This window comes from Cinclus cinclus, chromosome 7 (genome assembly GCF_963662255.1).
Source record: "Cinclus cinclus chromosome 7, bCinCin1.1, whole genome shotgun sequence".
In the NCBI taxonomy this organism is placed as follows: domain Eukaryota; kingdom Metazoa; phylum Chordata; class Aves; order Passeriformes; family Cinclidae; genus Cinclus; species Cinclus cinclus.
The window spans coordinates 9,090,060-9,162,148 of NC_085052.1; the positions used below are offsets into that span (position 1 = coordinate 9,090,060).

Genomic DNA, 72,089 nt, shown 5'->3' on the forward strand with positions numbered 1-72,089 from the left:
CAGCAGATTCTTCCAGCTGTGCCCTTGCACTGATGGTGAACTTTGGCTTCATGTTAACTTAGGACAGTAAAAGACATCATTCCATGCAACCATTTTTTCCCCTACAACCTCTAGAGGCTTTTTTCATTTGTGTTGTCATGCTCTGGGATGTACTGAAGCAGTGCTGTGGAGACAGAGAACAGGCCCTGGGCACAGGCCAGCTGTGTGATCATGGACATGGAATATCACCCTGTGCCTTTGGATGCCCTTCAGCCTCTGCCTTATATTTTTAGCTTTCAGTCTCCTTACCAGGAGAATTGTCTCTTCTTACAGTATCTGTAGCACACTGGGGGAATTAGCAGTTCTGCTCACACCTCCTCTGGTCTCTAGTAAAAAGCAAATATTCAAAAATTATTCCTTAATTTTGTTTAAAGAAGAATTGTATTTTCTAACACTATGTAACAAAGCATCCTTGTTTAAAGGACTTTGTTTGAACTGGCATCTCAGCTTGGATGTCTCTGTCACACAGCAGGTGCTTCAGATCATTAATCTCCTGCAGTCCAAGCTGAGATTTATTCCTGTCCGCTCTCAGATCCTTCTGCTTGGCATAGCAAAGCATACCATGCACCCCACAAACTGTGCTGGTGAACATATTAATTGTACATCATCGGATTACCTATAATTATCTGCATCACAGTGAGATCCTTGGAGATCCTCAGTGGGAGGATTGATGTCTTCTCCAAGGACAGAAGCAACCTTGCAGGGAAGCTAGAGCTGCAAAGTTCTGCCGGAGGAGATTTGAGCTGGTTAAAACCATTGATGATCAATCTGAAGTTGTTCATATTTCAAAGTTCCAGAGCTGTAGCACTGGGTAACTACAAATATTTCAGGGTTTCCTATCAGTCCTGTGCATCTAGATAAACTCTTCACTGATTTGCTTTAATACCAGACCGGCAAGGTTGTTAGCTGGGATGGGGTTTGGGATCACTAGAAGTCAATGCTTTGTCTGTATTTGAGATAGTAAAATTTTATATTCAGTGCAGAGAAACTGTGTCCTTCAAAGCCTGTTGTGAACAATGCATCTGGATGCTTGAGATATCTGTTCTGGTATCAGAAGGACTGTGCCCTAGAAATGAATGTTTCTTCCTAGGGTGAGAGACAGATATGAATATCTAGGCTTAGCTGGGTGAAGCTCACCCAATGCATTAGTCCTTCAGTCCCCTTCATCTTTTCCTTAGCCTCTCAGTAATCTCTCAGTATTAGCAGGACTCATCAGGACTTAGAACAATTTTTCTAGGTTGTAGGAGTCACTGACAAAGCAGATGGAAGAGCAAGGTGTGGCAAATCATTTATATAACTTGTTCAGACCTGTAAGTCCACTCCAGTTTTTGTGCTAATAATGCTTTTTAAAAACCCCCTCCAAAGTATCACCCCTTCTGACTGTTCTAGAGCACCAGCTGCTACCTTGCAGTCCCTGTAGGTCTCTCAGATGCCCGGGGAGGCAGATTCACAGCTCCTCTCAGTCTAGAGCTGGGGCTACAATTGTGGTCACAGTGTATGCAATATTGCCCTGGATGATTAGCTTCTCTAGGTTAGGAACCCACAATGGTTTTCTGTGTTGCTATTTCAGACTTTCCCACCTGATTAGCGCCACATCTGTTTTCACTCATCTGAGTATCTACTAAATATATCAGCAACTGGATTTTCCTAGGGAATAGTATATAATAAACTATTTTCCTATAGGGATACATTTAAGATGACTAAATAATGAATCTTCTGATTTGGAGTGAGCTGTGTCTATCCTTCTATTTTGTCTTTTATGGCCATTGCATCTTCAATCTTATTATTTCCAAAATCCAGAGGTTGAAATGGAAATTTCAAAGGTGTGTTATGAACACTTGGGCATGCTGATGTAAAAATGTGAGAACTCCTCATAGCTTTCATTCTGCCTTGTTTCCCCTCAATGGGAAGTGCTGGTTTGAAGTATGGCACAGCAGCAGCCACCAGCTCATCTCAGTTGTTCTGGAGAGGTGTCTGCTGCAGTACATTGCTGTTACACTGGTGAATGGCTGTAGGTTTTTGTTACCCCCACTGCTGTATAGCTAAAATGTGTGTTATCTGTGTGAGCCTGCCATTAGGACAGCTGAATCCAGACATGCATTATGAGCTGGAAGTAGATTTCCTGTCTTGCACCATGGCTTCTGTGAGTAATAATATGTCACAGGCCTCTTCAGCATCACTGAAGCTCCTCTCCTGAGAGGGAACCATTCAGCTCAACGTGAGTTTGAGGCTCAGGACTTTAATTTGTATTAATATTATCTACTAGTGCTTTTCTGCCTCAAACTGTCCTGCATGTCCAAACTTATCAGAAATATTGTTGTGTGTGTGTGTGCAATGCTGTCCATGTAAACAGAACAGAGAAAAGTTAGTATGTGATCACAGATTAGTCCACAGATTTGAAAGAGAGAAAACTGAAAAGCCTTTCTATTTAGAGGTATCATTACAGAGACCTGGGGTGATGCATTTAGGTGCATGGACTCCTGTCTCAGACAAAATCTCTCAAGGTGCATTATACCAGGGCAGATGTTGCAGAACATACAACCTTGACAAGGATCCTGGCATGGAGAAGAGAAAGAAGGCAGGAAGCTGCCTTTGGACTACACCTCTCCTAAAACATGATATTGTTGAAATTAAGCTATCACTATTAAACTAGCTCATCCTCTTTCTCCATATGTGTTGCAGTATTTCTGAGCTGACATCTTCATTTTTTAGCAAGCGATTGGGACAAAATTGCTCTTATTTTTAGATACATGAAAGATGATTAACAACAAAAATTCCCCATCAAGATTAGTATTATGTAATAATTCCATCCATTCTTTCAGGCAAAAATATCCAGCCAGCTCTAGTGCAATCACTACTAAAACCTGTTAAAAACACTTTTGATTTGGTTGGCTCCTACATCTGACTGCACCATATTAAGCTTAATGTATTAAATTAGTCTCAAAACTCATACTGGTTACAGCTGAAATAGACAAGATATTTCAGCATGAAGATATGAAAGGTGGAACCCATAGCTTTCCAGAATCACCTGAACAGGTGCATTGTGTGAAACTCTCTAGCATTGTTGAAATCAGTTCCGGTCCAATCCCTCTGATTTTTATTAACCTTGAATTGTCACCAGTAAAAATTAAAGTGTATTAAATACAAGCTGAAAACATTCTTCACTACACTGCTGCAATGGTGCTGCTGCAGAATGTGTCTTTGGCACATTTGGTGCTCTGGAACTTCATGACATTTGTTTTTGTATGCTTTTTCCTTGGTACCTTTATTGTTTGCAGATTTTCTGTCATGAGGATTTTGTCTAGGTAGCTACAACTTATCCTTGTGGCTTTAGAATCAAGAATAAAAAATAAAAGTTGTCTTAGTGAAATTATTTTAAAAACATTATCATGAAGTCTGAAGCAAATTATCTAAGCTTATTGAACATGAACTTATTATTGAGCATGAACTTGAATTGGCATCAGTAAAGTCATTGGCTCAGAGAACAGTTTGGGTTGGAAGGAGCCTTTAGAGGTCATCTAGTCCAGCTTCCAAAAGATGGGCAATGCAGTAATCCAGTGTGTTAGAAGGATAGTTCTGGATGAAAAATGTTTAGATGAAAGTGTAAAATTAGGTATTTTAATGGAAATTTTAATGGAAAATATGTCAACATACGGAACACATTACTTTTCATTGACAGGTGCTATCCAAACCTATTATTAATTGAGCAATCCAGCCTTGCTTGTTTCTTGCTGTAAAGGCTGAAGAGATGATGACATAGGTGTATGACAAGTGTCAGTAGATCACATATTTCTCTCTCTTGCAGGACTTAACATTCATCAGTCTAAGAGCATCTCCAAATAACAGTTTATTATCCTACCCAACATCCTACCAGGTTGGTAAGTATTCTGCCATTTTACAGATAAAGATAATTATAAAAATAACAAAAATTTCTGACTGGGAATCATAAACAATTGCATAAAAAATATTATTCCTCTACTTGTGGTAAAGCACATGTATACAATTTATGGAATACTGTGTTACTCAGGCCAGCAGCAATGGGAACCTCTACAGAAGAAGCTACCAGGTGACATCCAGTCATCAAATTCAACTTAGATCACTCAGAGTAGATGGTAACATGCCTGTGTCCCATGCAGAAATGTCACTGCTGGCTTCAGTAAATTAGCAAGATCATATTCATATATTTATAGCTTGGGGATGACTTCTTCATGCATGTAAACAGGAATGTTTTGCTTCCAAATCAGTTTCAGGTATAATGTTGCCTTAATGCATGATCTGATAGTCAAACTGTGAAAACCTAGAGGCATGAGTAGCTTAACAACATCTTCATCTAAAAGAAATTAACTCAATTTTATGACTACATGGACAATGGGGGAAATACAGTCTTACTCATCATTCTGTGGTTAAAATGATAGACTAGACAATAGACATTTAGAAGCCTTGTTATGGAACATATTTATCTTGACAACCATAACAGAAGAGAAGTTGTTGTGCACTGAAAGAAGTTGCTGCAAGTCATTTCAGTCATTGGTTCATGTCCAGTAACACTTCTAAGATTGTACTTCTTGACTATTTTAGCATGAATGCTTGAGAAACACTTGGATGCTTTGGGAATGTGGTTAGGTAATGATTTATACAGGAATGGTCAATAAACACCTTCTACCCATCAAGAGCATGTGGAGCTTGTGCAATGATCTTCTTCAAACTTCTGACCCAGGATAACCCATGTAATCTGCCCCCCCCATCTGAGTGTTGTAAGAACAGCTGTATGTCCTTATATATTCTGGTATCACAGTAATGGGAGCTGCAAATGCCTCAGCAAGACAGATAAAATAGCAGGGGGCAGAGATCATCCCTGGCACCTCTCCTGGGCACCTCCTCTCTATGTATGAATCATTCTTTATCCAGGTAGATTTTATTTATGTCCTTTCTCATGACCACACATGTGGCAGGACTGGCAGGCCATGGTAATGCACAGGTTATTTTGCCATATTTTTTGCATAAAACGAAATACAATTAGAGGTGTCCATACAGTGCTCAGGATACTTGCAGGCTGGATAACAAATGTTTCTCAGGTTTCCTGGAATGGGGCAATATGTGAAGCAGAGCAGCTTAATTTCCTTCAAAATCACTGCCTGTTTTACAGCTATCTTTTTATGTATTCCTTTTTTGCTATTTTTTAATTGGGCACAAGAAATCCCTGATTAAAAATAAGTCGGCGGCATGATGTTTGTATGTACCTGTTAGTTAAAACAATCCAGTTAGGAAGTTGCAGATGACAGATAGTTCTGGTTAACCAGTACAAAGAAATATTAAAAAAAATTAAGATAGGCAAGTCAGAAGATGATACATAAATGTTTCATCACATTTCCCAGATTTTTTCTGTACTCATAGATCCTTTAGTTTGTAAGTAGAGGTTTAACTGAACATATAGAGATAAAATGGAAGTTTGCCAATAGTAGGCAAGGAAAGAAGCCATCCTATATGGCAGCACACTGGTTTCCAAACTGTAGGTGGTAGAAACCACTTTGGAAACCTATTTCATTAAGGAAAGATTGGTGTTCCTGTCCAACACAATTACAGTGTTCTCAAGCATGGTTGAATTGGATGTACCTTGTAGCAATACTTCAGGAAAACACCTTGATCAAGAAAATAATTCTTTGGTGATTAATCCCATTGATATTACTGTGGCCTAAAGGGCTCTGACAAATGTAATGCAGTTTTAATTAGGGAATTAGTACAAATATATTCTGGCAAATTGAATTGTTGGCATGCAAACAAACTGGTTTTTTGGTTTTGTTTTTTTTTTTTTAATTGGGAATTTAAATGAGAGAAAAGATAATGTTATCAGTATTTAAGCCATTTTCCTTTTTTTACTCCCAGAAAACAAAATTAAGTCCTAACCTGGAAAATCATGTAAAATATGTACTTTTTAAACTCACAGTTTGGTATCATTCTCCACAAAGTCTAGGGGGCTCTAGATTTCTGGGGCTCTCTCTCCCCCATGTTTATGCTCTTCTTCAACAACAGGAAACAATGCAACTCCTCATAAGGAATGGGATGTGACCGAGCAAAGCTCCACAGACACTTCTAATGGCTCTGCTACTCTGCACAGCTTCTGCCCCTCCCTCAGTTATTCCTCACACCCTTCCTCTGCCACTACAGTTGGACCAGTGTGATGGCTGATGAGGACTTCTTTTTCAGATGGATCATTTCCCCTCCCTAGATCACTGCACACCTCCCTGGTGAGGGATATATTTTGCCACTAGCTTGTTTTAAACAAAAAGTCCTGAAGGAATGGTTTCTTTTCTTTCTGTTGAGAGGTGGGAATAAAATGGAAAAGGTGAACAAGGAACGTTCAGGTCTTCAGGTGACTCTTAGACCTGGTCTTTGGGCTTTGTTGGGTAGGCTTTTCAGGCACTGAATGAATCTTACAGCATTTCCAAGTGATTGTGTTTGGAGTGATGGAAGACTAAAACAGGATACTCAACAGGGCAAATAGACTGGTGGATTAGAAGGAAACTTGATAGGTGGATTTTTACCAGGCTGTGAAAAAGGTAAACCCCAACCTTCTTTTAGCACTCCTATCCTCCTTAATGCAGCTCAACCCTGTCTGCCTTAATTATCCAGTATTACTATTTTATTGCTGTTTAAATATATTTGATTCAAAAACATCACCTCTTTATCCATTATGAACACATCAGTCAAGGAAGCAAGCAATGCCATAGACTAAAAACCACCACCTGTGTCTTATCTGAGGCCTGGTGATGTTTTAAATACTTGAGTGTTTTCTAAAGATATCACCTAGTTAAACTGTGAGCTACTCATCTTTCCAATATAATTTCTGACCACATACTTAAGTCTTGCCATCCCTGCTCTTGACTGAGGAAAAAAATCTACTTTTTTATACCAGTGGAAATCTGGAGTCATCCCAATCTCTATTGATGTAAAATGGACCAGTGTTTGTTCCATATAATACTTCGTATAGCACTTCAACTTCTGCATTATGAAGTATCTAAAGTGGGACTTGGAATGCTCCTTTCATTAAAAATGAAACATATTTATCAAGAAATTACATCAACTTTAGAAAATATCCTGAAGGTAGAGCAAAAATAGACAGATGCTGTTTCTTCAGTTTAGAATAGAGGTGTGGATAGCCATAACTGCCTGACTTTAGGCATACCCTGTAACCCAAGTTAACCTCTGAGATGAAAGTACTCACTGAACTAACGGTTTTAATTAAAATACACTAATAAACTTTGTGCACTAAAAAACGGAGTATGTTCTACCCCTGTACTAAATGTGAGAAAGTTGCCTTGGCATCATGAAGACATACTCATAGACACCAAACATTAAGTGTCTGAACAGTGAGTGAAAAATGGGATGACAGGAGGAAAGAGGCCCAAGTAACCTCAGTGCACAAAAGTATCTGTTTGCTAATGACATGTTTGTTTTAGACCAAAAGTTTATTATTGCAGTCAGTAAAGATATGAGTTGAATTGCACACACATTTTCTGGCAGCGTTGGTCAAAGTTTGTATTGCCAGGTTTTGAAGGATAAAAATTTCACAATGAAAATCCACTTTGTGGCAGACTATTAAGATTACCAGCAACAGAACTACAGAGCATCCAAGGAAAATGGATTTAACACACAAAAAAAATGTTTTCTGCAGGTAGAATTTGCTTTCTGGCACTGCATTGATGATTACTCAAGATCCCGTCTGTGCCATGGATTTTCATCTGCTGGTGGTGTTTGCATTAAGTTGTGTAACTGCTTCTTAATGCCTGTTACGTAAGGATGCATAGATTGCAGCTCCTGAGGTGTCCTGCACAAATCACAGCTGATAGTGTGAGTGTGGTTTCAAAGGTTACTCTCGGCTGAATAAATTTTACATTCAAGTCCTCCCTGCGTAAGTTAAGTGCTTGGTTAATACAGAAGTGTGGAGCATAAGCTCAATAGGGCTCAGAAAGTGCCCGTGGTTGTCCTCTAATAGAATATATAAGTTTTGTGATATTTGTATCATACACCACTGTGATGCAGCTTTCCTCGTCAAGGAGGGAGATCTGCCAGTGGGCTTTGCCATGCTATGATTTTACCCCAAGTATTTCAGGCTATATAAGCTGAAATACAAATAACATGTAGGTAGAGAAGAGATCAGAAGACATAGTCAACATTCAAAAGAGGGGGGTTTAATTTATTTTATACTAGATTTACTATTTTAGCTCTTTTTCTTTTCTTTAATTTTAATAAAGCTAAGTCAGGACCTGTACTGAGGCAAAAGTCTGAAGATATCTTTGATACTGCAATAAATACAGAATGTAGCATAAAATGGAAGAAATTGAAGAGAATGGAGATGAGAAAAGGAATCTCAGTTTAGCAAAAAATAGAAGTTTAAGTCTAAATCAGAAGGATTGTAGATACAGTTGGAATTTAAAATGTTTTAGCTATAACATTACCTCCTTTCCTTCTCTATCCTTAATTTAACACCTTTCTAAATGATTCATTTGAATTCTCATAGCAAACACAAGTTACATTTAAGGCACCTCTTCACTGGAGGGCTCCATCAGGATATATTTTCTAGTATGGTCCTCTGGAAGTGCACATCTTGTTTTGTATGGAGCCTTTTAAAATTCTGAATATTAACTGACCACAGTGATATCAAATATATCTATGGTCAGGAATCATCTTACATAGAGTCCCCAGAGGAACAGAAAAAGCAGAGAAACAATGACAGAGTGGATCATGCTACTGACCACAAATTTGCAAAATGGCACACAGACTCTGTAATTATTCTGCTTCCAAATATTCTAAGTACAGACATGGATGACTTTTTCTCCACATCCGATATTTTAAAATGCCTAGATTAGAAAATAAATAATATTTCAAAATACATTGGCTCTTATTTTGAGGGCTGATCAGGAGCAGATAAGATATCTATGCCAGTCCTTGAAGTATTAGTTAAAATATAGTAACCAAGTTATTTTTAGTAGCAGGTATTGCTTGGGTAAACAAGCTATGAAATTTTACTTCATGTTTCATCACACTGGATTACTGATGGTACCTCCTGGCCCATACATACTAATGATCTACCAGAAGAGCTGGAACTGGATGAGGAATGGTCAAAAATGTCAGATGATGCCATGATGTAGGTTGGACTTGGGGCTGATATTTGCAACATAATTCTCTTGGAATATTGTTCCAGAAGTTAATTGTTAAGTGCACAGGAGCATTCTCCAGTTTCTGATGTGGCCAGTGCTTTCCAAGTATTTTTTTATGCATTAAATTAATTAGCACATTCTAAACATGTGTCATGTAAGAAATACTAAATACTAACTGTCCACAAAAATCTATCTGAGAAATGTCACAGGTGAAAATGCACAGAAAGTTCTTTTGTGAAAAAAGCTGGTGGGGAAACACAACTGAGCTTGACTGGGGGAGCTCAGTTTGATCTCAGAGACACTGCAGTAATTCAGGACAAGAACAAAACTTTTTGCAGGGAAGAGACAGAGGCAGATGCATGATCAGTATACTCTGACCACTAAAGCAGTTTTCTGAATGCACATTCAAAGTGCACTGGTCTGCTCATTACTTTTTTGTATTTAACAATATAATGTTTATAATTTATTATTATTATTATCATCATAATCATCATATTTACAAACTGAAAGAGGGGGAACTTTGGCTAGATATTAGGGAAAAGTTCTTCACTGTGAGGGTGGTGAGATACTGGAGCAGGATGCTAAGGGAAGTTGTGGATGCCCCAATCCTGGAGGAGTTCAAGGCCAGGTTGGATAAGGCCTTGATCAATTTGGTCTACTGGGACATGTCCCTACCATGGCAGGGAGGGCTTGGGACTAGGTAACCTTTAAGGTTCCTTCCTAACCCTTAAGATTCTGTGATAAAATGACACCAGTACAGTCAATCCATGCCGTTAATTAAAAAGTTCAGTCACAAAGTGCAGAGGTGGTTATCTGCAGTTTGCTAATGGTTTTCCTCAGAAGAAGTAAGACACTGTGGCTTCAGGAGGCTCCTCTTCTTGTCTTTCGACCTGTGTTCTATTGCCTGTTAACACCAATTCTAGTTCACCTGAACTACTGTGATGATTTCAGTAAATGATGCTGATAAACAGGTACTCAAATTTGCTCAGTTTTTTTATGCTGGAAGAAATATTTTTTTTATTTTTCTTTGTAACTTTGTGTCTCTGAAAAACAAGGCTTTTAAAGCCAAAATCTGATATAATCTTTGCTTGTACCTCAGGTTAAGTTGATGGCATTAAGTTGGTGACAAAGTTGCCAATCACTTCCCTCCCTCAAAAGACCTGGCTCAAAACAACCCTGTCCTACAGCCTCGGGTACTTTGCTTCAGGAAATAACTAGTCTCTCTAGGTAGGTAAAGGTTAAATTAACAAGAATCCTTCAGAAACCACGCTTGCTTTATTCATCCTGTGGAAATCATGAAAGGGGAAAGTGTAGTAAGAATAAGGTAGGCATGCATGAGCCTATATTATCCTAAAAATATTATCCTATATTATCCTAAAATATCCTATATTGTCCTATATTATCCTGAAAGAGCTGTGGGGTGACTTAGCCCACAAGCAGCTTTATGCATCCAGCCTGTCATGCTGTGACCCATATAATTTTCCTGAAGCAATGGCTAGTCATGTGTGAAATACCAAGTTAGTAATATGTTGTTTTATAAAGGGGAAAAACATAATCTTCTAGAGGCCTCTTCAAGGCCTCTGCCACTTCAGGTGAATATCCTGCAATAACCAGGCAATTTAAGAGTTTAGGATATACAAATAAAAAGATTTCTGTTCTCATGAAGGTATAAGGTGTGCAGGAAAGTATTAGGCTGTGCTTCAAACAGTGGAAAAAAAAACCTGTGTAAGATTTTATCGTGATATGAGCTGAATATCTGTAATTTAGTAACTGAGAAAGTATGCTTTTGCTGGATCAATTGGTATCATTTTGGTCAAATGATCACTCAGTTTTTGAAATCTAGCATTGCAATACAAGTTCAATGGTTGGCTGGATTTTAGGACTTCAGGACATTTTTCTGCAGTTCCCAGATGCAAGAGACACATAAGTGGGAGTGAGAAAAATGCCTTTGTTTGGGAAACATACTGTGGGAAAATTGCTCAACATTATTTGAGTGTCAGAATTGGAATGCAACAACTGGTGTAGCCAGATTAGTGCCAAGAGAAGGCCAAAAACAAAAAACTGCTTTTTGTCAGGGTTCTCAGTTAATTTTGTTGTGCTGAGATGACATTTATAGTTTAGTTTTTGTTGACTGTGTTCATAGATAAATTTTCAGTTGCATAAAATAAATTACATATATCTATGATAAACTAAATCCATTTTTTAGTGAGAATGACTTACAAAAAGGAAATATATATAGACATCTATGGGGATTTTAAGTTTCTTTGTGCTTTTGCAATGCCAAAAATCAGCAAATCCATTCTGTTCGCTTGGATAAATTGGGGAGCAGGGAGTGTTGCCCTTCGGAGGTGTCTCTCTGTTCATCTATATAAGAGATAATCACATAAGGGATTGGAAAATATTGGGAGTGTAAATACTTCATTGGAATATATGGCAGACTGCATCAGGACCATTGCATCAGACACTTTCATAACTCTCCCAAGTTGTTTCAGAAGATGTCTCCAAAATTCTGTGAAAATTTCCCAACCATCAGGTCTTGTGCCTTGCCCAGTGCAAGGGCATCAAGACTCTTCCAGTGTCCCACCCAGCAGTGCCTTGGTTATGGTCCCAAATACCTGAAAATGAGGGGAGGGGTGTGATATCATGTGATTAAACACCTGGCTGGGTCAATCTCTTGTAAAGCCTCTTGTGCACTATTGTTGAAAAAGCTGTCTGTGATCCCAACTTCCAATATCTACAGTACTTTACAAGATGTGACAAGTTCTTCTAAAGCCAGCAGCTGCACAATAGAACAAACCTAAGCTGTGAAAAGTGGCTCCTTTGAGATACTGATGAAACACTTGCCTAGAGCCTCATAGTAATTAAGGGTTTTGTTATTCCAGAACAATTCACAGTTCTGAGACTCAAGGATGAGTCACTGCAAATTTGGTAAAATCACTATTTTGTGATTTTTCTATGAGATAGCGTTTTTTTTTCCAAATGTCTTATACTGCCCTTAGCTCTCAGATGTCTCTGTTTTCTATTATATTCCTTGGTTTCTTTTGTAGAAGGGTAGAAAGCAGTTCTGGATTCCTGGAGAGGGAACTAGATGAGAAGAAAGCCTTTGCTTTTTGCAGAGAAATTGTCAACAATTCAAGTTTATTTGGCTTGACAATGAAGTTATTAGTGAAACTTGAAATACCTGCAAATGCAATATATCCTTTAAAAACCAATGTCCCCCCCACACACTGATTTGTAATGATTTACAAATGGATTATCCAAATAATTTGGAATATCCAACAATATTTAGGGCCTATATGCAGTAAATTAGATGCTTCATCTGTTGTTTTTTACATAAAATCAACTCTTGGAGAGAATGTCAGCTTTGCAAATATCCTCAAGAAACAAAAGTTGAAAAGTGTAACCACCCTCCTAACACATTCCCCTTGCTCGCAGCAGGCAGGGGGAAGCCTGCATTGTTATAGCAGATAATTGCTCAAGGCATGAGTATGGGAAAATCCAAATTCCAAATTCTGCCATTCTGCACTGCTAAATTTGAAATGCTGGCAAATCCCTTTGGATAGTTAGGATTTTCTGATTTGTACAAAACACAAGTATGCGTGTAACTTCTTGACAGAAAAATGGTGATAAGTTTGGAACTGTAAAAGTTACGTTATACTGGTTTTAACCTAGTTAGTTATACTGGATCTTTCTGTTAGAACAAAAGCCTTTTTGTACTAATGTGAGTAACAAGTTCAAGGGAAAAGCTAGGAGCAGCTTGGGCTAAAGTGCCCTTATCTTTTCAAATTTACAGAAATATATTACATAGGAGAGAGTTGCTGTACTCCTAATGAATTTTGTATTTGTTCTCAAGATAAGGGGGATGAAATAGAAAAGAAAAAAATCATTCGTCTTGAAAGGAGATATAAAGTATACCCAAACCATTTTTACATACAATCTTATCAGCCCATTTCGTGGCCACTTGCCACTCTCAGATGCTCTTAATATATTATATACCAAAGGCAATACTGCTGACACTGAGTTCTGCCACTGCCAAAGTGCATATTCATTATTGTTCACAGTCATGTGAGGTCAAGTTCGGTCACTGCAAACAAAGAACCTTTGTCTTAATCTTTATTCCCTCCTCACAGAGTTTTTGGTTTCCTAACTTCTGTAATGCTCCCCAAGTTGGAAGTTTCTTTTTAAAGAGGATGCTGTGTACTCTTTTGTAAACATGTCTCCATTACTAAAAGTGACATCATGGGAATCGCTGGAAACGAGCTCAGAGAACAGACCCAGGGTAGAGCCGATGTAAAAAGAAGTCCCCTTGTCCCTGCCCCCTCGTCCCTGCTCCCTCCTCCTCTGCACAGAATCGTCTAGCAAACAGGTAAACAGGTACTTTGTTGAACAACACTGGAAGCTTCATGAGGAATTTAAACATATGAAGGACTAATCATTATTTTAGAAAAAAAGAGTCCTGCCAGCTCTTTCTCCTCTGCAGGCTGCTATGCACGAATGTGGTCAGCAGCTTATCCACACAAAGCCTGGGTTCTGCTCATTTGCCATCATATGCAAATCACCTCCCTGGACTCATTGGCAAGGCAAACACTTCAGTTTAAGGACTTTAAAAAGATGGATTGCAAAACTCAGGCATGCTCCCGCTCCTACTGAGATCAGTGGCAAGCCTCCCATTGGCAACAATGGAAGCGGATAGAATCTCCATTTTCTGGAAGCAAAACCCAGCAGTATTTGGGCTTTTTGGAGCACATGCAGCTCTGAAAGTCTGTTCCTTCAGGGCATTCCAAAATTTTTCCCATTTGCTTGATTCCATGGCAACACAACATCACCATCAACTTTCAATACTGAAATGAGATTTTACTAATAAGCCTGAGGATTTATACAAGTGTAAAAAGATCTTTCTAAGATGCAATTCCCATTAGACTAATTCAGGGTCCTTTTCAAATGAGTGACAAAATTATCTCTGTATTTATTTTACAATAAGCCAGTAATTTTTAAGGAAAGAAAAATGGGAAAACTTCTCTACAGTCATACAAAAAAACATTATTTCATTATTACATAGAGTCAGTGTGTTTAAGTCAAACACTGCATCTATTTACTATCCTTTTCAAAAGTCTGAAGAATAGCCTAAGCAGTTTTCTCATAAATTATACTAAAATCAGACTCTAGAGACTGCACAAAATTATGATAAAGCCATTGAGGCTTTTCTTCTGATTTTTGTGTTACTTACATCACAGAAATAACTTTTGCAACCAGAAAAAATATACCAGTGTAAAAGTGTACAATGAAAAAAAAAAGTACAATGCCAAAAGCTCCATGTTAGGTTTTAATTGTACTATAGTTCATCTCTTACAGAGGGAAGCAAAGCAGACGAGATGGCTTTACACTTAGTGGCTGAGAGTTTCCTCTGAGTTACACCATAGCACACTGAAAATAAGTGCCTTCTTTGATCCCCTATTTTCATGAGTGGAAGGGGGAAAGAAATCAATCTGATTCCACACCCTAGAGAAGGTTGTGTGTAAGCAGTATTGAGGGTCTTTATTTATAAAGTACCTACTAAGAAGTTCTCAAATAACACCACAAATGCAGTGAAATAAATTATTTTATATTTGTAAGGATTTTAATAGCCTTATGTTTCCTGTATTTTCTTTAACTCAATATATATGTGTTCATTGCAATCTCTGTTATATTCACTTTTCATGTAAACCAGCTCTTGAATCATCTGCTCCACTGTGATTTTTAAGATGATTCAAGCTCTGACGCCCCTCATTGCATGTAGACTCACGCTGGATGCAATGATCAGGATGTGGGCTGCAACATTTTATTGGGACTTTGCTCTTGTGATCTTCTCCTTATACAAAGAGAGTTACAAAACCACTGGATGTAACACTGGATTTCACTTTTCTGAATGGAGTTCTGAGCTTCCCCTTTCGAGGTTTCCAACACCCCTGGGTCAAACACCAAACCCTGAGTGTGGGACTTGGCCCTGCTGCTGGTCACCAGCTCAAAGACAGGCGTTTGGTTCTCTGGCCTCCCCTGAGGCAATGAGATGCTCCCTGAGCAAGCAAAGGGAGCACAGATGTGACAGCAGCACTGTGACTGTCGCTGACACACGGCCTCCCGCCTCGGCTCTGATTAGCGAAGCAGCTACAGATCTGCTCTTAGCTGCAGCAGAGCCAGCTGAAAGCAGAATCTGCCCCCTCTTTCCCAACAGACCTTCAACGAATCACTTCAAGAAAAAGTTGATGTCGAGTCAAAAGCTTTGTTATAAAGATGGACAGTTAAGGGCTTGTATTTTAGAAGTGGCCAGAGATTCTGGATATATTCCTCTGCAAGACCAGGGCCAAAAAGTGGGTGTTTGGCACTACTTCACCACCTCTCCTTCACCAGAACTGACAAATTTGAAATTCCTGGCCCAGATTATGAGAAAACTGGATGAAAACTTTACTATGTGAATGTGCTCTAAGAAATACAATTACAGATTGTCCTTTCTTTAAACAATAGGTGATGTTTAAAAAAACTATTTAATGCACACAAATACTGGACTGCTTATTGCACAGAAATACAAACTTCATATGAGTTGTACGATTTACTAGCTCCTATCTTATATTTTTAAATTTGAAAATTAGGTGTTTTTATTGCAACATCCACGTTGCAACAAAGTATTTTTCCTTGCTAAAGGACAAAAATTCAGACTGAGAATCCCTTCTAACCCACAAACTGCAGAATGCTCTTCGTAAACTATCAGCTCTGATACTCCAGTGGTATTCCCTGGGGCACTCAGTTGTGGGAATTAGGGCAGTTCCCCTACGCATGCAGCAGTTAGGTTTTTGTCTATCACATCTTATGCATTTTCCTTTATGTGTGAAAGGCAGTTATAATTCCTTACAATTCTCATTTATAATAATTTCAAAACAACATCTAGAAGGAAAACCAACACCTCGTGCTACTTAAATCTCTAAGCAGAGTATTTGCATTACTATAAGCGGTATCTTTTATTTTGTCACTTTATTCCTGTACTGCACTGCTGTGATTTGGACATTCGAAGAAGAAACGCAGGCACGAGCCTTCCTGCTGGGCTGTAACTCGAGCCACAGAGAAACTGTCTTTAAATAGCCCAAGAATGCCAAAGCCAAAAAACGCTCTCGCCCTTGTTTGGTTACATGCAGCAATCTCAATCAACATTTACTTTTGCGCTCAGTAAAAGGCAAACTGGTACTGCTGCAAGGCCGGGCAGGCAGATCGATACCTGTCCCGAAATTTCCGCAATTGTTCTCAGCGGCAACTCTGAGTCGCCGCAAACCCATTTAAACACCATTTGACATCACTTTTCCAGCGTTTTCCTGTTGGGCAGCTCAGATTTGAAAGTTACCAGCCGTGAGTCGCTGCTCTGTCTGGGTTGGGGCAGAGGGGCGGCGGAGGCGGTGTTGAGCCATGCGGCGGCTGCAGCACCGGAGCGGCTCCGGGCAGGGCTGGGCACGGACCCCGCGGCGGTGCGAGGGCCGGACAAGGCAGCGGCGGGGCCCGGGGCCGGGCAGGGCCGTGCTGCTGCCCGGGCGCTCAGGAAGTCGCGTCAGGCGCGGCGCCGCGGCGGGCCCGGCGGGAGGGCTGGGGCAGCAGGGGAGCCCGCGGTGAGTGCGGGCCGGGGGCAGGCGGCGGAGCGGAACGGGCGGCAGCCGGGCCGGGCCGCGCGGGCGGTGCTGCCCCCGGCGGCGGGGCGGGACAGCGCAGCGGCTGCCGCGTGGCGGGAGGGGCGGTGCGGCCGGGGCGGCAGCGGCAGCAGCAGCAGCGGCGGTACGGGGGGCGCGGGCCGGCTGAGGGGCAGCGCGGGCCGGGCGGCGGGCGCGGGGCCAGGTGGGCGAGAAGAGCCTCGGCCGTCACCGCCGGACTCTGGGGGCCGGTGCCTGCCCACGGCCGGCGCCCGCCCCTCCCGGCGACCGGGGAGGCGCGGGGCGGCCACTTGGCAGCGGCGGTGCCCGGAGCGCTGCGCACCCCTCACAGCGCTCAGCGGCGCGGTTTTATTTATAGCAGGTCTGGTGAGCGGCGGGGCTGGAACCCGGAGCGCTGCTGAGGGAGCCCCGGTGAACCCTGTGAGCCCGGAGCGCTGCTGAGGGAGCCCCGGTGAGCCCTGTGAGCCCGGAACGCTGCTGGAGCCCGTGGGGATGGCGGTGGCCGGCAGGTGAAGAGCGCCAGCGCCGCAGTGGGGAGCGGGCGCTCGGGGGGCGGGTTGGCTCACAGGTAGGTATGCGGCTGCTGCTGCTGCTGCTGGAACGGGCTTTTAATTGCGTATTTTTTAAAGTTCATCTTTTGTATATGCAGCCAAGGTCACCTTGAGCACGAGGGGGACACATTTCGGTTCCAGAGTTTGCGGTTTCAAGGCTTTTTTTTTATTATTTATTGTGAGGGTTAGATAGTAATTTGCCCGAGGACTAATTTAAATAAAAGGCAGATTGAAAGTAAGAGCCAGCAAAGATAAAGGGATGGCTTAGGTGCTTGGGCTTTGCGAGGATATGCATGGTCTGCGTGGTTATACTGGCTCAGACTCCAGTTTGTAGTGGGAGCTCTCTGCGTGCAGGTATTAGGGGTGGGTTTGTGGCAACTTGGGGAAGGCACTGAGGCAAAAACGTTGGACTAAAGTTTTAGGTCTTGCTGTTGCAGATGTTAGCTTAGTATGCTGGGTGGGAACAGTCTCAGTCCTGATGGCCCACAGCTGGCCCATAATAGAAATTTCCTTGCAATGACACATGGAAGAGGAGGTATTGCCTCTTTACAGTTTCTCTTGGCGAAAATGCTGGGATTCCTATTTCGGTGGCTCTCAACAGCAAAGCAGTTTAATTTGTAGTCTTTTGCAAATACACTGTGCAACACTAAGTTGTTTTACTATGTTCACCCTTCCTTTTTTTCTTTGGCTGAGGGAGAATTATTTACTGTGTTCATTGTACTATCTAGAAAACTTTATTTTCCAAATAATAATTGAAATTTAGATTTCTTTACTGCTCTTTAATCCCACAAGACTGAAATGTCACTTGTCAGCAATGTGTTCACATTTAGAAGTTTGCTTTTTTTACGGAGCACTTATTCTTCCCAAGGAATTTGCAAACTGGTTTGACTACAGCTAGACCAGACACATAAAATATACTGTGAGATAGGATTAGGTGAGAACATTAATGACAGTTTTTGTAGATCATAGACGTCCTTGAGAAGCAAATTATGAAAGAGCAAGGTCACAGTGCAAGGGAATAGTAAACTTATGAAAGGCTCTGACATGTGTATCCGTATGGCTGCAGGGTTTAAACCATGCAGTAAAGAACAGTGGAAAATTACAAAAGCACTATAGTGACCTGTTATGGGAAGAAGAGCAGGGAGAGAAAAGTATGCAGGAAGCTGTGTTTTTATGGAAGTCAAATGTGCTGGGGTTTTTAGCATATTAAAATCATGCTGATTTCTAGCTGCAAGGAAGCATCTTTCAAGGTGAATTTTTACTGAAGGGTGAAAAAATACCAGTTTGCTAATTCATTGCTAGATGCCCATCTCTGAAATTAGGTGTGTGTTTCTGTGCATGCATATAAATATATGAATGTACAGATAAATATAATATATATATGCACATGTTATTATTTTGCAGTGTGTGATCTTCAGTTCAACTCCTGTGTCATGGATGAAACTGCTTTGTCCCTTGGAACAATAGATGTTTCCTATTTGTCCACCTCAGCAGACTGCAGCATCAGTAGATGTAAGCATTCCAGTGAAGAGTGGGTAAGTAAGAATTGGGAATCTACTGCCTGTATTTATCTTATTGTTTCTTCAAGTTGAAGGTGGAGTTTTTATTGTTATGGAGATAAAGAATATTGTCTCTCTTGCATGATACAGTTTGGTTTTAATTTAACTTGGTACATAAGGGGGAACCAATGGTTCAATTCTGTGCCAAAGAATAATGTTGCTAGAAAATTAAAAATACCCTCAAACTCTATTGATAGTCTTACAGACTTCTGGTGTGTTGTTGCTAATCATTTTGTATAGCAGTAAATGTACAGAATCCCATTCTGTAGTAGCCATAGGAAGCTTGTTGCTCTTCTGGGTAATGTAATTTAAAGTGTGCAGGTGAGAAGTAGCTTAATGCTGAAGTTGCAGAGTCATATAGGCATTGAATTTGGAGCTTTCCAAGCAGTCCAGGAGGCAGAAAAAATTGGTGGATAGAAATAAGGAGCCTGTTAAAAGTCTGTGTCCTCCACTGAGTGAGTCTTGGGATTTGGAGGGGACAAAGGAGGCAGTGAGGAGAGTGGTCTGGGTGGAGCCAAAAGAGCCACTTGGGGACTGGGATGGTGGTAGCTGGTTTAGCAGCATAGGTCAGGAGGAATTAAGCATGGATGTGGAGAGGAGGAGTTTGAACTTGATACAGAAGAAGAATTGGAGACATGGTCAGAGTTGAGGGAAAGGGCAGATGTCTTGACAGCTGGGATTTCTATCTAGCTAGTTCTGTGTTCTGTGGAACAGCAAGCTCACAGTCCAAGGGGTCCATGAGAAAGTGAAATAAGGGCAGGAAAGTCAGAAGAGAGGGAAAGGGGGTTTTGTAAGAAAATCCTGGAGATGTACATAAGGGGTTGGAGAGAAGCAGAAGGAAGATGGCATTGTTACAAAGTTGGTTTGTTTTGGAGTTAGCATTAGGTGATAGAGAAGGGATTATGGCAGGCTTAGCATCTTGATACTTATTTTAGATGGAAGAGTTAGCCTTGGAATATTTGCCAGTTCATGCTGCTTGCCAAATGTGATACATGCACAATTTAGTTTTTAAGCATCTTAAGCATTGCTTTTGACTTTCTGGGACTTCTTCACTGGGCTGAGTATGTGATGGTCTGTATTTGTGTCTTCCAATCTTGGTTCTACCCTGCTGCTCTGCCACTTAAAAGTTCTCGTTTAAACAACATTTTTGGTTTGGTTTGTTTCTGTAACTTCTCTTTTAATACTGGAAGTAACTTTTGTGTCAATAAAATATGTGGTTTAAAAATGGCAACCCAGTTCTCATTCTCAGGCAAGCGATAATTCAGTAGACTTTAATGGAAACAAGGTATTTGAAAATACACTTAACTACAATTTTTGCATTATGTCCTAACAACAGAGATCGAGTTCTGTGAATGCAGTTCCTCTGGTGGTTTTTTTTTTTTTTTTTTTTTTTTTTTTTTTTTTTTTTTTTGTTCTGTAATCTTTATATTGACGATGTAACTTTGGAGAAGGCACAGGGGTTCCTTCTTCATACCACTCTGCATGAAACTGGTGAAAGTACTTGCAGTGTCCATGGAGTTAATATTTTGGATACACTGAGTCTCCTTGCAGTTTTACAGGGTGATATTCAGTTGAACCTTAAGATACATTGCTCATATTGCAAGCACCTTTACATTATTGACAATGTAGTGTACTGTTATTTTTTTTCTATTTTCTCAGCTGGCAGATTCTTTAGTGTTTCTTAATTACAGTTATCATTCCATTTGAAATTTTGTGTGTCAACCCATGCAGCAGTGCGTACTTAAGTACAACACTGAGATTTTGCCTTTTTTATTTTTTAAATTTTAGAAAAATGTTGGAAAAAAATTGTGCTTTATGTAGCTGAGGGGTAGTTCTTTGTGTGTGTCTGGCAACTCCTCTTCCTCAAAGCTTTCTCATACAGAGTAGAACACATATTTCTGCATATTTACACAGTGGTCTTTTGTTCTGCAGGGAGAGTGCAACTCTCGTCCCACTCTGTTCCGATCTGCCACTTTAAGATGGAAGGAGGCTCTGCTGAGCAGGAAAAGGCCATTTGTGGGACGATGTTGCTATGTATGCACTCCCCAGAGCCGGGTAAGAAGATTACTGAATGGATTACGTTTGACAATAATGCATAGTTGCAGCATAGTGAAGTTGCAGTAGTTTCCTTGCTTTCAGAATTAAGGTCACAATGTCTTTACTCCATGAAAACTGTGCTATAGTTTTTATACTTTATATATATATCTGCTGTTGTTTTTGCTTACATTTAATTTGTCATGGAATTACATGGTGGCATACACCTGTTTTGATGCTTTGTCTCCCACCTCTCAGTGCAGACTTACTCCTTGCACAAAACTCTCCAGAGTTATTACTAGGAAATGGGATAGCAAAATTTTCTGGTGTGTTAGATTAATAATGGGAATTTGGAGCATATAAAAGTGTGAAAATTTGCTTTTAGGACACCTTAATTCTATCCACAGAACAAATACAGTTTGGAAGTTGAGCAGTATGCTTCCTTTCCAACATGCTCACTCCTGTACTTGAGAGAACAAGTTAATTTTCTACACCTGGCTGATTCCTTGCCTCTCTGCTGAGCCTGGAAACAAGGACTGCCAGTTGTGATGTGGGGATGTTTGTCTGCTGGGAACAGTGTCAAGATGGTCGCTCTAGAGAGGTTGTGCAAGCTGATTTAAAATGTGAACTTTATTGAACAGCATTGGGCAGGCTTTCTGTAAGCTCAAGATGCAAAATGCTGATAAATGGCACAGTAGTTTGCAAACAGTTCATAATGTAATTTGGCTATGTGTACACGCCAGGCTTTATAGATTGCACCCAGTTACACTGTCATTGGCTGGGCTAGAGGGAAAATTTGCTTCTTCCTTTGACCAAAGAGAAATTGCTATTGCACTCTGTTCTTCTGCTAGAACAGAAAATTGCAGTAATGACACACAAATGTGGTATAGAAATCCAAATGTACTGTGTATGATACGGGCAACAAGACAAGCAATTAGATAAACTGAGACTACTTCAGACAGATTAGTCAAGTGTTCTGACTTATGAAAAGGTGTGTATGAATCCTCAGTTTAGGGCTTTATACATTTAGTAATTAGCCTGCTAATAATTAGGCTGTTACTCTCAAAACGGCAATTACACTTTAGAAATAAAAATCTTGTTCTGTATTTTGTCCATTTAATAAGAGACTAATTAACTATCCTGAGATCCCACTGAGGAAACGGGCATGACTTACCAAGCCCTTTGTTGACTTCTGTAAGTTAAAAAATGCCATCCTTGCACAGACAGTAACAAAGATAATCCTCTCATTAGATTCCAAATACTTTTTTTTGGAGCTGCTTTTTTCATTATTTTTCTTAAAGAAAATGATTTAATGAGGCAAATTCTTAAAGTGTGCTGCCCAAACTAACAACTTGCCAATACTGAGAGTGGGAAGTCTTGTTTCTCCCTCTCGTTTTCCTTCCTGCTCTCTTAAGGGCTGATCAAGTTCACTAACCAAGCAGAAGACTACCTGCTTTATTCATTTAGTCTATGTTAGTTTTTGTCTTGTCTGCATGAAGTTGGGACATTAAAGGGTATAATGAATGCTAGAGGTGCTGTAAGCTTAAGAGGTAGGTGAGGTGTAGAGATCAGCAGGAAAGGCCAGGATGTGGTGGTGGGAGCTGGACTTCTTTGTGTGCAGGGAGATCCTCTATTGGCTCAGTTGGTCTGACAGAACAACATGCTCTGCCTGACACAGGATGGGAGAAGAGTTAAATAAGGAAAAGCTGAAGTATGACAGTACCACTGGAGGATGAGTTTCATAGTGAGGTTTAAGCTGACGCTTAAAGCACTGGTATAGATTGGCATTCCGTGGTACTTGGTTGCTGATTAAACAGTTGGGAGACCAAGAACAAGTAATTTTGCTTGTCTTTGCCAGAAGATGTCATCAGCTTATAAGATCCACAAAAATTCACCAGAATGGTTACCAGTGTAGTCAAAGAAATTAGCAGAATATTGAAGTTTCCTATTATGACCTTAGAACAGTTGTACAGCTGTGCTTTACCAGGGAGCAGAAGACTCTCTGCTCTCACTGTAGCATATAGTTTCTACCTGATTTGCAAATAAAATAGGACAGTCATATATTTTAATTTTGTGGCAAATGATGTGTCCTAAACAAAATACAAACAAATGACTCCTACCTGACCCCCATTGTAGAATTGATAGTGAGGCTGTTGTGCAGCTCTGATGTTGCTGGTGACTATCCTTCTCCTTTGCTGTCCTTTTTTTTGTCTTTTTGATATGTATAGTTCCAGTAGTTTTAGCTGCAGTTCACTGCTGGCAAGGTACCAGTTTTATAATTATGTATCATTTGGGTAGAAAGAAATCAGCCACTTGGCCAAGGTATTCACTTGGACTATGGAAGAGTAGAATTTAGGTCTTCCTGCTGAGGAATATTTGTTATGGAAGTGCTCCTAAACTCATCCCAGTTAATAGCTTGGCATAGGGAGTCTAACAAGGCTCTACAAGGCTGGACTGAGTTTGTTGTTCAGGCAGAGCAGGAATGTGGAGATTTACCACCTAACCATGGATGGGTATCCTGACCTTTGGGCTGTTTGTTACATGATGCTTGATCTGCTGGAAAACTGGATGCTACAGACTGAGTGTCAAATACTTGCGGTTACACTAATGCTCAGTGTGGCTTAATAAAGTTCTGTGTTATATACAGACAAGTCCTGGTTTATATTACATCAGGATCTGATGAAATGTTGTGGCTTGAAGAGCGTAACCAGTACAGCCACACAGTAAAGCCTGGAGAATGCTTTGAAAGTATTGCACTTGGGAATAGTGATTTGAATTCCATTTTCATTTTAGAAGTTTGTTTGCTGTATAGGCAGGTTCAACATTTCTCTGGTTTTGGCTTTGCTTATAATACAAATGAAAAACATTGCATTGTCTTAAATGTTGTGATGAATGTAACAGACAAAACTATTTTTATGTAATGAAATAGTCCATCAATCTTTCTTTGTCTTGGTTTCACAGGATAACTTCTTCAATTCTAGTATTCCTTCCTTGGGTCTACGTAATGTCATATACATCAATGAAACACATACGAGGTAATGTAGCAAAGGTTTCTTTTGCTTTTACAATTCAATGTGCTCTGATTTTATGACAGAGAAATCTCTGTTATGGTCTGGACTGAGTTGATATATATTGTGGTCCTAAAATGCATAAATTTGGTGCTGACTTCAGTAATGTGCTTGTTAAATCTGCCTGTGTGTATTTGGGAACTGGGCAAAGTCCTTTGGGGTTATAGACAAGGAGTGTAGGGGTCAAACCTGTTTTACAAAAAACCCAGAATTTTTTTCACAAAAAAATTCTTTCTCCTTTTGTGCAAATGGCAGCATCTGTAGCATAATATGGAGGGGACCTGACTTATTTCCTTATGTAGAATGACTTCAGGCTGCACCTTAATTTACTGGGCAGATCTGGCTCACAATTTAGGTGTTGACTATTACCACTTATGGCAAGTAAACCTGAATATGTCTTAAGAGTCTGTCTCTTCTCTGCCTTAGTGGCAGAGTGCAGCTTCTGAAAAGTACAGTATAAATGAAAAAGAATCTAAGAAATGAAGATGTGTCTTTGTGCTATTGAAATCATATCTTGTGTTCTGGGATGAAGATACTGGATTTGCACAAAAATATTCTGTTCTTTGGAAAGTTAGTAATGCTTGCTAAGTTTTTTTTTACAGTAATCATTAGCATAAGCAGGTCCTGCAGTGTTTATTGTAGAGTCAGAGCAAACAAAGAAAGGCCAGCAGCCTGAAAGAAATGAGCCAAAGTGTCTGAGTGAAAGAAAGGCAGCATTGTGTGTGCTTGAGAGGGAGAAAGCTAATGTTAGAGGCTGTTCTTTATTAAATTTGAATTAATTATGGATTTTTTAAGAGTTGAGCTTGTAGTTTAGAATACAGTAAAATAACAGAAATACTGTTTAACTTCTTAAAATGAGTTTTGAAAGTCTAATGCTCGAATGGTTTTGGATGGCCAAAGTTACTTGAATTGGAAATAAAAGGAGAAAAAATATAGGTTAATGAATTATTTTGAAATAAACACATCTAGCTCAGAATAGCGAGAAATACAGTGTCATTATAGTGTGAAAATGGACAATTTTAAATGAAGTTCTGAGGTCTCATGGGGCTACACAGTCACAGTTTTCTGGCCTTAAAGCAAGTGGGATTCTCTGACTGCCTGCAAGCTGTAACTGTATTGACAGCCTTTATCTGAGGTACAGCTGCCAGTTCTGAATGTCTTTTGACTGGTCCATTCTGTCTCGTTTTTGTCTTCTTTCATTGCTACATGATCAGAAAACAGATGTTTCCAATTAAACTACATTATGTCTAAGCTGTAAAATGAATGTAGAAGCCTTTATATCTTGACAGATCTCTGCGATAGCGGAGATCTGATATTCTCACAGTTACAAAAAATATTGTTGTCAGAAAGAAGCATATCCTTATCTTTGCTTTCTAGAAAAATTAGTAAGGCTCTCAAAGAGAAGGGGGTTAAAGGAAAGAAGTAATTAAAACATAGTCACTAGGTTTCTTCTCTGACAGCACAAATAGGTGGTCTGAATATTTCTGTAATCATTCTGTGCCACTCTGTGCTCATGGCACATGCATGTGCACCCATCTTAATTACAGTGCACTCAAGGGCTTTGGCCTTTGGCAGTGTAAAAGTTCTGTCTCATCTTTCCTTGCTATTTTTAACACATGTATAAATTTAATGAAAGGTGGTAGGGAGGTTTAACAGCCAGGATCAGTAACTCAGGTGATGACAGCAGGAGATGTTGGCAGTGTTACAGCCTGGAAACCACCATGAGCTTTGTCACCCACGTGTCTGTTTGGGACGCTCACTGGAGCAGCAGCCAGGCGTTGCACCAGCAGGCCTCAGGACAGGGATTTTGCATAGTACTTACTGCTCTGGGCTTAGGAATTGCCAGAATTTAATTTTTCATCCAGCTGTTAATTCTGCCCCATCACATCAGCTCTGCTGTTTGGGGGTCCCAGGTGTTTGGTCTGTGTAAATGGTGGCTTGTCCATTGCTGGCCTGGTAAATGAGGGAGGTGAGGAATAGTGATGAGTATCCAATGTGGGGGATGGGGTGTAAGCTATTCCTGTGTCACATGCACCTTCTGTGATGTTTGATATTCCAAATAACATTTTCTCAGGTGATTTCTGCTTGTATGATTGAGAGAGTAGAAGACAGGGTTAATTTAAAAAGAAGGGACTGTGTTCATAAGTTGCCTTAAACACTTCAATTTGTAGTGAGATTTACTGATTATTTTGTGGTTGTACTCTTGCTTAAACTTTGGTGGGAGAAGGTATGGAGAAGACACATAGGACTGAGTGTTTGAAAACACTGTAAAGGAAGAAAAGGTAACTAAGAAAGTGGGTTTAGTTTTGATGGCTAAACCACGTATTTTCAGAAGTGTTTGTGAGAGTTTAGCCTGCACTTACATGAGCAGCTTTCCCAAGAGGACTTGGTGTTCCTTGAAGAAGTTGACAAACCTCTTAGCTGGATATTTACTTTGCTCAGTGGAAAGGGGCACCAAATTGGAAATCAACACTTTTGTCATCTCTGAGCTGGCGAGTTGGTTCCAGGGGGCAGACAAAATGTATATACTGGTTTGTTCACTACATTCCTGGGATTCTGGGGATGTTTTAAGGCCAGTGTCACCCTGAATTGAAGGGATGCAGACCCCAGTTGGCTCAGTTGTTTTGTGCTATACATCAGTTGTTTCATCTGTAACGTGAAGATATTGGCAATTTACTAGAAGATACAGAAGCTTTTAGACAGCAATTTATAAAATTTTACTTACTTTTTTCTTCTTAATTCTATTCCTGGTTGTTTTTAATACTACTTTTTTTTTTGGCAGCAAAATATTTTGAGGATCACACTAAAATGCCCTTCATATTTTGTAGGTACAGAGGGTGGCTTGCGAGACGCTTTTGTTATGTCCTTTTTGTGCAAGAGAGGGATGTTCATAAGGGTATGTTTGCCAAGAATCTGACAGAAAATGTGCTCAATAGTAGCAGGTAAGATGACACAAAAATAACTATTTTTTTAAATTACTAGCACATTAAAATATGCCTTAATTTTGAAACTGCAAGTTTCGAAAGTCAGACTATTTAAAACACTAGAAGATGCAGTATCTTTAGCACAGCCTTTCAGGAATGTAGCTTGCAATTTCTGCTGTAATAGTAAAAGAGGGGAGTTTAAGGATTACAAGTCTCTAAATGAATGGAGTGTGGTGGGGGAACAGCAGACAGTGCACAGAAAAATAAATTGCTACATGAGGGCTTTTCAAACTTCTGTTTCTCTAATCATGTAAATCTACCACTGAAGTCAGAAATTGTCAGTGTTTCAGAAATAGTAGGAAAGCAGCATTTTGGAGTACCCCCAGTGTACACCTGGAGAGTGCAGCAAAAAATGGGAAAAGGCTGTAGAGTGGAGTACCCAGCCTTAACTTTGTGGAGCTTGTTTTCTGTTTCATATGCCTCATTTTAAATGGCATCTTGAACCCCTGATCAGCTGTTCAGGTATCAGTTTTCCTTGGCACAAAGAAATTCAGCCGCATGCTTGCTCCTTGAGGCTACTCTTGTCAGAGGGCACACACTGCCTACATTAACATTCCTAATTCTGCTGAATTTTTAAAGCTCCCATCTGTAGATAATGGTGTTGCTTTTGAAAATTAAAGCAGTCTGTGTTGTGCTACAGTCATGTTGTTTTAAAGCTACTTATTGTCTCTTGGGTATGTTTTAAAGGGGGAAAATAGCCCTTATAAATTTTTGTTGGACTTGTGAAACTGAAAATTCAAGGGCAAAAATAATCTAGAAGTTCAAAATAGCAACTGCATAAATCTGTCTGATGAGGTAAATGAAATTGCTGTGGCAGGAAAAAGAAAACATTAACAAAAAGAGATTGCATCCATTCCCCTGAATTGTTAACTTTATTAAGCATTTCAGAAGATTGGCAGTCACTAAATATTAGTACCTGTGAACTGTGTACATACTGTTTCATGTAGTCACCTTTGAGCCCATTCAATCATCACGTGCCTCTTAAATTACAGCTTATAAAACTGAATTAAATTTAATGCATTTGCAGTACACAGTTGTTCAGTGTGGATGCTTTCTATGTTCACAAGTTACTTCTGTAACAATACATAGCTCATTCTGAGCTGTTGTTGTCTGTGTCTTAGACTCTTTTGTTGTGGGGCTGTCTCATAAACTTTTGTTTTTAATGTTAGAGTCCAGAAGGCCATTGTAGATGAAGCTTCTGAACCAAGTACTCCAGGTAGCTTTGTTCAGACAGATCCTAAAGCTATCAACAAAGTGAAGAAAAAAGCTAGGAAAATTCTCCAGGAAATGGTGGCAAATGTGTCACCTGCTTTAATCAGGTAAGAAAATCTATCTCCTTGATATTGTCAGTAAGTGGAAGGATGGACAGACTGCCTAATACCAACAGAGCTTGTAACACTTGATGCAGAAATAACAATTCTAAAAATACATTATTCACAAAAATTCCCTTTTTAATGTTAGCTAATAAAATAGTAGTTATTCTTCATTTTCAGATGCAGCAGAAATCCTCTGCCTTTCAAAGGAATGTATCTTAAGATAAGATTAAATACAAACTTTTCTCCCAAAACTCGTTTCAGTGTTAATGCTTGGACCAGTATTGGCATCATTTGTTACTTCAGGCTCACAGGGACAAGAGCAGCTATCTGCAGCATCATAGACTGAAAGACAATTTTTCCATTAGGCTATTCAATATTATGATTTTTATATATAAATATCTAAGGGAGAGTCTTATTTTGGATAAAATCTTCTGTGGTGTCTGCATTTGGTACTAAGGAGGATTTTTGTCTGTCATATTCCTAGTTCACAGCCTTCACTGAGGTTGATACAAGATTAGTGTCATAACTGCAGGAGGCTGAAATTTGGCTACTAACTTGTTTAGCAATTGCCTTTTATAGTAACTTTGTTTGAATATAGGTTATCAGATGAACTGATTTTGTCTTTAGTCTTACAGAAGCAGTATAAAACAGAGGCAGAAATAAATGAAGCTTTTTGAGTTGTGTTTGTTTTCCCTTAGGTTGACTGGCTGGGTGTTACTGAAGTTGTTTAACAGCTTCTTCTGGAATATCCAGATCCACAGAGGTCAAATAGAAATGGTCAAAGCAGCAACAGAGGTAAGGGAGGGTGGGAAAATCCAGTAAGGTAGATTTCTGAAGTAGTTTCTAATAATGTTTGCAGCACTTCTCTTTTTGTGAGAGTTCTGCTAAGTCTGTATGAATTGTGATTGTAGGTAGAACTCTTTCATATCTGAAATACAGTAAGAACACTATGTAACAGTGTTCTTAATTAAATATATGCTCCTAGAGTTATGCAACCTAAAATACTCTGTGTGCTCTGGGCTTACCTTTGATTCAGGATCAAATTTTAACTATCAGGCTGAGTGATTATCTCAGATAACCTTGCATCCAACATAATTTCCAGTTTTCTGAGCTGAGGAAGCCAGCAAATGAATTATTAGATTTAGTCAGGACTTTTCACTTTTACTGTGATTTGGAATAAAAACTTTTGAGAAAAAACTTTTGCTATTTCTTATTAGCAATCTGTTTCCAGTTTTTCAACATCCCTTGAAATGGTCAGACCAACTTCAGCATGCTACCATTTTCTGTACACTCAAACGAATGAACTCTTCTTGCAGGATTTACCTTGGGAATATTGATTAGATAAATGAAACAAATAGAAATGTTCCTATTCTTTTCTGGGGTTTTTCTTGAATACTGTGTTTGGGAAACCCACTATTCATAAATCCTTGCTAATATCTAATAGAAATACCAGTACTTTGGTGGCAGTGAGGATTTTTCCACATCCCTTTAATTGTTTGATTAGTGTCTCAACACTGTGACTCTGAAAAAACTGGGAGATTAATCATTGTTAATGTAGTGGATACAATTAAAAACGACAGTCCATGAGAACTAAGGCTAAGGACAAATTGACTAAAATGTTCTCATTGTCCCAGCTGAAGGAAAAAAGGAGTAAACAAACTCAAGTTATGGTAACTGGAAAATACAGTCAGATAAGATGATGCTACCAATCTCAACAGTGGGTTTAAGAAAAGGAATAATAATTCCATGTTTCTTACCCAGCTGAATTGTTTCTTTTTTTTCTTTTCTCCCCACCATAGATGAATTTGCCTCTTATCTTTTTGCCTGTTCACAAATCCCACATTGACTACCTGCTTCTTACATTCATTCTTTTCTGCCATAACATCAAAGCACCCTACATAGCTGCAGGGAACAATCTCAACATCCCCATCTTCAGGTAATAACCTCTCCTTATTTGAAAAAACACTGAGGTGGTGGGACCTGACCTGTTGCACAAAATGTCCAAGTGTAAAATTACCTGACTGTTCTTGGGCCATCACATAGAACTTTTTGGTTCCTATGACATGTTCAGAGAGGGAGCATCACAACATTCATCTGGGAAGCTCTGTTACAAGCTTACTAGGGTGAGGAGAAAGAACATGGCTTTTTTGGAGTCTCCGAGTGGTTAGGTAACTAAGGAAAGATGATATGGGAGAAAGAGTTGTGAATGGATAGCTCTCCATGCAGTTCAGTGAGCTGGCTAACAAGCAGCAACAGTACCGGGTGAATAATACCTTGTGGAAAAGTATTCCGCTTGAGTCTGTGTTTAACTTGTATTTCTGGTGGCTGAAGAACCTGAAGTAGGTAATATTTTGCCTTTGAGACAGAATTCGGGCATATTTGATATCTAAAAAACCACTAGACACTACAGGAAATGGTGGGGAAAGAAGGGGAGTTACCTTGACTTTGAGGGTGTTTTACCACCAGTAGGTGCTGGTCTGTCATAATCCAGTGAAAAAGGCATTCATACTAGTTATCAATTAGTAAGCTAGTTCCTAAGGACAGCAGAATAAAGAAAGTTCAGCATAGATAATCTAACATTACTTTAGGCACTGGGTACCCTGAGTTCTGCAGCATTCAGCAGGCCCATGATCCACACATAGCACCCTGTCTGCAGAAAGTGGTGTTCCTGTTTAGTCTTTTGAGCCAGTTAAGGATTTTCTTACAAGGAAACAACCCTACTCACCATTGCTTCTGTCAAGCAGAAGGGATGTCCTCGTGAGAACTTCTTGCTGCCCTATGAGATAAATGGAGGACCATGCAGGTGGTATAATTGCTGGTGCCTAGTGGGAGCTGCCTGCAGATTGCTTCAATTCAGCTGGCTGAGCTGATTCTGCAGCACACCATGGGCATGCAGGCCATGCAGTCCGTGCAGGACAGTAGGGACTGGGGCCAGCTCAGGTTAACTCTTATATGGGTCACCAGCATCTCAGCATGCAAGAATCTCGTGGTCAACGGCCTGTCAAGGCAGTGAAATGCATCAAGACAGTGAAATAGAGAAATACTTGTGTAGTCACATCATGTACAAGTAGTGTAATACAGTTTAGTCTTTAAAGATGTCAGTTATTTGAATCCCTGTTGTGTGCAAGGAATTATTTGTTGGAGGTGTAGTAGTTTCCCACAAAATGAAATCAACGAGTATAATCCTTCTTTGTTGTGTAGCACATTGATCCGCAAGCTGGGAGGATTTTTCATCCGTCGGAAGTTGGATCAGAACCCCGACGGTCGTAAGGATTTCCTGTACAGAGCTTTGCTCTACGTGGTGTGTATTTCTTGTCTGTCTTTCTGTAGGTAGCTTTTCACGTGGGTGGCGAGTGGGAAAGTGAGTTCCATCACTCTGGAGATGTATTTATTGCTTTGAATTTGTCTTGAGTTTCATGCTGCAAAAAGGGGATTCATTTTTGTATAACGGTTTTATTTATAAAATAAAGACAATTGCATGCTCAGCCCCTTTGAGGGTGAGCAGATAAATCTTGCATAATCCTTATGAAAGTGTGGAATTACTGCTCTCTAACTTAATTTACGCTTGTTTTACTGATGTCTTTTGTTCTGAGGCATCTCTACACTGATTGACTTAACACAATGGAAGTCTGTTCATGATGGGTTGATGTAATCCTTTGTGCCATTCAGTGTAGTAGCTGTATTTGCATCTTGGAAGATGGGGTGTGCTAGGGAACCAGAAGGAAAGATGAATGCGAATCAACTGCATCAACCATTCTTAGAGATGTTTTTTGAACAAATGTCATTATACTGCTCCTATATTCATGCAAATTCAGTTGCACATAGGTCTGGGCTTGTGTCAGGCATTAATTAATTACTGGGGTTTTTTTCCCACAAGTACTCACGCCAAGTCACGATCTTCCAATGCTTTTGAAAGGAAAAGGTTGCTAACAATATATTTGAAATATAATTGTATGCTGTTATGCATATGTATGACAATATACGATTAGACACTTACTTTTTCTCTTTTCCAATCTTTTTGTGTTCAGCACATAGAAGAATTGTTGAGACAGCAGCAGTTTCTAGAAATATTCTTGGAAGGCACACGGTCTCGAAGTGGAAAAACATCTGGAGCTCGAGCGGGTCTTCTGTCTGTGGTGGTGGATGCTCTCTTCTCAAATGCTACTCCCGATGTCCTAATTATACCTGTGGGAATCTCCTATGATCGCATAATTGAAGGTCACTATAACAGTGAACAGCTGGTAAGAGCAATCAAACAACTTGTTTTGCCTAGGGGATTTTCTGCCTATGTGCAGGAAAACGTGCTGCATAGTTCAAGGTTGTGCTAGTCCTCTGTTCCATGGTCTTGGGGTTTGTGTTGAGCCATGGATTACAGAACAAGGAGTGCTGAGGAACAGGTGACACCAACTTCTAAATGCAAATTCATGACATGGCAAGTAATATGTTCACAGGGATATCTACAGAGAAAAGTAGTTCTCTAGATGTACTTGAAGTTACAAGGTGTGTCAAAAGCTTTGGCCTTGCTTTGTCTGCTGTTTCATGCATTTTAATTGCAAACATAACCTATTAATTGCAAAGTGGAAGAAAAGCAAAACAGCCATCTATGTTTTCTAGGGCAAGCCTAAGAAGAATGAAAGTCTTTGGAGTATAGCTAGAGGAGTCTTCAGAATGCTGCGGAAGAATTATGGATGTGTCAGAGTAGATTTTGCACAACCATTTTCCTTAAAAGTAAGTTTGGTATCTTGAAGGTCTTTCTGAAGGTTTGACATTTTTGGTGTTGCAATAGTGGGACATATTTATTTCAATTTTCTCTTTGTGGGTTATCATCCACTAGCATTATGTGCATCAGTCCATTCTGGCAGGACAAAAGCATCCCTGTTTTTGATGAATGTGTGAGTCTTTGGACACATTTTTATTAAGCTGAAATAGTCTCGGAGTTTATACATTAGTTTTAGAATAGTCTTACTGGTGGGGTTCTTTGTTTAACAAGCAGTTTTTAAAATTATCCTTATACTATTTAGTAATTCTTTACATTGTAGAGACATTTGGAGTTGAAGGAAGCTGAATACTATTTTCCAGTTTAATTTAATGACATCTGCAGTGGTGGAGGAAGGGCATTTATCTCACTGGATATTTTAAACTTCTGAGCAAATTAGTAGCTATGAAAGTGTCATGGGTAATATATCATAAAAATCTGTATATTCCTTGGAGGTCATCTTTTATTATTAGTTCACAACTGTTACCTACAGTACTTCACCATATACTGTTCTGTAGTTTCTCAGAGAATGGGGTAGTGTGGCAGTATCTGCCTTTACTCTAAATTTTCTCTGATCTCTTTGCAGAATCTGCTGGTACTAATCTACATTTCACTAATCTGTATTCTGTCACAGTGTACCTTATTTTTAGTGTGACTTTAATAAGATTAAGCACTGTAACAGCAACTTACTAGAACATTATTCAAATTAATTAGGTGTTCTTTCTGCCCTACTTCTCTCAGAAAAAGCAGTAGGGTTGGAGAGCTTTGGAGGGTTCAGTTACCACAGCATGAAATTATTGTGACCAGCTGCACTGCATTATAATTAGTGTAGTAGGGAAGGATACTAATTCACTTCCAAAGGAGAAGGCTTGGGCTATTCTTGGTAGGGAGTTAGCAACTCTTCTTGGATCAGTGTAAGGAAAAGAGGGTTATCTGCCCTCTTAATCTAGTGACATGCAAATCACTCTGTACCTTCCCAGCAGCTTCTGTCAGGTCTTATTTATACTTGTGTTCCTTATTGTGCTCCAGAACAGTGATAAATGACATAAATCATTGATGTGTGCCCTAGCTCAGATTTGTGGAAGTGTAACTGTAGTTGTGTCACTGCAGGTTTTTCTAAAGCAGATGAGCTTTGGGGGTTAATTTTGGGCATCTGCAGTTCTATGAGCACAGGCTTGGAAGCAGAAGGGAGTGTGAAAGAGGCTGTGGAGGTCTTTTTAAGCAGCTTTCCTGGGAGGGAACTGTTTTCCTGACCAGCAGGTTAAGTGTCCCTTTAGTTTCCCATTCTTTACTGAAACCAAGGGAACACAGTGTCCTGAAAACAGAATAGTGTAAATTTTAACCTGTAAGAAAAGGAGTTTGGCTTTTGAGAAATTTGGATTCAGGAATTCCAAGCATGCAGTACCCTGCCTCCTTTCTGGGGGCTTTAGTTTGTGTCTTGCAACTGGAGTTTTGTACACTAGTGTTTCCTCTTGGAGAAGTTTTCTCTCCTGGAATTTGAGGAAGGCAGGAGTGAGCAATAATTACTGTCTCCATGCTGCTTCTGAATGGGTGCTAGGCTTTGCTCTCACTCATGTTAATAAAGCAGTTCTCACTAATTTAACCCTGGAGCTTGTCTCAAAGGAGTTGTTCACTGCAGGGTGCTGACAGAGGTTATGTGTTGTTTTCATTGCAAGTTTTTTTATGAAGTACAGATTCCTTGCTGTGGGAAGCCTGCTTTTTGCATAAAATAAAGTCAAAAGTGAATAAGCTGTTGAAAACTTTTAGTATCTCTGACCTTATTACTGCTTTCTTAGTGTGAGCTATTTTTAATCAGTTGCATTTTTGAATAATTGCCTTTTTCCTGGAATAGCATTGCCAGTTGAATGCAAGAGTAAGATGGAAAAAGTACAAAAAATAACGAGTCTTTTTTAACAGGAATATGTAAACAGCCAAAGCCAAAAACCTGTGCCTCCTCCTCTTTCTTTGGAACAAGCTTTGTTACCAGCTATACTTCCATCAAGGTAGGGATTTTTTTGGGGTGTTGCTGAAAGGGAGGGCAGGTTGGGATTTGTTTGTTTGTTTATCTTTTTAGTGTTCTGCATTACATTCCAAGCAGTGGTTGAACTCCCCATGAATAATCTAATTGCTTATAGAAAAGTGCAAAACTTAGGCAATTATAACTGTGCAATTTATTATAAGAGTTACATTCTTCCTGGTGAGTTCTGTTCCAATAAATTCAAGTAGACTTTTTTCCTTATGTATTTTTTTGTTTGTCTTAGTAACCTCTGTTGGTTTGTTCATATATTTTATGGAATAATTTAGGGGGGGAAATTGCATGCTTAGTGTAAACTAAAGGGTTTGGTTTTGAACCTCACAAACATTTCACAAGGTTTATGGAATAATTCCAAAGCAAATAGGACCTGTGAGTTAGTACTCCTTGTTTCAAGGAGGTGGCTGTCAGAACTGCAAAACTGTTCAAGGGTTAGTTCTGCATTTCTTACATAGATACCCATTTTAGTTGTTTTTTTCAGGAGTTATACAAACCTGTGTGGTCCTGGAGGGGACAAAGTCAGTTCTGTACCTTTAGAAAGTTGAAAGTCTATACAAAAGACCATTTCTAGTTTGTAGAGAGACTAGGCTCTGTTTTTTAGGCAAATTTGCTTTTTCTCTTGTTATCCATATTCCTTGAAGGAAAAAAGAGCAATTGGTGTTACAGCAAAGTCATGAATAGCCACAGAAAAATTTTGCAATTTTTCTTTTGGTAGTTCTATCATAGATTGTTGTGCAGTGCAAAGAAATAATCAGGGGAAGTTGGTAGAGCTTTTTGCTGGTAACATTTTCTGCCCTTACCAGACTGTAATGGTATCTTGTGCTGTGGTTCAGTTAGTGTATATAAAAAAAAAAATCAGTTTATATTACTTTGCATTTTCATCAGAATGTAAATGTCATCATGTTAATTTTAATTCTGTATTCAGATCTAATGATACTGTGGATGAAAGTGCAGAGGCCTCTCTGCCCAACTCCAGGGATATCACCAGTGAACCCTTCAGAAGAGAGCTGATATCCAACTTGGCTGAGCACATTTTGTTCAGTAAGTGTTGGAAGAGTATCACTGCTACAGAATGATAGAATGGTGTGGACAGGAAGGGTCCTTAAAGATGATTTCATTTCAACCCCCCTGCCATAGGCTGGGACACCTTCCACTGGAGCAGGTTGCTGTCAGCTCCCTGTTTGGTTTTGCTGACGGCATGAATTTTCTGTGTGGTAATGTCACACTGCCTAATTGTCTCCATTCAGGTGATCACTTCATGATTTACTTGATGATAATCTTGACAATTCTCCATCCTTTGTTTCCCTCCTTCCTCTTCAAAGTTTCATTAAACTCTTTTTCTGATCAAGTAGAAGATTTTTGTTCTGTTTGTTGGACTAGTACACTAAACTTTCTGTACTCTGAAGTGCTTGGTTGTCTACACTTAATGCTTGTCCCTTCATGTAAGGAGCTATTGGAGTGTCTTAATGGCATTATTTAAAATCACACATGAACTCATCTAGCTGCATGGAACCAGTGTTGCCAGATTTTGTAGGTTATGTGGTGTATGCTTCAGTCAGTAGATCTGTGGTTTGTGGTACCAGAGATACACAGAAAACAGTACTTACCTTAGTAAATATTTAAGTTTTATTTGGCCTTCTTAGTCCAAGTTATTTCGATTACTTTAATATTGTTTCTAGACAGACTTAATACACTTTGTATTTCATTCGGTATAGTTCTGTGTCCACATTGCTGTTATTATTTTTAAAACAGTGGGTACTGTTTGATTTGTAATGGTGTTCTGAATGTCTCAGGTGCTTAACAAGTTTATCTTGTTCACCTCTAGCTGCTGACAAGTCCTGTGCTGTGATGTCTACCCACATTGTTGCCTGTTTGTTGCTGTACAGACACAGGCAGGTAAGGCTTCTGTGCTGCTTAAATAGCCAGTCACTGCTTTGGCCTTTTTAACTTATCTAAAAAGAAAAAAAAGAGTATGGATTTTACTATTGCATGATACTGATTGAAAAGAGAGAGGTGCATTTGCATTAATAGGATTTCAGGTGGTCTGAGTGTGATATTTTAGTCAGCAGTGGTTGCTTGAACACAAGCCATTATTGATGGGATGATAATAAATGCTCATGTGGAAATAGGTCTCTGTAATTCAAAGTGTTATGCTTTTTTTAAAGATTACATGGATGTCATTTGTTGTATTAGGGTTGTTTTTTAGATCTCAAATCACTATTGAATACAGTAGAAATGGTTTCAATAATTTCCAAATAGATTTTTATCTTCCTCAGTACTAAAATACTATGTCACAATGGCAGAATGGTGCTAATGTTTACCTGAAGTGTAGTGCATGAGATTTGGAAGAAGTTTTTTTTCCTCCTCCAAGTTTGTTTTGCATTTTTTCTAAAATTCCTTTAAATCTGAAGCTTTTATTGAACATAAATTGAGAATAAATGGAAGAACATTGGTCAGTTGTATAATCCTGATTGTGGTGAGAGTGTCACCGTTCTCATCAGTCCAGTCTTCCCAATTTCTTAAAAGAGTGGAATCGAAGAAACATTTTACAATGTGATCTGACTCCATCTTGACTGAAAATAAGAAAAGAAGGTGCCTGAGGAAAAGCTTTTCCTCGTTTCAAACCAATTGTTCAGTTCTGTTAAGCACACTATTCCCAGCTAATTGATCATTCACTTTATAGCATAGGTAATGGAAATATGATACCTTTGACATGGTCTTGGGGTAATTCAGATCTCTGCGGGCTGTGAAATAAACCAAGAAGCAAAGAAAAACCTTGCATTCCCAAATAGTTCAATGGCTGTAAAATATAATTGCATCCACATTGCATGTGGACCTATTTCATCAAAACCTCAGTGAAAATCAGTTTTTCTGATACGACTGGTTGTTCTTTGGATTATTGGCAGTTAGTGTATTGTGTTTGATTTATACCTGATTATGTGGTTTACTGATAGACTCCTGTACAGAAAAAGTGTTTAACTGTGTGATTCTCTGTTTGTTTCTAGGGAACTGATCTTTCCAGACTGGTAGAAGATTTCTTCTCCATGAAGGAGGAGGTCCTAGCCCGTGACTTTGACTTGGGATTTTCAGGAAACTCAGATGATGTTGTCATGCATGCTATCCACTTGTTGGGGAACTGTGTAAATATCACAAACACAAGCAGAAACAATGAGTTCTTCGTCACTCCCAGCATCACAATACCTGCTGTCTTTGAACTCAACTTCTACAGCAATGGACTGCTTCATGTATTCATTAAAGAGGCTGTTATTGGTATGTTTTTATCAAGGAAAGACTTTCTTTTAACTCCTGAAGTCAAGTATCTGCAGAAAAATCCCCATCAGTTACTCATGTTATCTACTTTAATATATTTTTTCTCTTCCTGTTTCAACCCACAGTTACATTAACAAACAATTTTAAAGCAAACTTGTATTTTGTTTGAGGAACATTTCCATTCTTTTTTCCCCTCATCCTTTATTTTTCTTGGAAATATTTGTGTACTGGTCACTGTCATAGTCAAGGCACTATTAAGAGTTCTGAGCCAACATGGCAAAACCTGTGCTTTAGTGAGCAGTAATTTAATGAGATTTTATTTTGATCTGACATTAGTAGACAAAATAGTGGTTAAATCTGTCTTTATTCTTGGATCGCATGTGTAATATTTGACTGCTTTTAGCCCCAAAAGTGAGCAAAACAGAAGTCTGATGTATCCTTTGCCTTGAAGCCCTTTGGAAAATTAAACTTTGCCTGTGTTTGTTTCTGCTCCAGCCTGCAGTCTTCACGCGATTCAGAGCAGGAGGTACAGAAATGGTACCAGTGCTGCTTCTCCCAGTTTAATCAGTCAAGAACACCTGGTCCGAAAAGCTGCCAGCTTGTGCTACTTGCTTTCTAATGAATTCACTGTATCTTTGGTAAGTAATTGCATTAATTGTCCAGTTTTTGTTCTGCTTGTTACTTTAAAATTACAGGATGCTTTCTACAAGTGTCACAGCTCTAATCTGTTCCCTGTCAGTGCAGTGTGATGGTGGTGGGTATCAGTGGCTGTCACACACTGAGTGCCACCTGCTGCTCCTGCAGGTGCTGAAGTGGGTGATGCTGGGCTGGGCCTGGGACATTTCTGCTGTACTTTAGGCCTTTCTCGAGAAAGGCAGCATTAAGAAGCCCCCTTGGAGTTGTGGGAAGCTGAGAGAGCAGCTTCTCTAACATATTTTGTGTCATTCCTGTCATTAGATCATCACAGCTGCATTTGCATTCTGCCCAAACTACTTATTAATTTATTTATTTTACTTAAAGAAACAAAAGTCTTTGTGAGTACTCAGCTCCTATGAGTTTGCACAGGGAATAGAAATTATGTTGGAAAGTAAGGCTCCATATTCTAAAGATATCCCTTATTTGCATAGGAGTGCAGTACTCATGTTGTGCCACACCTAGTACTTAGTGGCAATTTTAAACATGGCCTGACTTTTAATGGTTACAAAACACTGACGAGAGCTGATGTTATCTCACTTTTCAGACACTGCATACTTTCAATTTTAAGTGCTAGATGTTCTTTTTTCTTATGTGTAGAAGTTCTTTAAAATTCTAGAGATTCTCTAATTAGTTCTTACATAGTATTTTTGTCTGTGTAGTAATGTTAGCTCATATACTGGAGTTCTTTAGTAATATTATCCTTCTGCTGTTTGATTATTAGAGGCTAATGAAAAGGGAGGATATTTGATGTGGCTTTCTACCAGTGGTAATGTATTTTGGAAAAATCTTGGATGTCCTAAATACCCTATTTCACTATAATTTTTTAAATGCCTGCCAGGATAAACACAAGAGTGGTGCTTTTGGATTATGCTGAAAGTTTAACAGCTTGCATAGAAGAAATAATACTGCTGTATCTAAAACACTCATACTGAGCTGGGAATGATGTTGCTGTAATGGGTATAATGGATGTGACTTTTTCATTGCATTCCTTTTCTGTTGTGCAGCCTTGCCAGGTGATCTATCAGGTTTGCCATGAATCTGTGGAAAGGCTGATCCAGTATGGCATTCTCCTGGTGGCTGAGGTAAAGTGCAGAGATACTGTAATAGTAGTGTACTGTACTATAGGTAGTTTATGCTTAGTTGTGAGACTTATTCTAAGTATATGTTGTTACTGAAAGCTTGTAACAACGTGCCCAGGACTGAGACTGCTTCATTCCTGTTCCTAAGTGTCAGACAGTTTGGTACAGTCAGCCTGTGATACTTCATGACTCTCTGTGTTACTTCATTTTTCCAGTAAAGCTACTTAGGAAGACACATATTTTTTGTACTGTCTTGAAACTTGGGATTTATTTTATTATTGGAGCCTTTTCAAATGTTGCATAGCTACATGGATTTTTAATCTCTACAGGAGTCAGGAGTCCAGATCTTTTGTTATTCTTTAATTCCTTTGCATTGATCTCAGAATTACTGTAAAGCTCCTCAGCTTGCAGTGTCAGGGCTGTAGGGGAGTCTCTGTGGTGCAGTTTGCCAGAGGTGCACAGTACAAAGAAAGCCTTAGGAGTAGAGGCAGCTGATTCAGCATATCTTTGCTTCATTAAACTTATTTTTGTGCACAGTAAACAAACCTTGGCACCCAGGAGGAAGCAAGAAAAATACTCAGTCTTTTTCACCAAACATCTCTTCTGCTTTTCTCAATGCTGCCTATATTTGCCTATATTCCATTAAGTACTGGTTAATAAATACATTGATCAAGTCAGATGAGATTATAAAATAAACCTATTGCTTGCCTGGATTTGGAGTTTTACCTGTTTACCACCTTGTTCTTGAAATTTAAGCAGGATGATCAGGAGGATGTTAGCCCCAGTCTTACAGAACAGCAGTGGAATAAAAAGCTTCCTGAGCCAATATCTTGGCGAAGTGATGAGGAAGATGAAGACAGTGACTTTGGAGAAGAGCAGAGAGATTGCTACCTGAAGGTAATATTGCTATTTTTCTTTTTTTTTTTTTGGGGGGGGGGTGGGGGTGTGGTGTTGTTGGTTTGCAGTGTTAGGATTTTTGTATAGTTCAGTTGTCTCCTTCCCATGAGGAAAACAGCTGGGGAAACATAAACAATCTTTCCAGGGAGGTGGAAGAGCAATGGTTAGAGTCATGAAAGCTGATAAAGAGTCGAGTATCTTGGCTTTATTCTTTACATGCAGTCTAAAAGGGGCACATCCAGCTGGTATTTATATTCAGCCTATATTTCACTTCATAGATTACTTCTGTTGATACATTACTAGTTTTCTCAGAGCTGACACAAACACACTTTACGATATCTTGTTAACACTTAAAAACTTGTCTGTGAATGTAGGGCAGCCCTTCTGCTGGCTGCAGAACAGCATGATGTCTTTAATTTTATCTTGGGAAAACAGTAATACCCCGGAGGAGGAGGAAACAGCATTGGTCTGTGATGTTCAGTGCCTGTTTTGTCCCTCATGATAAATGTCTTCTTTTTTGCTATGCTCCCATATTGTGCTGTGCCCCCATATTTGTTTTTATACAAGTTTTTGTGCTTTTGTTTTTATTTTGTTTGCCATGTTATGCCTTGCAGGTTATTTCTGATTTCCACTGGTCTTTGTCACTGAACCTTCTGTTGCCTTTTCTTAGGTGAGCCAATCTCAAGAGCACCAACAGTACATCACTTTCCTGCAGAGGTTGCTGGGACCGTTACTGGAGGCATACAGCTCTGCTGTGATCTTTGTGCACAATTTTAGTGGTCCTGTTTTAGAGTCTGAATATATTCAGAAGCTACACAGGCACTTAATAAGCAGGACAGAGAAGAATGTTGCTGTGTATGGTATGTTAAACTGGTTTTGGAACTGGGTTTGATTAATTCTGTTCTTTCTACCACAAGGTAGCCCAAATTGAACTTCAGTTTGTTTATGTCTGGGTTTTCTCTCCTGCAGCTGAGAGTGCTACCTACAGTCACGTGAAAAATGCGGTGAAAGTCTTCAAGGAAATTGGAGTAAGTGTTTGGTGCTCAGAGCAGGCAACTGTTAAGTTTTATTTCAGTCATAAGCACAATTAGGACATTTCAAGGAATCTGTTCAGTGTCAGTTTAAAATCAGTGAATGTATCTGTGGAAATGTGTTGTGGGTTTGGAGCATTTTGATTTCCTTCAGGCTGAGGGCTGTAACAGAGAGCACAGGCTGCAGAGCAGGGCACTTCTTGCCCCTGGGATGGCTGGCTGGGGCATTAGACATTTTTATTCACAGCAAATGAAGTTCTCTGTTCTACTCTGTGTCCCTATTGAACAATATTGAAAGGCTGAGAGCATGTTTTATGTTCAGTAACAGCTAAATTTAATCTTGAAGTCTATTTAAATCTTTGAAAAAGCATTAGGTATTGAATTTTGGCTTAGCAGTGATTGATGCTCCAGAAGAACCATCCTTATACACCTTCAGTGCTCACCATGAGGAAACAGGTGTTCTTTAAGATAAACATTCAATTTTGTACTTTACCACTAATATTTAAATTATAAATCACTCATCTAGATTTTGCAAGTGAAGTGTTTTTCTTTCATCAGACTGCTATGGCTTCCTGAATGCCAGATAAGATACAGCATTATAATATTGAAAGTATTGACATTTAGGCAAAATGTTGCTGGGTATGGGTTTTGAAGTGTTTGTCTTTAAATTCTGATGTATTGAATGATCCAACAATAGTTGGCCTAGTAAAGGTGACTTCTGTAGACTCTGAATGGCTGTGAGGAAAGCACATATTGAATCCATCATTTTTCAAGAGCAGGATAAACTAGAGAGAAAAGTGGAACTAGATGATGATTGCTGCGCATCTATTATTGCAGAGCATCTGAATTCTTACTTCAAAGTGCTTACACTTTCAGTTGGATGCCTTTGCTTGTTTTGTCCCTCACTGTTAAGATTTGGCTGTTTACCATGCACTGTAATTATTTCTCAATTTTTCTTCCATAACCCCTGAAGGGCTTCAACACTGAGTGAATTCTAGTAACAGCTAAAGGCGTTGCCATCTAAGCCTTCAAGAAGTGAAAAGAAAAAAAGTTTTGTAAATGAGAGAAAACTTAGTATAGACCATAACATTTTAATCTCAGAAGAAAGGAGGTTCCTTTAACATAGTGATGCTTACATGAATTCATTCTGTGCTTCAGGTTTTCAAGCAGACTCAGCAAAGGAAAGATGTCATTTTGGAACTCGGCACTACGTTCCTACCTCAGCGCAACAGGCAGAAACTACTGGAATTTGTCATGAGCTTCATGGTGTTATAGACCACACACAGCACCTTTGTCCAGGGACATGAGGACAGGTTTTGAGACTGTGGCAAAGCCTGGGGACTTTTGCTAATCCTTCAAAGTGTAAGGTGCCACTGTCTGGGTAAGGCCTTCTCTGACTTGAACTACTGGAAGACAAGTGCCTTCTTACCTGTGCATTTATGGGTTTCTTACAGTCCCAGTCCTGTTGTAATACAGCGAAACTCAGATGACACTTTCAATACAAGTAATTAAACATGTTGCAAAAAATAAGATAAATTATTAGAATTAGATTAAAAAAAAAGTTTTATCAGTGTTACATTTTAAATGAACTTTTAAAGACTGTAACAGATGCACAAGTACACATATTGGTGTTCTGTAGCTAATCCTGAGATCTTGAGTTTAGTGGCAACACAGCTTATGGCTTAACCAAGTAACTTTCATTCCAATTCAATTTTATTGTTTTCAATAAATGGTTTAAATTTTTTTTTGCTTAGGTAGGCTATATACTTCATGGATAAAGCCATAGTTTTTCATAAGTGTTAACATAAATGCCAAAATTCTAATGAAAATTACAGGTACAGACATCTGAGAATAATGATCATGTAGCAGGTGATTGTGGGAAATGTCAGCAGGCACACCTTGCACTATCAAAACTGTGTAGTGCAGTGGTAAATTGCACTAATCACTGCTGTGAGGAAGTATGTGAGAATAGTGTTGTTTTTATTATGGCATCTGTCATTCAGCCAGAGGACGGTTGCCTGAATGTGAATGTCTTGTAAAATCTTAGATTATTATTTTAATTGAAAAAAAAACCTAATAAGTTTTGGGGGGTTTTGGTTGGTTATTTTTTTTTGATTAATATGATGTCAGATTTTTTTTAAGTGGAGTAAAGACTTGATTTGGTGAAATAAGTTTTAATTTTGGCCCTAAAAAAAAATCAGCAATAATTCTGTCAGTTCTTTGGAAACAAGTGTTCATATTGTATTCTGTTGTTGAGAATACCTAAATTGGCATGAAGTAGTACCTGTAGAAACAGAAATACAAACAGTGTACTTTTGACTGTGATCTGACTTACAAAAAAATTAATTCATAGGCAAAACTGAATGATGATTAAATTCTGTCCTATGAAACAGGACTCTGGTGTTGCCTTTTGATCCTTTTTCATGGAGGACTTGCACTGTTGATTTCATCTTCTCTTCATGTAAGGGCAGATTAGATTGCAACCTGTAGTCCTGTATTTTAGTGCAGCTGATTTAGCTGAAGCAATAACTTGGTGGTATGCGAAGCTGGTTTGCTTGTGAAATGTGTTTTCCCTCCTTTTCTGCCTTCTAGATGAGGGAAATTAAACATTTCCTTTGCTGCATTACTTTGCTTAATACTCGCATCCTCGCCTTGAGAGCAGAAAATCCCCCAAACTTCATCATGTAATCTCTGTTGCTTAACACAGACCTGAAAAAACATACTTGAATCCCAGCACTTGCACTGTTATGCCAGCACAAAACTGATGCACACAATTCGAGTTTGTGGCCAAGGAGCTTGCATTTGTACTTCCATTTGTCAACAAGAATATTTCTGTAATTTTTTTAATTAAATGCTATTAATATTTGAAAGCTGCAGTTTATTAGCATTATACTGTTAGCACTGTGAGATGCATGTGTTTTGTCACTAAACCAGGTGCTCTACAACACTGAAATTCCTGAACCAAAGCTACATTAATATGGATAAACACTGACCCTTGAGTCGCTTGTGTTCTTATGTCCTTCTGCTGTCTCAGCAGGACTGACTACATCACACAGTTTTTTTGTGAAGGCTACCAGCTGTTAGAAAACAGTTTCATCTCATACTCACTGATGTGTACTGTTCATCCACCTGATGAATTCTCCATACAATGTTTGTTGCTGATGGCTTCCGTTTAATATCAAAAAAAAATATAGGTGCTTCTCAATAACGAGCTCTCATAGTTTACTGCACTTCAGCAAATCTGAAGTGTACTAACAGCAAAGATTGTACATCAAAAAAAATTTAAAAATGAAGCAATATGAAGCAAACAGAACTTGAGTCATTTTATTAAGAATGTTTTGCCAGTGGAGGTATTAGTTACCATAAAACCCAGGAGTACTGCAGTCACTGGAGTGTTCTGGCTAGGTGTTGCAACTAAAATAATTTATGGCTTACATTAAAAAGACATTAATAAATCTGGTTAACATAAATCAGTGGGCAATAATGCATGTGAATACACATTGATAGATACTTACATATGCAAGGGCACCTCTAAAACTGTTCTGTTTTTTTTATGGAAAAAATCCCTAAACCTGCATGTGATAGATTGGTACTATGAATCATATGCCACTGGAAGCCCTTGCATTCTGCAGCAAGTGTGTATGTATACATGTACATGTACTAGTTTGTATGTTCTGACACACATCTATGCTTCTTCCTGAAATTAAAGCACAGAATGTAAAATTATCAGGCCGTAACAGTCAAAAAGACTAAAACCTACACTTGCACTGTATTTACACCTTCAGTGTCTTCTGTTTTTATTAACTTCTCATGTTTGCTTTGCTGTTAGAATTCCAGGTCGAGTTAATTTCAGTAAAGTTAACCAGTAAAAGAGAAAGGACTGGCCCTGAATTGCCACAACTGTATTTTAAGACTGTATAAATACTTACATGAGTCTCGTCATTCTTATGAGCATCATACTCAGGTGTGCAAATCTTTTTGGGCCAGTGTCTTTCACGCTGTGAGAAACTTCACCTCTGCACACACATGCTGTAGATGTCCTGTTTTTAGAGTGATGGAAAGGGGGGCTTGCACTCCCCGTGTGGCCACAGCAATCTGTGTGTTCACTGCCTGCAGTCCAGGCAGTGCCTGGGCTCTGGGCAGCACAAGGCTGCACTCACACCTCTGATCAGGAAGCATAGGCACACACTTGCATTCAGCTGCCTGCCTGCTCCTCAGAGGAGTGCCCCAAGCACCACGTGGAAGGAGGTTGAGCTGGGAGGTGATGTAAGGTACTGTTGTTTTTGTGTTTCTGTGCTGGTGAGCCGGGAACTGCTGACTGGAGAATGTTACTGTGTTTTACCTGTTCTGTGTAATGCGTGTCTGTTGTAGAAGCACAGAGGTGTACTGGAGTCATTTTAATAAATTAAACTGTTTGCTAATATGACATTTAACAAGCTCTTCTAGTGTTCTTTCAATTTTTTTTTTTTTGGTAGTGTTTTTTTAAATAACTCAACTGAGTTGAATAATTCATTCAATAACTTTGTCCCAGTGCAGGTAGTTTCTGAAACAAAACCATTAAAATCTTCTTTGTAGATGTATCTCTACCAGTGTATGGGCTGGAGCAGAGACATTTAAAAAGCAGGTTGAGGTGACATCCCAACTCCTGAACCACTGTTTTGTTGCAAAGTGGAGGTGCCATTTTACCTCTTTGTTCCCCCATCCCCACAAGGTTCTTGTACGTGGAGTTCTTTTGTAGTTCTTCTCTCCTCTTGGGGGTGTTTGTATGTCATTCAGGAGCCTGGGATGGCTCTGATGCTGCAGACTTCCCTTCTTATGGTGATTTCAAGCTGATCTGGAGTGTAATAAACATCTGCCAGCAATTGTGACAGCATCTGGCTAATGTGAATTAATTGGAATGGGACTTTAATATAATAAAACCTGCATAGATGATCTTTACCTAAATAGAGAAGGAGGGATGCTGCTTCACTATTCAGGAAGAAAAAGTTACAATCAGCTGATTCTGTAAGAGGCCTCTAGCAATGTTCACATGCTAGCAAGGCTCAATTAATTGACAACTCTAGGCTGAAGCAGGAAACTTAGAATTCAGTTACTGTCAGTAGCTTGAATTAAACCCAATTCTTGTTGCTGATGACCTTATATGTTATTTCTGTAAATGTCTTTCTGTTTCTCAGTCTTTTGAAATCCCAAATATCAGATAAACATTTATCTCTAGTTTTTCTTTAATTCAGTTTTTCTATAATAAAAGCTTGTCAGGCTTATTTAGAAAGATCATTGCTTTGAGCTCTCTGCTTTGTTCTCTTATGGTACATCATGTTTTCAGTAGCCCTGTGTTTTCAAGGTAAGATCCACATTGATCCGAGTTGCTACTTGAAACATTTTCAGGCTTTATTTATAGATGTTCCTTGTTTTGCAGTGCTGGGTGAGAATTACTGGCCTTATTTATTCTTCTGTAAGTTGGCCATCCTGTTAATGTAATTATCCCAAAAGTATTATCATAGTTGGTGCTATCTTTAGAATAAGGGACTTTCTGTCTTTTCTGAAGAGACGTGCAGGAAATGTTCATCACTGTGTGTTGTGACAGAGTTCAGGCCTGAGACCATAAACCCCCAAAAGATTTTTGACTTTCATCTGTCATAAAGCATTGGCAGTTAGAGAAACAAAAGCTGTTTAATTAATTGCTGAGTAACTGTTAGTTATACAAATCTATGTGCATTTAGTTACACAGTGCAAAATTTCAGTAAAAGACACGTAGTATAATCAGTGTGAAAAGGTAGTTCTCCAGCACAGTAATAATGCTGGTTGTTAAACTGATGGTATTTGCAATGTTTTGGTCTTGAGTGTTTCCTGTGACAATCCCTGAGAGGTGAGGAAACCCAGACATGGAGATCAGATGATGTGAATTGGGCTCAAAGATTCACTGAACCCATGCATGGCCTTAGATCACTTCTGATGCTGTTTTCTATTTTCGTTAGGAAGTAATTTGAGAAACTGCATGTGTACAAGTATGAAGTGGATGCTTTCCTCTCCTTGAAACACAAGTTACTGCCTGAATGAAAGAATTTTGGAGTTGAAGGATTATTGTTAGGACTGGACACAATTATAGATGTGTTCTGAGTCTAGTCTGTTCAGTATCTTCATTAGTGGCCTTGGGAATGGGAGAGAATTGGCTATTTACATTTGTAGGGAACAAGATGGGGGAGAGCCAGGTAGTCCAGTGGAAGACATCATGATCTCAGGGGTGGTAATGATACGTTTTGGAAAGATCTGAAGGCAAAAACAAGAAAGCCCTTCCAACCTGGGAAGTACAGTGCATTACAGCTGAGAGAAGGCCAACTGATGTACAGGCACAGGAGAGGAAATAAACCAGCTGTGAAGCAATTCTTTGGAGTAAACTCCAATTTACTGGCAGACCACAAGCAGAATGTGACTTAGAAGGGTCCTGCTGCCATGGAAAGGGCAGGTGTCATGTAATGATACCCTTACTCCTGCACATGAATGACAAACACAGGGCAAAACTTAGCAGTCCATAAGGTCTCAGCTGGGATACCATGTTCTCTTTGAAGGATGCAGGCAAGATGGAAGGGAAAAAGTCTTCCTCTCAGCCCAGGGGACCCTTAAACAATGGTTCCCTGTCCCTGGTGGTTGGACCTTGCTGTGTGGTGGTAAGCAGAACAGACAGGTGAAGCTCTGCTTTCCTGGTCTGGGTGTCTTGCCTGGGCAAAGTAGAAATGGGTTTATGCAGAAACAGATTGGTCTGGCTGCTTTTGGCTGGTGGTCTGGCTGATTCTTTGTGTTTGAGATCAGGAGCTGCTCTAGTATGGTTTATACTTCTTGCCTGTGTAATCACTGAGGAGGAAAATATATGAGGGCTTTATTAAGGTTCTGTGAAAATGTTTTCTTAGTGTTTCTGCTGGTCAAAAAACAGATGGAGTGTCAGCAGGGAGCAGGAAAGGACTAGGGAAGAAATCAGACATCACATTTTCTTACTGAGTTGTGCAAGCCTTTTCATAGAGAGGTGTAGGAGTCTCCTACCTCTGCCAGCAGTAAAATCCCTGGTGACTGGAAAAGGGGTGAGGAATCCTGCCCCTGGCATTTTCATCTTCCAGAGTGTTCTTGGCAGATAACAATAAATTACAAATTAACCCTGTAATCTGTTAACAGTTTACAGTTTAACTCTGGCACTACTTTGGAAATGCTGAAAGCCAAGTGATCTTTCCTGAGCTTTAAGGTTTACTGCTGGCTTGACTATTGCATTATCTCAGAAGTTCAGGCTCATGTGATTGTATCTACGCAAAGAAAACAACATTTATAAATGCCAGAGAATTGACAGTGGCACTCTTTTAATGCATTTTCGTTGGAAGAGTTTTCAGGATCCCCCCCAAAAGTACTTCAGCAGCCTCTGTTGCTGTGTGAGGGCTGCTGTATAATTGGTACCTGGGATGGTTTGTTAACTGCTCACTGTGGTGTGTCTGTAAAACCAGTGTCACACCTTTGATTTGGTGTCCCTCTTCAGATGAGGCTGAGGAAGGGCTGAGGTTTTGTTCCCAGTTAAACATTTTGCATATATGTGGAAAGTTTCAGGGGCTCACTTTATGGCCCTGTTAATGTACTTTTTTTTAAATTTAGCTGAGCCTAATTTTAACCATAGTGTTCAGTTCTTTTTATATCAGACTTCCTCTTGTCTCTGCAGGATGGAGAAGGCCAATTAAACTACTACCTGTCAGAAGGCAATAAAAACCTTTTTCTGTGTTTATATTTCCCCTTCATTAAACTTAATAATCATAGTTCAGCACCTTTGCCTGCAAATCTCTCCCTTTGTCTCGCTGGCTGGCTGGCCATTTATAGACTCCAGTTTCCTTAGTTTATCCTTGAAAAAATGTTTTCTAATCCCCCAAAAGAAATTATTGCATGTAATAAAATGAATGTTCCCTTTTCTAGGAGATAAGGAAAATTAAACATATTTTGTGTTTACATTTTTGTAGTAGTTAGATATAATGTGAGTTAATTCTGGTACTGGGCTTTAAAACTCCTGCATTCTCTCAAACCTGCAGATTCTGTCCCTTCTACCCCAAAATGTTTCCAAGAGTCTAGGAAAACTGGTTTAGGAGAATTCCATCCATTTACCAGCTGTAATCATTAACCCAAGTTGAAGTTTACAGAAGTCTGAAGCAAAGAAGCATAAAAATGTCAGAAGCTGCTATTTCTGGATATACTCTGGAGAGCTGGGAGAGCAAACCAGGGCAGGAGGTTAGGTGTGTGTGTTTTTGTCTTTTAATTGGTTTATATGAAATTATCCCTTTGTCAATGCAGAAGGCAGTAAAAATGAAAAATATTGGAATCAGTGACACATGTAGTTAATTTTCTGAACTAAGTAAATTAAGTACAAATTGGTTATTAATAATTCAAAGGAAAATGCTTGATAAGAAATTGGAGCAGCTTTTCTATCACTTTCAACCATTAAAAGATTAGTTTGAGCACAGCAGTCCAAAGCTCCCTTATCTCTTATTAAAGCCTCAATTCTTCATCTATTAAAGAATCAGATCTAAATGATGCAGCAGGCCCAAGACATTGCTGCTGCAGTAGCTTGGTGCATACTGCCAGGCTGCAGATTCAGCTAAGCTGGAAGGTAGGTTTGTGCAGGAAATTTTGGGTATGCAGGACCTGCTGGAGGTAGCTGGCACGCAGTGAGACTCCTGTTCCAACTAGCTCAGGGTGATTTTCTTCAATAGTCTCTCTTCAGTTCTCCCTGTTGCTGCTGTGTGAGTACACCGATGTCCTCTGTCCTACCTGGTACACTGATTTCTTTCTCACACAAGAGGTTAACCCAGAGTCTGGCTGCTCACTGCTGTGTAAACAACATAAAGGGGTTCTCTCTAAACTGCCAAAGAAAAAACTCCCCGCTCTTTGCCGGCTTTAACATTCGGGCTGCACTTTTAAAAATTGTGTCTTGGATCTACCACAGCCACCATAAAATTAAATAAAGCCAGATTTTCCAAAAGAGATATGTAGTTGCCTGTAGTTGCCACTTATGTTCGTGGGTAGAAAAAATTCCTGATGGCTGTAAAACGGGATTAAGGACTTTGCATTTTAAACTTTTTTTTTTTTCTTTAGAGAAATACTATAATTCTGCTCATAGCAGAACCCAGAGAAGCCCAGCTCCATCCCCAGTGTGTCCAGCAGATGGTGGTGGAGTTCCATCTACAGCTGCAGTTCCCTCTCAGGGTCCGGGCACCACCAGTCCCAAACCTCAGTCACCGGACAATCCCTTCGAAACAAAACTCATTTCCTTGGCAGCTAGCTGCAGTATTTGCTAGATAAAAGAAGCACTTCATCTGGAGTTGGCTTGATCTGTTGCTGTGACTGATTTTTACAGTTTCAGGAATTGGGCTGTGTTTGACACCTGACACAGCCACCTTGAAAGACCATGTGGAGTTCACTTGTCTTCAAGTGAAAATTGGGAGAGAAGCTCTTCACCCATCTTCCTGCACTCTCTGATGCAGGCAAGCATTTTAAAGAAGTGAAACCACCACTCCAAGACCAGACATGAGCATGGCTCAAGTTTGGAAGTATCCCAAATGGGTTGAAGATCTATATAAGACTCCTGCCCCTATCACTGTGTAAACCAACAGCTGTGGGAGGCAGAGAACTGGATCTTCTGCAAGGTAGGTGGAAAGGAGAAGGACTGGAAGTGATGCCAGCTCAGCTTATCCCCCTTTAGATATGAACCTTCCTCTGGTGCTGCAGGGCGACTCCAAGACTTTATCTGAGTATGGGTATAAGGTGTTATCACAGTATCACATCATCTTCATAAATATTCTGCAAAGCATTACAAGCTCTAATTTAATTTTAAAGTATTCTGCAGGCTTTTCCTTGTGAAGATAACCTTCTTGGTCTCAAGTATCCCAGAAAGAAGTCATTAAAACACCAGTGAGAATGCTAATTCTTCAGCACACAGAGTTTTTTTTTTACTTAAAAACCTCCTGATGGTCTCTAGTGCAAAGCAGATTTGAACCTGCCCTCAATAAAATCTGAGGAGCTCACTGAGTTTAAGAAATCTTTCCTGTAGGGGGGACAGTGCTGTTCACTGCTGCACAGCTCGTGGGTGTGGGGCTGGACTGGGAGATGGCTGGGACCCTGCTGAGCATCTTTGCCCCAGTGCCCAGGTGGCTTTGTGCATCTCAGGAGATGTCACTTATGTGCATGTCTTGATAAGGCTGTTGATCCCAACAAATCCTGTTCTTTCCCCTACCCTCTCCCTCCTTAGCTCCTCCCCAGTGCTGTGTCCCCTGTTCCTAGGTAGCTGGTTTGAGGCTTCACTGGGAGCAGAACTGAATGAAATTTTGCCGTTTCACCCACTCCATCCCTTTTTCTTATGGATTATTTTTCAGGCACATCAAGGTCCCAGCTCAGCTCCCTGCAAAGCACCACTGGTCACTGTCAGCATGTTTGTGGACCAGAAACATGCTGGAGTTGGCACCAGGGGAGGAAAATGAAGGCAAGATGTGTCTCACATGTGTCCCACACTTCAATCAGAGTGTGCTGCTGAGGCACCATGGTTTGGGAGTTTGGTCCAGTGATCCCTTGACTTGATACAGAGCAGGGACAAGATCACCCAAATGTCTGCAAGGAGCAGCTGTAGGCATTGCATGTCAAGAAACAAACCAATTTCCACCTTTCTGTCTTAGAAGCAGCTCATGCCACCCCTCCTCTCCTCATAAGGGGTGGGAGCAGCGCTTGGATCAAGCAAGCAGGTGGCTGTGGGGACAGGCAGCCACATCCCAAGGAGCCCTGAGGAGCCTCGGGAAGCCTTTCCTGAGGGGCTGGAGGATGTCAGCACAGGCTGCCTAAGGGGGCAGATAGCCTCAGGTTACTTGCTGAATTATGCCACATGCCATTAAATCATCCTACGTTAGACAAATCCATGGGCTTGATGATTTCCCTTTTCTAGCACAGCTGAGTGAAGATGCAAACACATACACACACACAACGTGCTCTCTTTCTCTATAATTTTCCTCTGCATGGTAGATGTGACCTGAAAAATAAACACATTTCCCTGGGGGCTGTGATGTTTCTCTGACTGGTGCTTGTGTTTGCCAGCTGTAACACATCCCTTCCAGTCCGGTGCCTTTGCTGTTGTCACTGTGATCCCCAATGCATCTCTTTGGTAGTGCCCTGCAGCAGGGTGGGACCATTTCCACTCTGCTCCAGCCTCACTTGAGCAGTGCTTTATTTCTCTGCTGGCACCAGGAGCTGTTTGCAAGTGAGGCAGAGGTAGAAGCCTGACATTGAGAGGCCTCAAGAGCCTCAGTCTGGTCTGATCTGGTTGTGGCTGTGCTTGGCAATTTTAAGAAATGAAGTTCTTCAGACAGCTGGAATGTCTGTCTTCTTTCCCAGACAATTTCCATCAAACTTGCACAAGCCAGGGTGATTGCAGGTGTCCTAAGGAGGGAGCTCTTCTGCCATCACGACACAGTTCAGCTCCGATGCAGCAGTCAGGGGCTGAGCTGCCCATGCTGACCAGCCCCTCGATGCCCTTGGATCAGCTCCTGCCCCAACCACCCTGTGCCTGGGGCAGAGGTCGGAGGGCTGTGGGAAGATGTCTCATGAGGTGGTGGTTAGAGGAGACAGAACACGGATTCACAGGACACAACATTTCATTGGTTTTGCTGTTGGTGCCCTGCCATCTTTTACAAGTATAAATAGGTTATCCACTCTTTTTAAATTCCCTGTGTTACTGGCTTCTGCGCATTGACTGGTTCTGCACAACCCATAGGGGACACAATTGCTGCTGGAAAATGAAGGGGGAAAAGGAGTCTTTAATTTGACCTGTAACATCAGAGAATTTGAAAAATTGTGAGTGTTTTTACAGAGCTTTTATATCATCACCCTTTTCAACTGAGCATCCTGAATGCTTTATAAATATTAATTAAGTCTCATGTGGCTCCTCTGAATTACGTAAAGACAGAATTGCCTCATCCATCAGAAGAGAGGATTCAGAAACTGCTTAACAATTTGAGACACTATTAAATGATACCAGTTCAGTGAATAAGAACCTAACACACACTTGAAACTTCTGGGAGGAGAAAAAATGAGGCAACTGGACTATACCTTTCCACTCTTGCAAAAATGTAGTGTTGGGGCATGAACAGCTACATAAAGACCTCTCTTCCTCTTCTTCCTCTGTCTCTCCTCTTGCTTTGTGGAAAAACCTTGTCTCTCTGGGTAAACTTCATCTAAGAGTAAGGTTTCAGAAAGGAAGGAACCCAAAGGCAGAGTGCTCATAAAATCCTCATCCTTTCACTCTCTCCTAGGATGTTATTGATGGCTGACACCAGGAACTGCTGGAAGAGAGGGCTGGTCCAGGAGGGTGGAGATGCTGGGGTAGTGCAGGAGTTAAGGGAACTCCATGGAGGAGTCTGGAGCTGGGAGCAGGACAGTGAGGCCAGGCATGATGTGTGAACCTCCTAAGACAGCAGAACCGAGGGCTTTAAAGGACTGCCAGTGTTGTGATATCAGTATGCAGGGGATGCTGCTTCCTTGGGAAGGAATTTCAAGATTTTTCCACAGAGGCTCACCCAAAGAGATGATCTAAGAGCAAATTGCTGGCCAATTACATACCATGTGTTAAATAAATCACTTACCACAGCCAGCTGAAGATCTTGGGCTTGAACTCTGGGTAATTAAAACATTTAACTCATAGTACAGGCTGGGATTTAGTGCATTCAGAGAACCATCAGATATTTACTCGAATTTCTCATATCCTACTGTAATTATTCTCACTTTCTTTCTCAAATGCCTGAGAAAGGTTTCCTCAGCAGGACTTCTCCAGCCCAGTCTTCTAAAGCCACTCTGGATAAATGGCTTCTAAGAAGACAACAGACCAGGATAAAAGTGAAGTACAGAGTAAAATATTGTCTTGGAAAATCCAGGGAATTTTTTTTTTTAATATACCAGATACACCAAGGAAATCTCGAAATGTTCTAATATTTTAGTGAGTACAGAGGTAACAGACAAGCTGCAGCAAGGGAAATTCCTATCAGATATCAGGGAAAACATCCTCAGTGAGGGCAGTGAAATCCTGCAGCAAGGTCACAGGGAGGCTGGTGGCTCTCTGCCTGTGGAGGGGTCAAACACAGACTGGACAAGGTCTGAGCAGCCTGTCTGTCCTAAGCTGGCCCTCTGTTGAGGCAGGTGGGGGGGTTGGACCACCTGACTTCCAGTGGTACCTCTCAACCTAAATGATTCCATTATTTTGCTCGTGTTGGGAACTGGAACAGACCTGTGGAATCTCTGTTTTAGATCCCCAGGACATCCTTAGACAAATTAAGAGACATGGGCAGCCTTTGAGACACTTGATTTTGTGTCGCTGTGATAATTATGATCACTGTAAGGTTGTGATTGCTCTGTATTTTTAAAAATGTAAAAGTGGAACCAGTTTTCTTATTGTATTTCCTTTCTTCACCACACATGAATTCACCCCCCACTGAGTTTTAATCTATTGTGAATTTTCTGGCTTTGTTTCCTGCAGAACTTCTTCTGAAGAGCCCTTATAAAGAATTGCATGGACTTTGAATGGAAATGAGAAGTAATTCAAGGCACAGATCTGTTAATCCTGAGAGCCTCAGTGCTACTTCTTCATACAGATCAGGAAAATATGCAAAGTTACAGCAATCAGTTGCAGCATGGCTGCAACGAATCTGTTATTAGATCATGCAAGGCACAATACATGAAGCCTGATGCAGAAGGGAGGAGGTGAAAGTGATTTTTTTTATTTAAATGGTCCCTGTTCAGTCAATTCTCTGTCTTCTCTGCACAATAACCTAATCATGATTGTCTCTGTGAAACAAAAGGATTGACACTACTTTAATGCATTTCATTTTGCAGTAGTTGTTTTCCTACACATTATATTTTTAAAGGAAAACTAACAAAATTTGACTAAGTAAATTAAAATAAAGTTAAGTATTAGGTAGATTTCTATGTCTTTCTCTGTAGAATCTGTATGCCTTTTCTTGTTTTTGCATTTTTTTTAAAAAATGTACTTTTAAATAAATGCTACATAAATAACATCTAATAAACACCAGTCTCTTGCATTTGCAGTCAGGGAAAAAAAGGAGCATGTCAGTACATTGCAAAGAGACAAATGGTAACAACCAAGTGCTGGGAGCAGCTCAGTCAGGTTATAACTTTTCCTCAACCAAAGGAGATTGTGAAGAGCACTATAAATTTCCAGTGACATGAAGGAGGATTTCAGCAGTGACTTACCATTTGTCTTTGTTTCAATTAATGGTTTGGCTCTTTGGTAAAACAGAAAACATAGACGTACTCAGAGTACCCCAGAAATTCTTTCATTTCTTTACCCTCTATGTTTTCTCATATTTCAAACATCATGTATAGTTAACAATGTGTCAACACTGCCATTAAAAACCTCTGGTTCTGTTTTTATATTGTGAACTATAAAAAAATTTGCTTCAGGCTCCAAATTTGCAAGGTCTTGCTCATGAAATCCTGTAAAACACTTTATGAATTCATAAAAATGTGTTATATTTTGCTCCAGCTCTTGGATTCAGTCTCTTGAATCTCTATCCCAAAACTTAAATAACATGTTTTCAATACACTTTTATTAGTGAATTTCTTATAGAACCTATTATAAAATTGTGATCAGAGTTTCCTTATAGCTCTGTTTCTTCTTATCACAAATTAAAAAGCAAGCTTGCTGTTTCTGCTGTGTGAGAAATTGATTCTTGACTCAGGTAATCACCAGACTTTTTCTCTCAGAAGGGTTATCACACACTTGCACACTTGCACAACTCTCACATTTCTGTCACTTCAACCTCTCCACTCCACTTGTTTTAAATAGTTCCAGAAGGATTTTGGATGGCATGGCAGCCTGGCAGTGATCTTTAAACAGTGTTACTGTACTTACACAATCTCTCTGGGGAGGAATTTATTTCAGCTGAGTACCTCTCCAAAGTGGTTGAGGGAATTAGGTTTCCAGAAGGGAAGAACTAAGGATTTTCATTTGCCCAGCAGAGCTGAAATAAAGTGAATTATCTGTGATATTGTTGAGTTAATAAACACAACCCTTAACATGACTCTTTAGTTTCTGTGGAGTGTCAAAATGCAGGATTTGTCTTGCTGTGAGAAAACCATGTTTGTGTCCTGCCCCTGAGAGCAACTTGGGGCATGGGAAAAGACATAAATAAAAAAACTCTCACTGTTAAATAACTTACCTTAAAAATTAATTTCCAGATCTCCAAGTTCATGTCTCAGAACACAGGCTGAAATACAGGATAGCTTTTATTGTGTGATCTCCTGTATCCCTCAGTGGTGCAGCATCAATGAGTTTCAAAGGCTCATTAGTGTTTGCATTAATTGCTCCTGCACAGGGAGAGGCATTTCCTCTGACCAGTTTGCAAATGGTTTCCAATTCAAATTAACTGGATGATCTCTTTGCTTTCATAAGGGTATGTGCAGGAGAGCTCTATTTCTATATCTCACTTGATATTTTACAAGTGTATCTTCCCCTCTTCTCTTTTAACTGCTAATCCTGCTCTGCAGCTGACCATTTGGATTAGATGTTGGGGTGTCCATCAGTGTATGTGGAAGATGTATTTAGTATGGAATAGGCCTTTTGGTGGTCTATATAGGTGTGAAATTTATTATTTATTGTTTCTCATACCAAATTTTGTTATAAAGTTTTTTTCTTCTGATGGTCAGTTCTGCTCATGGGCTGCTTTTCAGTTGGGGGGCACTGCATCACACTCTGTATCAGGATAAGCTTTCCTGCTGTGGGATGATTTTTAAGCAAATGTCAATATTATCCCTCACTTCTACAACAGAGAAGGATAAAAGTAGTGGTAGGCAGTGAGACTCAGCCAATCAAAGAAAACATAACAGGAATCAGCTCCTGCTCCATGGTGAGATTTGGGTGGTGTGGATGCCCTGCATGTGGTATCTATGTGTGTGCAGGAACAGAGTCCCTCCTAATCCTTCCTTGGCAGGGTATACTCTGACCCCGTAAACCTGGGCTATCTTACACTTTTGCTTTCATAAAGCTGCTGCCAGATTTGGGGAAGAAATTAGGACTTTCAAAATTAGGACTTTTCCTTCAAAAATTGAAGTTAAAATTTAGAAACAGGTTGTTGTTTCATCTTTTTATTTCCCTCTGTCCTAACAGGTTGCAGAAGTGCCTGTCCTCCTTCCCAAGAGCAGATTGTCAGTGTGGATTGCCTGGTGCCAGGCCAGAGCTGTGAGTGCATCCCTCCTGCTGAGCTTAATACTGTCCTAAAAGCCTAGAAGAGAGTTTTTTTCCCTACTCATTCAGGAATTAGGCTCTTGGGTTACTGCATGGTTTGACCACTGAACTGGCATGTTCAATGACTGTAAGTTTTCATGTAGAGAACTCTGACAGCACCCTCACTGAAAACACTCTGAAGGTACCTTGAACCCTTTTTCCTGAGAAAGAGCTTGTGTGGCACAAAGATGGAATTTTCTTGTTACTTGGTTCTGTAGTAAATCCCCGTTCAGATGTTTTAAGAAAGGAGTTTTATGTTTTTTTCTTTCCATATTGCTCATGTATGAAACTGTCTGAAAGCAGCCAGGGAAATGATCCTGAGAGGAAAGACATGGGAGCAGATTTCTTGTCACCTGGATAAGGAAGGTGACAGGAGGAGGTTACTGCTAAGGTTAACAAATTCAAACCACATCCCAAGTTTGATTTCCTGTATAATATTAAAACCAGCTTAACTGAATCCTCTGGAAACTGTGTTCTTTAGCAAGCTTCTGTGATTGCTGGCTCCAAAAATGTGCTCTCCTCCTGCAAGCAGAAGGAAGATTGCCCTGGAGAGGGACCACAGGGTTGAAGGGGAGGCACAGCGCTGCTGAAAAGGGCTTTGTACTTCAGACTTATCTGTGCAGAGCTGTAGTGCAGGAGCCCTCCAATGAGTCTCTGTAGTGTGCCAGACTACACAACTATTCAGAAAGATCTACTTTATGTAGGAATCATCTCTCTGCATCTGCAGCAGGACTAACAAAAGTATCCCAGTCTGACTAAATTCCTGTGAAATCTCCTATGACTGACCTGGCAAATGATACTTACCTGGTTAATCCCTATCTTTAGAACTAGCTGAAATAAAATCTGAGGCTTAAATGCTTGTGTTTCTTGAATCACCAGGATAAACATCTGAAAATTATGGTAGTGCCTTGGGTCCATCAGCAATAAAATCTCTGTGTGTGCTTGCGCTGTCATTTGTTTCATTTCTAGTAGCACTTCACCTGGTGGAAGCAAGCAGAGAGACAGAATGGCCAGAAGTGATAAACTGCTGTGTCAGAGAGTCAGTAAACCTTAGCCACAGAGTCCTTCTGCTTGTCATAAGCAAGTGATTTAAAACTTTTATGCGTTAGCTACTGCCAGCACATTTTGCACAGATCGTCTTTCTTCACCCCACCTTGCAGCTGTCACGTCCAACAGAGAGTTTAGAAGTGATAAAAAAATCACCTCTACAAACAGGACTAGGAAACCACAAAGAAAACTCATTAAACCATTGCTTGTTGTAATCGGTTCAGCAAGAAGAGCTCCAAACCAGTGCTTTCCCCATGGCATTTCTTACCAAAAGCTTTCCTTTAAAGGAAATCTTAGACATGAAAATAGGGCTAAAATGCTTGATGGTCCCTAAGGTTTTGGAGCATTCAGTTCCTTGTACAATTAGTGGAATTTGGGCCTGTAAATGCCTCATGCAGCTTTGAACATCCTGCTTGACTAATATTGAAACTGCCAGAGCTCACAGCAAGCTCCCGGGGGTGAGCACTGGCAGGGCCTCCAGGGAGCAGAGAATTCCAGCAGCCAGCAAGGAGGAGGACGTGCTCCTTCATGTGGATAGGAAAGGCTCTGCTTCCATAGCTGAGAAGCCACAGCAGTTACAGATCTTCGATGGCACCTTCGAGTCTTCAATTTCATGTCTTCATATGTTCCAGAAGTCTTCAATTGATTAATTAGGCAATTATCTTTTAATAGCTCTTTTCTGCTGCTCTGGGCTACACATGTCCCTTTTGTTGGCTGCTACATGATTTTTATCCAAGGGCAAAACATTCTATTTCTAACTTTAGCAGTGCTGAAAGACCTCCTTCAGCCCAAGACCACGATGCACTGCTGGCTGTGTCTACACAGAGCAAAAAGTGGTGTTTGTGGTAGTAACTGTGATGTGCAAGGTCTGGCCCCAGCTGGGGGAATCAGTGGGCACCACTGCCATGGCAAGCAGTGGGGCAATCACTGGGGTCACATTTCATGCAAGCTCTGGAATGAGAAGTCCTATTGGGGGTATTTAGGTACCTATTGCCAACTCTCTTGCAGCTTTTAAATGCCCACAATAATGGTTGATATAAATGCTCCAGCTCATTCCATGTGAATTGGGGAATATTGAGTGTTTGTTGTGACTCCTGCTTTGAAGATGTGACTGAACAGATTGTGTCTTGTCTGGTTCCTACTGCTGGAGGCTGCTGCAATGAGAAATGTGATGCTCAGAATCATTCATTGCACAATGCAAACTGCAGAATAAATCCCAGGAAAACTTGGCAAAAATCATGGACTTTAATCTCCAAGCTGAAATGTGTTTGTTTTAATAGCTGGTCCGGTGAGTGCACTTTGAACTCCTTCTTAAAAAAGGCTTGTTTTAAAATTGTGAAAGATTGTACTTCTGCAGATTTCATATTGATCTTCTGTCATTCGAAGGGTTTAAAAATAGAATTGTTTCTTTTTACTAGTTCTGAAAAATAAAGATTTTCTACTTCCAGAAAATCCAGGAGCAGAAAAATTCAACGGCCCTAGGATGGATCGTGTCTCCAATGTCTCTAAATAGGACATTTTAAAAAGTGAGTTGTTTGGATGCATGAAATTTCTTTGCTCATACCAGAGAGAATTTTCTTTGGTGCAGCTCTCTATTTAGAAATCTTACAGTATTAAGCCCACAGTGATAGACAGGAATTTTCTTCATCCAAACACTGATGAACAATTTGAAAAAAAGCAAACAGACTCTGATGAACTATAAAAAATTGTCCCTGTAGCTGACAACTTTGTGTTCTGCAGAAGAATAGGACAACTAGAACTGAATAATAATATTTTCCTTTTCATTTGTATATCTCATATTAGGTTTGAAAAATGTTCTATATAATTGTCATGTCCTTGCAAAATGTTAAATATCCTTTTCTCATGTGATGGGAAATGAATGTGAATGGCAAATGGTAGCCCATGTGACTGGTAAATGAAGTCAGTGGTTTGAGAGATGGTAGAGAGGCCTGAGCATGCCTGCAAAGTCAGAGGTAAAGAATAAAATCCAGTTTCTAACCCCTGGCTCATACAGATCTGCCATCTCTCGGGAAATCTTTATAAATCTTGAAGAAGTTTTTGGCTAAGAGTCCTGATGTAGGAGAGGGAAAAAGAAAATCAGCATAGTTTGGGTTCACCTTCCAGTTCTGAGAGAAAACTTTAAATGCGTCAGGGATCTAATTGTGCCTTAATTACCTGTATAATGGACACAGTTACTTTGGAATATGCACTTCAGTCCAGCTAGGGGTTGTAAGAAGCCATGTAGAAGATGCAAACATTATAAAATAGGGTAGAATAAAGCATTTCTGTAGGTCCAGTTCTCTGAGGTTTTACAATTTAAGATCAAGAAATTAATGTGCAATGATTCAAATAGCTCAAAATACCCCACAAGAGGTAATTCATCCAAAAGTTCTTACAAGCAATAATTCAGTCAGCTGGTGAACTGAGTGCTAATGATGAGCAAGGAAGACTTCCAACATTTGCAAACTGTTACCTGGATCACCTAATCCTGTACCGAAGATAATTGCCTAGCAATATTTTTGAGAGAAACAAACTCAAAAAAAGTCTGATCCCAGCAAGTGTTCATGTAGTTGAAGGAGAGCCCAGAAAGCTACCAAGATCTTAAAATTAAAGGTTATTTTTTTTTTTGGCTTTTATGCCAGAGTTAACATTTGCAAATGTAATCCTTCAAATGCAGGATGGATCACACTGGCAGCCCTGGAGGGCATCTTGGTGTCCCTGCCCAGCTGCTCCCAGCCCTGCCCATGGTGCAGGAGAGCCACACCAGCTCAGGCACGGCTGTGACTGTGACCCTGGCTCTGCCTGCACCCGGACCTGCCCTGTAAGGAGCCCATCTCCCAGGGAAACCTCTTGGAAATATCTCATAGCTTTGTCTCCAGTCCGGTCTTTCTGAACTGCCCTTTGCTGCCATATCCCAGATGTAGAAGTCATCCACTAAACAGTTTCTTCAGTGGTTTTTTGGGGTTTTTTTGGGTTTTTTTTTTTGATGGTTGATTGCTTCTGCCTGTTTTTCACTTTTTTGAGCTAAAATGCTGTGGAGAAAATGCTCCTGAGTTCTGTGGAAGGAAAAGCATCAACCAACACTCCAACCTCACTGCGGGTTTGTTATTGATTCCTCAAAATGGGAAACAGTGGATCAGCTGGGAAGCAGGATTAAAGAAAGATATTCTCAAGGTTTCCAAACTCTGGGGTAATAAATCAGTTTCTGAACAGTTCTTAGCCAAAGAAGCACCCACCTGGACACGTCTTGCACACCTCAGGGGAAATCCTGACACCCCACTGCAGGGAGCAGCCCTGACCAAGTAACTTGTGTTCTCCTGTTCTTCCTTTGAGGTGAAATGTGGGTGCTTTGATGAAGCCACTTCTGGATGGGATCTTTCCAAATGTTTGGCAGTATTTGAATTTTTAGCTGGGCTCTGGGAAGCTGATTTGGGTCAGTGGAGCACTCTTCAATTACAGAGACTGAAAAGTCAAGCATGTGCTTTTTTACTGGAGATACCTCCAGTACCTGGGCAGAATAGAAAGTTCCTAAAGTATATTAGGGAGAGAAAAGGAAATAATCAAATAAGCATTTAACTCATGAACCAGAAGAGAAGCAAGCTAATTACAAAGTGATGGTTCCACACACAAAAAAACAAACCAAAACAAAAAACAAACAACTGGACAAAAGACTGAGAGGAATGGAAGTGTATTTGGGGATTTTGTTTACTTGCTTGATTTTCACTCTAAAAATCAATTTAAAGTTTAGTGAAAGGTCGCGCGTCAAAAATACTTTTTCTTCTATTGCATATTTAGTGCCAAAGCACATCTAACAATGCATCTCCCTGCCCAGTTGCTTCCATGGATTTCCTGGGAAGTTAGAGAGCTTCACTTTGGTCCAAAAAAACCCAATAACCTCTGTATTAGCAGAGCAGAGAAATACAAGTTTTTGCTGTTTGCCTGCAGCTGTTGGAACTGTCTCTGAGCTTCCTCTTATTTTCTAAGAAGGAGAAAACTACAGGTGCAGGATATTTAGACTGTGCAGCTTTGTGACCACAGGCTATTTATTATCATTGCAAAGCAAAGAAAGATACTGTTTACTTTTCATTTAATTACAGTATATTCCCACATTTGACGATACTTTAATGGGAGCTCACACTAAATCTCTGTGGTAATTTTCTCTGCCTCTTTGGGCTCAAGATCTTACGAAGATTTAAGTGGTTTGTTTCAAAATCCATTCTCTCATGGATTTGTAGAGGTTTTGTGATGTCAATTGCTGTGCTAATTCTTACTCACCGCACAATGTGCTAGTTAGTTTCACACTTTACTAGGAAAATAAAAAAGTAATTGTTTTAGTTACCTTTAGAAAGTAGTGTGGACAGGAGTGGTGGCTGGAGATGTGTCCATGATATTAAAGAATCATGTGGACAGCTTTATGCATTTCTGTTATGTCAGCAAAACACTGTACCTTGTTTTAATTCAGTACAAGACAACAAAAAAGACAAATTCCTTGAGTAATGCATAATGTGTCAAGACTTTACTAACTGATAGCATTGGTGTTAGTATTGCTACAATACTAACAAGTTTATATTTATTATCAATTCTGTTTTGTGGTTCTGCACATTTGTCAGATAACATCCAGAACACAATGCTATTCAGTAGAAAAGGGAAAAAAAATTACTGTATAGCTTCCTCCTTCCTTTTAATTAATAAAAATAAGACTCTGGGTGGAACAGAGCTAATTCTGGCTAAGGTACAAAGATGAAACATTTAACTACCCCATTATATAACCTCAACCAAAAGGCAGGTGAAACTGTTTGGAAGAAGTAGGGGAGAGCTTCTCTGTAAGCACAGGGAAAACTTAAAGTGGAAGTTAGCTGGAAAAGAGAGTTGAGTGGGCTGAGTCACAAATTTTGTAACTATAGTTGAGGGGAGTGGGAACTTCAAGTTTCTATTGCTATGGTGAGATCTGTGCTCAATACTGGGAGATTAGTCCTAACCAAAACCAAACTTAGTCTGATATGAAAATGCTTGACCTGTTCTTGACCGTACAAATAAACTTGTAAGGAAGAAAGAAAACATCTTGGTAGGAGATGAGAGAAAAAGTTCCACTGCCACTTTCACAGGTGGAGAACCTGAGCCTTGCTCTGAGATCCCACAGGCAGCAGATGGGGCATGAGTCCAGGGAGGTTGCAGGGTCCCAGGAAAAAACTGAATCACTTTCAAAGGGTTTCAAGAACAGTTAGGTCAGAAATCCTCCTGGTTTATTCTGGACTACGGTGCAGGAAATTCTGTGAAAATGCTTGAGTTTTCTGTAGTGGATCCAGAAGAACACCCAAAATATTTCTTCTTACAAAACCTGTTCATGGCACATTAAAAAAAAAAAACCAAAAAACATACAGCTAACTGTGAATAGCCAGCTGTTGGAAGTAAACCTGGATAATAAGGACTTACAGGGGTGAATCACAGCCTACCCACTGATTATCTCCTGTCTTTTATGCCTAGGCCTTAATGTCAAAAATACTATCAGACCACCGAAACTGAGCTCTGTCATCCAGCTATTCTTACTGAGCTTGAATTCCATCTGATCAACCAGTTTCATCACACTGGTCTGATTTAACTGTTAACTTCATCAAAAGAGCATCTTTCGTGCAGAGAAAAAACATAAAAAGATTTCTTGTGCCAGTTTTTGAGTGAACAGCTGCTCTGGGAACTTTTTTCCCTTTAGCAACACTCAGTTAATCCTATATTTCTTAGGAAGGGCACATCCATACCTAACTCATGCATCTTCAGTGCTATAGATATTAACAATGGCTGACCCAGTCCTTTTCTGCTAAGATCACCTTCCAATGCATTTTTTCCTTAGTTCTGTAAAAAGACTCATGTTTTACCAATGTTACATGATTTGTGTGTTTCATTGCTCACACCTGCAATATGAGACCTTCTCCATTTGCTCCAGATGAAGCTGAGTTGCTGGCTTAATTAACCAGTTCACTGAAGAAGATTAAACCTGAAGAAAAAATTTAAGTTGTGAGTGGTTGTGTTTTTTATATGGGTTTTTATGGGAAGAAGGTGCTCTTTTGAGAAAGTGTTGCTAAAGACAAGTGATTTTCAGAATCCTGCTGGGGCAAGAGAAGAGAAATCCAGAAGTGGTTATGTGCCTGAAGATTAGGTATGTAAATATACTGTAGATCTGACTATTCTTATTATCTGTTGATTCCTGAAAATATTGAAGCTGTTTGGTTGAATGGTACACATGTCAGTGCTGTGCCTTGGCTTGGTGGTAGACATAATTCATCATTAGTCCTGAGGAAAATTAGGTACTACATCTTGCTATGGGACTCCTTTAAAGGGCTGGTTTGGGAGCTCCTTATTCTGTGTTGAAATATTAATCAGAGAAACTCCAGATATGGATGTAGGCTTCCCACCCTGCTCTGAATAGCAGAGATATAGTTCACTTCTTTCCTTAAAACAATAACTTCTGCAGCAGGTGTGGTTGGCTCTAGATCATATTTACTGGAAGCTAATCCTCTTGCAGGAGATGCTGGTGCCTGTAACAGAGCTCCAGGCAAATGTGGCAGAGATTTAGAGCATTGTATTTTGTTTGTTTCTTAATGTGGAAGAGATTCTGTAACTAAAATGTATTTGTCTCCAGGTGCTCTTCATGGTCTATTTAATGTTAGCATTTTCTTGTTACATTACTGCCTGCCTCTCTGTGCAGTTCCAAAATAGTGATTAAAACCTGCAGTGACTCAAGGCTTTTTCTCCAGAAAAAAAGCCCAACTAATTCTAATAAGACTGTTTATACCAAGACTAACCGAAGTAGTTCTGAGTCTTGGTAAAGAGCAACTGTGGAGGAGATCATGAGCTTTACCCAAAACTATGTGAGTTGTCATCCCGGACTAGATGTTTTGACTTCTCCTCTTAGGAGGGTGCATCAGTGCTTCTGGAAGGAAATGTTGGATTTTTAATAAAAGTAACAAATACAATTGTTTATCTGCAAAGCACATGGCAGGAATGTCATAGGAACTTCTTGCTCTCCCACATCCTTTCCTTCTCTCTGCCTGGGGTTTGTGACAGAAACTGTAGAAGTTGCTCTATCCAGAGATGTAAGCCTTACTTTCACTGTGCCTTGGTGTAACTGCTGGATTTGTACTGGAGTTTTGTTTGAAACTTTTGCTTGGAATACAAAAGATGCTGGAAGATACAGGATGAACTCTGACCTGGAGTTTAACATAGTTCCTTGCATCATATGCTGTCCCCTGAACCTGGCTGAAACTTATTCTAGTTTCAGAGTAAGGGCTGTAAAACAGGTGAAGTTAAGCTTTGTAAGATGTGATGAACAAATAATGCATCAAACTTCTTTTCAAAAAGTGAAGGTAGGATTCATTTAATGAAGACTGCTTAATTAGGGGTGGACTATTTAGTGATAGAAAGTACAGAGTATAATAGAGGTACAACTTTTGTATTTTGTGCTGTTAATTGTTTTTCCCTCTTGTATGTTGAATGACACTTTGCTTTCTTTTCAATGTGTTTGTGAACCAGGAATTCATAACCAACTGAAGTTTTAGTTTAGGGAAATGTAATAGACACCTTTCATATCAGTCCAATTTGAATTTTCAGATAATTTGCAGATGAAAGGTGATATGTTAAATATTGGGTACAATACATGTGTTTTCACTCCTCTGTAACCTGTGCAGACAGTGAGTTGCTGCAACACAGAGCCAAATCCTGATGTAGGGTTCTCTGCAGGTGGTGATAAATGGAGTGTATGAGTGTATTACGCAGCAGGGAGTAGGTCTTCCTCAAAGAGTTGAAGGATAATGCTGTGAGAGTGGAGGGGGGAAAAGTTTTTTTTTTGGTATGTATGTGGTAGCTTCTTTTAGCCTAGTACACATCAAGTGGCCTCAAAACATAAATCTAAAATCTCAGCCTTATGCCCAATTTCAGGAAAATGCTGTGCTAAACTAAGTAGGAAAAATGAGGGGTTGGACGGGTGAGGTTGACTGAATGGAATAACTGTATGAATAATATATTGTTCTAGTTTCTAACAAACACTGCTGTGTGAATAATGGTCTTTCACTGGATGAAGACCTTATTCAGCAACCCAGCTTTGAAAAGTTGAGCAAACAGGTAAGTGCTCAGCAATACCGATAAACAAGTGTGCTGCATGAAGAAGTGAATGTGTATGGGTGTTGGACCTGCACAGGAGGCTTGGCAGGTATTGACATGTGATCAAGAGGGGGCTCGCAGAGCTGCTGGGGGATGTGTCCTCCCAGATCAGTGTACAGGATCATGCTGGAGTTCTCCCCACTTGTCCCATACTGTGGGTCTGTACCTATTCTGGTTTATCTACATGACATCTATGTAGCTGCTTCCATGGGATCATCTTTATGCTCTTTCACAAACAGGGAGGAATGAAAGCCATTTTTCTTTTCAGTGGAATACTCTATATTTTACTCTTAAAATATAGGTTAAAGCATTCTGAAGTATTTTAATGATCCTCCTTAAAGGAATGTAAGGCACCCAATTGGTGTATGAAAAACTTACTGATGATGACTCACAAGGCCTGGCTGAACAGGGAGAAGACATAATCTGCAGGAGTATCTCCAAATGCTGTGTTGGCTCTTGGCTCAACAGTGAGTCTCTGTTCTAATGCATTCAGACAACTCAAGCCCCAACGTAATGATGACTTGCTGGTATCCACCCTGCCTGTGCTTCTTGTGACTGCTAGGCTCAACTGAGTGCCCCCAAAGTGGCTGTGGAATTCTGGGCACAAATTCTGCTCAGGCATGTCCAAATATCCAAATAATATGTTAAACTCCATTGTTTCAAAATTGTCCTTAGTGATCACAAAAAACCATCTCCTTAGGGTGATGTGCATTCCTGCAGGCCATTCAGGCCAAGGACAAGTTCAGCCTTGCAAGTCTGACTGGGACAGTACAAACACCCACACTGGCTTCATTGTTTTGGTGATAAGAAATATCACCTCCCTCTGTTCTTTCTGAACTCCAAGGTGCAGCATCGCTGTAAAGGACTATTTTTATCTTGAATACTCACTTTGATTGCGGGAGATGATCCTGCCCATACTGAAAATAAATGTGACAGTTGCCTGTAAGCTGTTGGAGCCCTTTGCAGGCGAACGATTATGGATTTCTTTCTCCTTGTAAAAGGTACTGTGTTAAGGATGCATCATGTACCCTGTCAGACAAAGACCATGAAGTGACTCATGAGAGTTCTGCTCTGACCTGCTGAGCTGATGTGGTGGCTGGGCTAAAGAAACATGAAAATAAGTCACTATGCTCTGTAATGTTTTTATTTTATTTTAAATCAGCCTGCCCTATAAATTTCCTTTCCTTGATTTTGAGTATGTGCTGTGTTGTTTCTTGTCTGTAATTACTCTTATACAACATCAAGCTTCAGATTTAAGGTTCAGATTTGCGTATCTTTGGGATCCTTAAGCTTTCTTGCAGCTGATTGTATTTTGAGGAGAAGCAAGATCTGCTTGAAAACGAGTGTGCTTTAGGGGATTTGATTAGAGCTGAGGCAGTGTGTGGTGCTGGCAGTGATGTTCATGGTCTGCTTGCACTGATGGGGTTTTGATATATAATTCTGTTGTAGTCCTCTGCTGGGGACTCTCTTCCCTTTCTTGTTTTCATTCCCTAAAAATGTGTTTGCCTTGACTTTGAGAGCAGCTTTTGCTTGTTCATTTTTCAGTCTTTCATCTGATTCACAAGTGATCTATTGTTACTGTGATAGCCTGGTGGCAGAGCTCTGGAGCATGTAGTTTTTTAATATGTGAAAAAAACCTCACTCTGTGTTTAAAGGAGTTATGTACTTTAAAGAAATTAAATAATTCCAGGCTAGTGTTGTGCCTCTGTAGGAAGGAATAAGATGAAAGGTCACTGAAGTCTTTGGAAGATGATCAGGCATTCTCTCCTAATACTTGGCAGCATTGGGTGCATGGAGTTTTGCTGTGAAGGTCAGCGATGATGTTTAAAACACTTTGACTCTTCCTGACAATGCAGCTCTGTGTCTGAGGAGAGATGACCACAGCTGGAGCAGTCTGGTTGTGTCTGGGTGCAGCACTGAGCCCTGCCCAATTTGTCTCAGTGGGTGTGCAGGCAGGGGGGATAGATCCCCTTCCCAGGTACCACCAGCACTTTTTGTGCTGGCTTGCTTCAAAGCTGAAGGGATTCAGTATGGGGCATATTCAGGGGCTGTGTGGGTGTGCTCCCCACATATAATTGACATTAAGGCTCGTGGTTTGGTGTTCAGTACAAAATTACAATTGGAACTTTTGATTCTGGGCCAAGGGAATTCTGGTAGAATTTGCTCGCACTGACTGCCTTGGTTTTGGTGATGTTGCTTGTTGGCTTTAATTGCAATAGGATGAAGTTATGTTAGCTATGCTTTCATCCCAGTTCTGTGGGTTTGTTACAGATGTTTAACAATGCAGTACCAGTACCTTGCTTGCAGTCTTGCTTCTGCTGCACTCCAATTGGTCTCAATCATATCACTGAATAGAGAATTTTTTTTCCTTTTTCCTCCTGAAGTGACTGGAAATACCTGCTCAAGTCTAGCACTACAGGTAGAACTTGAGAAAAATGCAAACCCTTTTTTTCTAGCCTTCAGTATGAGAAATTGGCCAATGGACTGCGTTCTGAAAAGCCTATTTGTCTTTCCTTATTTTAACCTACCTCATGGGGAATTTAGGTACTTGGCTCTTGTGAGCTAAGCAATGTGACTCAACATTAAGCAAGTTAGAAAACATCGTGTTTCAGCCTAGTCCACAGTGAACAGACAATTGATGAAGCTTCTTAATTTTTAAGAAAGCAATTGTCATGAGAGGTAGCCCTTGCTACTTGGCCAGGGGATTGGTCTCTACTTGTTTTCATCAAAACACTCAGACTTTCTGAATAATGTCCTGAAGGGAAATGGTTCTTGGCAAAAGAGTTCTTAATTACATTCTATTTCAAATTTATTTTACATTCTGATCTTTATAGCAAGCAAGTGTAATGGGTTACTTCTGAGAAACTGGCATTGTGGCCTGCCCCTTGGGGACTTCTGGGGTGGCACAGAGAATTACAGCTGCTATTAAACTTCTTGCAGTAATCACAAATTGAAAACACAAGAAGCCAGGAAAAGTGTCTTGCAATTATCTTTGAGTCACAAACTTGCAGCAATGCCTAATTCACCTCTAAATTAGAAAGGAGACATTCTAGTGCTGAGAAACATGCCTGCATATTTTAGTGACATGATGAATTGCTTAGATGCTTTCAATCTGTTGTCATTTAGTGTTGACATTACCTGCATACAATATTTTAATTAGTGCAAACAATAATTAGGTGACAATGGTGAAGTCTTCAGTGAGTATGAATCAGTATGTTTATGTACCTTACTAGACTGACATGGGAAATAGTGTAAGGAATACTTAATAACTCTGAAAGAGGATTAAAAAATACTTCAGTTTGTATTTATGTACTAATAAGACTAGTGGTGATGCAAATGTAAATAATGGACCTAGTACCTTGTCTTGAACAACTCCTTTCTTGCTCTGCTGGTGGGAATACTTTTTTTCTGGCAGCTGGATAAAGAGCATAACTGTTGTACCTTCCCCATTTGAATGCTGCACCTAGCCATGGAAAACAGTTTGTTCTCCAAATGCAGCTATGGTTCTGGAAATCAGCATCTTTTTCCTTGGAGAAGGAAAGCTGGGCCCAGAGTGGGACCTTGAGTTTCCTGGCAGGGGTCACCAGGGCTGTTCCCAGAAAAATCTCTTTGCTTGGCAGGGGTTGCTGCATCTCAGGCACCTCTCTGGGAAGTGCCTGCTGGGAGCAGTGGCTTTGGTGAGGGGCAGAGCTTTGGCTTTGGATCCAGCTCTTTCTGGCACCAACTCTTTCTGTGTCAGCAGCAGAACTCCTCCTGGGAGCTGGGCTCAGCCTGGTGCTGTGGAAGCTTCAGAGTCTGGAGTGAGCTCTGTCTGTGAGCTGTGAGCTGCTGTTGGGTGGGAAGGACAGCCCCGCTCCTGACAAATTCCCATGAGGCTTAGCATATTCTCCCAAAAAGCTGGACATGATGACATTTGGAATAACTCCAAAACTTGAGTGCCAGCAGCTCTGCTTTCATCGAAAGTGACGGGAAGCCATCATAAGAGTTTCCTGCTTTTGTTTTTCTGAAAAGATCACTTCCTGCTGGCCCTGGATTGTCACCATTTCATTTCTGCTACATATATGGTGCTAATGAAAGCTTCCCAAACAGAAAATGCCTTCTGACATTGAGAACCATACAACTCCCTTATTGCCACTCTGTGACATGTCTGAAACTATGCTGCCAGTCTGTGTGCTCTGCCCCTGCATGAAATTAAGTTTTTGAGTAGCCTTCCTCTGAATTTGGTCAACCCTGTAAATTGCTGGCGCCAAAATAAAATTCCTGTTGTTTGTAATAAGCACAATGTTTATACTTATGTGGTGGTCAGGGACATTTTAATAAAGACTTTCTTTGGAAATCACTGCTGAATTAGGCAAATTTGTGCATTTGCTGACAACTGTAATGCAGACTCATTAATGCCTTTTGTGAGTTACTTCTAAAGAGTATGGGATTTACTTCTCAAGGAAAAAAACTAGGAA

The 72,089-nt window shown here is 40.0% G+C and overlaps 1 protein-coding gene across 1 annotated transcript; it reads left to right on the forward strand.

Annotated features, from left to right (window-relative positions):
* Window positions 1–18,848: 18,848 nt before the first annotated feature.
* Window positions 18,849–43,412, forward strand: GPAM (glycerol-3-phosphate acyltransferase, mitochondrial). Its single transcript, XM_062496340.1, has 20 exons — window positions 18,849–18,950; window positions 20,907–21,029; window positions 23,970–24,043; window positions 26,905–27,018; window positions 28,230–28,379; window positions 29,075–29,171; window positions 30,176–30,312; window positions 31,578–31,677; window positions 32,405–32,617; window positions 32,991–33,104; window positions 35,050–35,135; window positions 36,090–36,205; window positions 36,990–37,060; window positions 38,170–38,434; window positions 38,930–39,072; window positions 40,135–40,212; window positions 40,966–41,106; window positions 41,777–41,966; window positions 42,076–42,134; window positions 43,296–43,412. Exons 1-20 carry the CDS (start codon window positions 18,849–18,851, stop codon window positions 43,410–43,412), a joined length of 2,490 nt encoding a protein of 829 aa, XP_062352324.1.
* The last annotated feature ends 28,677 nt before the right edge of the window (window positions 43,413–72,089 follow it).

Coding starts and splice junctions, on each gene's coding strand:
- GPAM (XM_062496340.1), top strand. CDS start 18,849: ATGGATGAAACTGCTTTGTCCCTTGGAACAATAGATGTTTCCTATTTG. Junction 28,380..29,074: donor GTGTCACCTGCTTTAATCAG/GTAAGAAAATCT, acceptor GTTTTCCCTTAG/GTTGACTGGCTGGGTGTTAC. Junction 42,135..43,295: donor AAGTCTTCAAGGAAATTGGA/GTAAGTGTTTGG, acceptor TCTGTGCTTCAG/GTTTTCAAGCAGACTCAGCA.